Raw genomic sequence first — 66,562 nt, 5'->3', positions numbered from 1 at the left:
TCCTCTTCTTCTTCCTCTTCTTCTTCTTCTTCTTCTTCTTCTTCTTCCTCTTCCTCTTCTTCTTCCTCTTCTTCTTCTCTTCTTCTTCTTCTTCTTCCTCTTCTTCTTCCTCTTCGTCTTCTTCTTCCTCTTCTTCTTCTTCTTCTTCCTCTTCTGCTTCCTCTTCTTCTTCCTCTTCTTCTTCTTCTTCCTCTTCTTCTTCCTCTTCTTCTTCCTCTTCTTCTTCTTCCTCTTCTTCTTCCTCTTCTTCTTCTTCTTCTTCCTCTTCTTCTTCCTCTTCCTTCTTCTTCCTCTTCTTCTTCCTCTTCTTCTTCTTCTTCCTCTTCTTGTTCCTCTTCTTCTTCCTCTTCTTCTTCTTCCTCTTCTTCTTCCTCTTCTTCTTCTTCTTCCTCTTCTTCTTCTCTCTTCTTCCTCTTCTTCTTCTTCTTCTTCCTCTTCTTCTTCCTCTTCTTCTTCTTCTCTTCTTCTTCTTCTTCTTCTTCTTCTTCCCTCTTCTTCTTCCTCTTCTGCTTCCTATTCTTCTTCCTCTTCTTCTCCTTCTTCTTCCTCTTCTTCTTCCTCTTCTTCTTCTTCTTCCTCTTCTTCTTCCTCTTCTTCGTCTTCTTCTTCCTCTTCGTCTTCTTCTTCTTCCTCTTCTTCTTCTTCTTCCTCTTCTGCTTCCTCTTCTTCTTCCTCTTCTTCTTCTTCCTCTTCTTCTTCCTCTTCTTCTTCCTCTTCTTCTTGTCCTCTTCCTCTTCTTCTTCCTCTTCTTCTTCCTCTTCTTCTTCTTCTTCCTCTTCTTGTTCCTCTTCTTCTTCCTCTTCTTCTTCTTCTTCCTCTTCTTCTTCCTCTTCTTCTTCTTCTTCCTCTTCTGCTTCCTCTTCTTCTTCCTCTTCTTCTTCTTCTTCTTTCTTCTTCTTCTTCTTCTTCTTCTTCTTCTTCTTCTTCTCTTCTTCTTCTTCTTTCTTCTTCCTCTTCTTCTTCTTCTTCTTCTTCTTTTCTTCTTCTTCTTCTCTTCTTCTTCTTCTTCTTCCTCTTCTTCTTCTTCTTCTTCTTCCTCCTTCTTCTTCTTCTTCTTCTTCTTCTTCTTCCTCTTCTTCTTCTTCTTCTCCTCTTCTTCTTCCTCTTCTTCTTCTTCTTCTTCCTCTTCTTCTTCTTCTTCCTCTTCTTGTTCCTCTTCTTCTCCTCTTCTTTTCTTCTTCTCCTCTCTTCTTCCTCTTGCTTCTTCTCTTCTTCCTCTTCTTCTTCCTCTCTTCTTCTTCTTCTTCTTCTTCTTCTTCTTCTTCTCTTCTCTCTCTTCTCTCTTCTTCTTCTTCTTCTCTCTTTCTTCTCTCCTCTTCTTTCTTCTTCCTCTTCTCTTCTTCTCTTCTTCTTCTTCTTCTTCTTCTTCCTCTTCTTCTTCCTCTTTTTCTTCTTCTTATCTCTTCTCTTCTCTTTCATTCTTCTTCTTCTTCTTCTCTCGATTTTCTTCTTCTTAATTCTTCTTCTTTTCTATTCGTCTTCTTCTTCTTCTTCTCTGTATTCTTCTTCTTCTTCTTCTTCCTTCTTCTTCTTCTTCTTCTTCTCTCTTCGTCTTCTTCTTCCTCTTCTTCCTCTTCTTCTATTCTTCTTCCTCTCTTCTTCTTTCTCTTTGCTTTCTTCTTCTTCTTCTTCTTCTTCTTCTCTTCTTCTTATTCTTCCTCTTCTTCTTCTTCTTCTTTCTTCTTCTTCTTCTTCTTCTTCTTGTCTCTTCTTCTTCTTCTCTTCTTCTTCTTCCTTCTTCTTCTTCTTCTTCTCTTCTCTTCTTCTTCTTCTTCCTTATTCTTCATTCTTCTTCCTCTTCTTCTTCTCTTCTTCTTCTTCTCTTCTTCTTCCTCTTCTTCTTCCTCTCTTCTTCTTCTCTTCTTCTTCTTCCTCTTCTTCTTCTCTCTTCTTCCTCTTCTTCTTCCTCTTCTTCTTCTCGTCTTCTTCCTCTTCTTCTTCCCCCCCCTTCTTCTTCTTTCTCTTCCTCTTCTTCTTCTCTTCTTCTTCTTCCTCTTCTTCTTCTTCTTCTTCTTCTTCTTCTTCCTCTTCTTCCTCTTATTCTTCTTCTTCTTCTCTTTTCTTCTCTCTTCTCTCTTCTTCTTCTTCTTCTTCTTCTCTTCCTCTTCTTCTTCTTCTTCTTCCTTCTTCTTCTTTCTTCTTCTTCTTCTCTCTTCTTCTCTTCTTCTTCTTTCTCTTCTTCTTCTTCTTCTTCTTCTTTTCTCTTCTTCTTCTTCTCCTTCTTCTTCTTCCTCTTCTTCTTCCTCTTCTTCTTCCTTCTTCCTTTCTTTCCTCTTCTTCTTCTCTTCTTCCCTCTTCCTCTTCTTCTTCCTTTCTTCTTCTTCCTCTTCTGCTTTCTTCTTCTTCTTCCTTTTCTTCTTCTCTTCTTCTTCTCTTCTTCTTCTCTTCTTCTCTCTTCTTCTCTTCTCTTCTTCCTCTTCTTCTTCTTTCTCGTCTTCTTTTCCGCTTCTTCTCTTTCCTTCTTCTTCTTCTTCCTCTTCTTTCTTCTTCTTCTCTTCTTCCTTCTCTTTTCTTCTTTTTCTCTGCTCTTCTCTTCATCTTCTTCTTCTCTCTCTTCTTCTTCTTCTTCTTCCTTCCTCTCTTCTTCCTCTTCTTCTTCTTCTTCTTCTTCCTCTCTTCTTCTTCTTCTTCCTCTTCTTCTTCCTCTTCTTCTTCTTCTTCCTCTTCTTCTTCCTCTTCTCGTCTTCTTCTTCCTCTTCGTCTTCTTCTTCTTCTTCCTCTTCTTCTTCTTCCTCTTCTTCTTCCTCTTCTTCTTCTTCCTCTTCTTCTTCCACTTCTTCTTCTTCTTCCTCTTCCTCTTCTTCTTCTTCTTCGCTCTCGACGGAGCACGCGCAGCGTACACGGCAGGAGGGACGAAAGACAACCCCCCAGCAAAAGGAGCAAGCTCCTAAAACACTACCCAAGCACTGCGTACAGGTGGTAAACCAGCGAAGCTGAAACGTGCGGCCCCGGTGTTTAGCGGTGGGTTAACCCCGACGGAGCCAAAGTGCGACTCAAGAAACTCACGCCGAAAGCGGGCGTTGGCCCCGGCGAACGCATTCCCGCCATTTCCTCGATGACGCTGCTCTGCCTGCACCACCGCTTCCTCGGCTCGCCGTTGTCGCTTGCGTTCGATCTCTCGAGTTCGCTCGGCGTCGTGGTTAGCAACATCCGCCCGCCATTGGCTCTTGCGTTCCGCTTCGCATTTTAGAGCGGCTCGGCAGGCTGCCGGATCCTCGGTACGCAGTTGCTGCTTGCGCTTGGCCACCCGGGTCTGTACTTGTGCCCGGACTGCAGCATCGGCCTAGCGAACACGAGTTCTCTCACGGTTCTTCTGTCGGCGATGTTCTTCGAAAGTTGTCTGCTGTTCAGGAGTTCGTACGATCCGTGGCCTGCCCATGTTGAAGTTGTAGGTTGAAACCGCTGCGCGCGAGCTCGGCGGCATGGCTGCGACGGAATGAACGACGTCGCTGACGGCGCAGCCAATGGAAAAGTTTCTAGCAACATGAGGACAGACGGATTTTCATTTCGCCTAGCGATAAAAATTCGGCAGATGCCACGCTTTGTGGGAATCGGTTACATGCGAAGCAATCAGCGAGTCAAAGCTGCAATTTTTTTTTGGTTTTGAGCTAAGCGTTACGAGATGAATCGACGTGCTTTTGTAAATGGAGTATAGCTGTGTACACATAGTGGGCTTACCAGGCACGTCAACTACCCTGGCCTTTTGAGGGTAACTTATTGTCTGACGTAACGTCAGCCCTCATGTTAGAGCAAAGACGTCAGTTTTATCAAAAACGAAGTGCACGCTACGGTGCAATGATGTGAATATCATACGTAACATTCGTTAGCGTATTCCTCCGGGGTCGAGCAACCTCTGAATATAGCTTGCTGAGTCGCAGGAGTGCATATACGGGATGTTCAAAGTTAAGCTTCGTGGTTTTGTTAAAATTCAGCTCTGGGAGCAACGTGAAAATCACCTTTGCAGCCCCCGCCACGGTGGTCTAGTGGTTATGGCGCTCGGCTGCTGACCCGAAAGTCGCGGGATCGAATCCCGGCCGCGGCGGCTGCATTTTCGATGGAGGCGAAAATGTTTGAGGCCCGTGTACTTAGATTTAGGTGCACGTTAAAGAACCCCAGGTGGTCGAAATTTCCGGAGCCCTCCACTACGGCGTCTCTCATAATCATATCGTGGTTTTGGGACGTTAAACCCCAGATATTATTATTATTATATCACCTTTGCAGATAAGTTATGTATCGAGCGGGACATAAAGTGAGACAATAATTATCGCTGTCAGGCGCCGAATTAACCAAGAATGAATAATAAACTTTTTAATGAGTGCAGCAAGCGGGCATGTTCGTATTGAAAAGTTGGAGGCAGCCACGTTTCTAAAACAGTTCCACTTGGAATAATTCTTCTAGCATATCCGTGCCCCGAGATATCTCGCTGCAAAGTTTAACTGCGGCTTGCATGATTACGCATGCAAGACGGTGAGGATCGGCGCAATGTTACTCCCTGATGTGACGAGCAGTCATTGCTTGCTGTTGCCAGCCGGTAGCAAAAGGGTAACTGTTATCATCTTTGCCTATGCCGTCGACCCGTTGTCAGATTAAACGGCGCACGCAAATGCCGCGGCACATCAGGGAGGTACTTTGTGCCAGTGCTCACTGACTTGCATGCGTAATTATGCACAGCGCAATTAAATTTTGCAGCGGGATATCTCGCAGCACAGACATGCTAGAAGAATTTTTCCGCGTGGAACTGTGTAGAAACATGACTGCCTCCAACATTTCAATACAAACATGTCCGCTTGCTGCACTCATTAAAAAGTTTATTATTCAATCTTGGTTAATTCGGCGCCTAACAGCGATAATTATTGTCTCACTTTATGTCCCGCTGGATACATAACTTATCTGCAAGGGTGGTTTTCACGTTCTTCCCAGAGCTGCATTTTAACGAAACCATAAAGATTAACTTTGAACACCCGGTATAATGTTTATTAGGCTGTTATAAAAGCGGGGCCCGCATGGAACCACAGTCTACGCAAACCGGACATGACGTCTGCATCATAGCAGCACATAGGTAATATTTATTACCTTGTGATAAAGTTAGATAACCAGCACTGCAACTACAACTGACGTTGCACCGACGCGAAGCCTGTACAGGACATTTTTCGAAAACAGTTTCGAGAGCTGCCGTGGTAGAATACTTGACTGCCACGAAGAATGTCTGGGTTCGATTTCTTCTGGGGTTCTGGTATTTATTAATTGCATTATTCGAGCCAATGTGGCCAAAGCCGCATTTTCTTAACGCTCTCGCGTTTAAATTACCATTGTCCGTGCTGCCCGCTCCTGGATAAACTTTAAAGGGACTGTCTACCGTCCTTCATCGCTTTTCTGTTTTGTACCGCTATAGAAAGCCTACCGTCTGAAGCGTCCAACCTTGCAGTGTTTTTTTTTTTTTTTTTTGGAAAGTGAGTACAAATTTTTGAAACAGAATCTTTCGCATCTGCGTTCGGTCTTCTTCCATTGGCGTGAAACGTGCCCACAACACTGGTTGGCGAACGCGTTGACGATTGTAGTGCTGGTAAAAATTATAAAACCGAAAGCGCATGTGATTTTAGTAGGATTACTTTATTTTCGCTGAACACTATTGTAATTAATGTAACAGTCGTTTTCAGCGGGCTAGCGGCTAAATGAAGCCTTATTATACGATTACAGAACACTTGTTTTGCTGCAATCGCAGTCTATGCGTTTATTTAAGCACTGTTGCCGCAATCCATGCCAAGTCGATTCATCAAAAAAGAGACAATAAATGCGCGCCTTCACAGCGCAGTACATGTGAGACATCCTAGCAACAATACAGCGGCACAGTACGACCAGCGTGGAGAGCCGCATGGCATAGTGCACGAGTTGACCGTTGACACTCACGAAATCGAAGACGGCGCCGCAAGCAGCGCTACTGGGCGCCTTTTTGGATGCGTGAGAAAAAAAAAAGCAAAAAATTACTCTCTGACGCAACTGAAAGGTGCCTCAGGTGCGTAAAATACAATTTCAAGTTATACATGTTTGTTTTTAAGCAAAATGAGTCTACCTGCGAGGATTTCTTGTCCTACCAGTAGACTGAACCACATCGCCGTTGGGTGACGCTAGCGGTCATTCTTCACAATTTTCAACATCAAATTAAAAATGTAATTCCTTTTTTACGGGGACAAAGCACGCTCGTTGCCGCCGATGTGATGAACAATCTTCTCATTTTCACCATAATCAGAAAAATTTTTCCGAGCGGTAGAGAGTCCTTTTATTGTACGTTGATTGGCTCTTCATTCAGTTTAATGTATGCTGATTCACATTGAATTCACTTGATTCACCCTTGCGTCATCTTAATTAACGCTGATTCACTTTTGATTAACACTTAATGACTCGATTCACTCCGGATTCATTTTAATGTACCTTGATCCGCTCTTCATGTATGTTGATTCACACTGGTGACTAGATTCATCCTTGATTCGCACTTAATTCACTTACTTCATTTTTAATGCGTGTCGATTGCCTTTGAATTCACTTTCAATTCACTTTTAGTTCACTTGCTAAAGTCCGCTAGTCGGAGGCTGGTAGTGCTCTTGATATAAATTATAAATACATAAATAAATTCGCTTTAATTTGTTCTCCGAATCATTCGGCATCGCTACACAACGTGTTTTGTCTTACAGATTTGGTATGAAAATGCTACGGCATCCAGGCACCTGTCGTCTTCAGACACAATATCTACGTCGAGGCGGAAATACAGTGCCGCACCTAATGTTACATTGAAACGATTAATTAACAAATGTTCGTTAATTATCTTTTTATTATTAACCTCCAGGAATTTGTTTCTATAAAAACGTTTTAGGACGTTACAGCTTATGGCATATTCAGTTTTAAAAATTGTAAGAAACCCACGTAATTTGCTATATTAATAATCGAAATAGAAAGTCTTGATCCGGGCGATACCGGAAATGTGCGTACCAGGCACGGTGTTACGTCAGACCGGAACTTCACGTGACGAACTTCGAAAAAAAAAGGTGCGTCGCAGCAGAATATGGTCAGTAAAAATGGTAACTAGTCTGAAACAGACAAGTGGGCCAATTATTCTTTGCACGTGACTTTTCGTGTAGTGTACACGCTATCTTGAGGATCATAAAGGGTTCAGGTGGTCTCGCCATACTGCGCGTCAGGTATACATTGCGCTCGTTTTACTGCTCGGCGTTCGTGTGCGCAGCAATATTGCAGGCAAACGGCAACGTCAAATGCAAGTACCCGCTGATAACCGGCATTAAGAACTTGCCGCGCTTCAACGTCAACTAGGTTGCTGTTCGCAAGCAAAGTCCAAATACAGGGTTGGGGTGCCGCTATCATTCTCCTCTCCTGGCTGTCTCGTAACACGTGAATTGCCCGAAAAGGTTATAGCGGTTCGAGCGTTTGTACAGAGTAAGTGTTTTATGCCGGGGTCCACCAAGTGCATCCGTTACGAATATGACGTTGATAAAATGGACGCCTACGGGTGAGAAAGAAAAAGCCAAGAAAAAGATCCGCCGCTGGGAATCGAACCTACGACCTTTCGGCCACAATGGCAAGCGCCGGGCGCTCAACCGACTAAGCTACCTTGGCAGTGCAGGACATTTCACGAACGCGCCTTATATCTTTCACACATTCTCTCTCGCACAGTGCTATCTGTTGGCGGTGTAGGTAGGCGGAGCGGGGCGGGGCGGGGCGGGGCGGTGTTGCCGTCTGTCAGAGGTGAAAAGAAGTAATGCGTCACGATCGTCACTTACTAGCGCTTACTCCTAGATTGCGCGCGATATCGGAGGTCATGGTTAAAGCATCTCGTTACCAGCGAGGGACACTGGCCGCGCTGGCATCGCCGAGGCCCCCTAGACGACGCAGTTATGGTCTTCGCCTTTCGCTTCGTGTTAGCGTGCGCCGGCTCATTGGAGTAGTACAGCTTCCACATGCACCAACATGATTTCTCCACCGCCGTCTAGTTCGATTGCGAGAGCACCGACTAACAAAACTGCTACAATACGCGTTGCAGAAAAGACACGGTTCCGACGGCCGAATGTCATGCCTTGGTGCAGCGAGACAGAGCCCAGTGGGACGCATGCGTTTGTGGCTCAAGCTACGAACCTCCGCCTCCCGTGTTGCTGAAGCGCAGTGTGGTAGTGTGTGCATGAGCAAAGGCGTCTGTTACCCATTAGTAGAAAGCGCACGCCATGTCGTTTCTCTCCTTAATTGACGACGCTTTGAAGAAATGCATATCGGGTACCAGTGTTGATTATGAGTTTGTTAATGCTATCTTTACGCGAGATTGACGATTCGCTGTGTGCAAATATATGTTCACAACTTCAGCTACCACAACGGTTTAATCATGGTCATGAGCGTTAGTCGTCGCGATGGAGACATGCCACTAGGCGTCAACATTGGTGCAACCACGTCGAACGGTGCTATAGCTGCCAAACACGAATAGACATTCTACAAGCTCTCTATATCACTACACAATAAGCACTACTTCTGTGAAGACACGTTTCACTTTCGTGCTATACCGATTCCTATGACGGAGGGATCAGCCTTGTTTCTTTTCTTTTAAGCGAAACATATTTGAAAAAATATTAAGGCGAAAGCCCTGGATGCCTCATGAAAGCGCAAAAATTGACCGGCGGCGTCAGCGTCCTGTGTAGGCGACGTCAACGCGAGTGATGCAAAAGAACATCATCACGTGATGACGTCATCATACGATGTCATCAGGACGTTTCGGCGATCTGTGACGTCATTATTTCGTCACCACATGACGTAACAATGACGCCACAGATTGATTAAACTGGTGGTTTAATCATGTCGTCACATGACGGGACGTCAGACTGTGACGTCATCACATGACATCGTCACTTGGTCAAAAGTGGGCCGATCACGGAGCTTGCAATGCCTCCGATCCTGGAGGCAGTGCAAAACCACGTTAGGTGCAGAAAGCTTTTGGAGGGCGGGGGAGGATCAATACATCGACTGAAGAGAAAAAGAATAAGATGGCTTGCACCCTCGAGTCGTCATGGGCGAATGCACAACAGACCTTGCGGGGTTTTCTCTTCTTCTTTTTTTGTATGTATACCTATGTGAATTGCAGGTAAACTTGAATTGGCAGAATGTAATGAAAATCGCAGTGACGTGGCCAACTTTCGTTGACGTGGCCACAGTTTCATTTTCTTGTAACGGAACACTTTCTGAAGGAAAGTGCACGCACACTGTCGAGTGCATAGCATCGCCACGTTGACACCAGCGATCTCGCTAGTCACGCATGTACGACACCTTATCTCTGGAAAGAAAAGTTGCTGGAGTGAAGGGCGGAAAACTTCATGCCGCAGCTACAACGACAGTTCATTGTATAGGATGCTCTTCAAGTACCGGCGTTATCTTAGCTGTCGCATTCGAAACAAGTGGTGAAACAGTGAGTAACGGCATATTCGTCACAGTCGTGGCAGGCAGAGAGAGATAGAGATGAAACTTTATTAGAATATCAGTCAATGGACGTCAGGAGAAAGTCCGCCTCCCCTGTCGCCCCTAGCAGTCGGTCGGAACGGTAGAGGCTGAGGAAGTGGCCATAGCCTTGGCCATCAGCCAAAAGAGGGTCAGGGTGACAGGCAAAGAATGAGTTTTTTTTTATTATCATGACCACTCGGTGTTGAGAACGAAACTATATGCAATTACAAGTAGGTTTTTTCTTTGTGTTATGAAGCGTACTACGTCGCCACACAGTATACACTTTCCTCGAATGTTTATGTGCATCTGTATTCGTTTCCACCTCCAACCTTGCGAGAAGTGGAACATCGACTAGAAGAGCAGTAAGGGGAAATACTGTTGCGCTGATTGGTAAACCTATTTTATGAATGGCAAAATCAATTAGGAGAATAGAACCAGTAAAGAAGAACGTGTTCCACTTTGTAACAATGAGCTCACATATCTATTTGAGGAGTTCGTAAGAAGGTCCGCGGAAATTCTTCTTCCCAGGAGACACATTGCTTGTAGAACATGCGTAGAAAACCTCAATCATTTTCCACTCAGCGTGTTGTACGCATTGACCACAGCTTCAAACGCTGAAGTGAGCAGATCACACCACTTCGTCACGCGAGCAGAAGCAACTGCCTTTCGTAGAAGCCACCTCATATTCTGAACAAGGTAGGATAGAACTGCAACTGCATTTCATGCATATCTTCGCTACTAACGGTTTCGGTAATTCCTCATAAATTTTTGCAATGGCGTGACCATGTCATTTTTTAGTCAAAAAGAAAGACGTGGAATCACTGTGTATGTGCGTTGTAATCCAACCGTGTACTTACACAAATGAAAACCAAGGTGAGAAGTTTCGAAGTGTCGGTCTACGCTTTACAATTTCTTGTTTTCCTATATATTGAATTTATACAGCTGCTCTCTGGTGGGGTTCAGCTTATTGCCTAAAAGGCTATCATATTGGAAAGGCCCACTGTTGCCTTTAGCGGCGAGATGTGGCTTTGCTTTTCTTCCTTGTGTTTGTTTCACTTATCAAGGCGATGGACTGGGCTAGTTGGTACATGTCGAATTGGATAAAAACCAGCGGGAAACACGAACCACAGAGAAGTAATACGACGGGACAGGCTGGCACTTACACCTGATCACAGAATGCTTGAAACGTAAACTTATACCCACCGGCAACCACCTTTGCGCGTGCGTGAAGCAGCCATGCGTCATACGAAACAAAACAAAATCTTAACTAGCTATCACGGCGTCTAGAAAGGCCACGTCCTTAGCAGACAGGTGTGCTGACATGTCACTGACGTAATTCGTTCCGCCTTTCTTAATGTAGAAGGCTTCCAAAATTGCGCTTTTGTCTTTCCCCGACCTAAGATTCTAGTGTTGTCAAGAACGGGATTGCACCCGCACTGCCTGCAGTGACTTGATAGATGAGCAGCGTCTTTCGTAGGAAGAGAGGTCCTGTGTGCTCCCTGAGGCGATCGTTAATACAGCGGCCAGTTTGGCCGATGTATGCTTTGCCACACGATAAGGGTATATGATAGACAACATGCATTCCCGCTGGTTTTTATCCAATTCGATTTGTTTCACTTCCTTTGTGCTTATAACAAAGTTAGCAGTGAAACCCGAAATTGTGCTGCGTTCTTATTCTTTTGTTGATTTTCTCTGAATGTAGTTCAGAAATAATTTAGCTTGACACATGATGACAGAAGCATAGACTGGAATTTCTTAAACTTCTTTACGCTAACAATTTATCCCTACACTCATCTCTGTATTTATCGCAGCTTTAACACGAACCACACGCTACCGTAGACAAGGTGCACTAACACCTTACTACCCGACAACGAACATATTTAAGTATTATTTTTGCCCTCGTACTATAACCGAATGGAATTATATAATCGAATCGACATTGTCATCGTCATTATTATTGCTTCGTTTTGCAGTGTTTTGCGAAATATACTCACCCTATTTCCGTAATAATACCACTTTTTAATCTTTTTTCCGAACATGTTCGCTGTATGTACCATTTCTTGCCCTCCCTGCTTAGAATACGTGTCCGCAGTATTCTGTAAATAAATAAATAATAAATTAAATACCGACTACACTAGATCTGTTAAATTAAGCGAATGAGAAATCGAAGAAATCAGAGTACGTCTGACATTTCAAATCTTCTGCCAGCAGCCTGTCGCACGTGAAAGTGATTTTTTTTTTTCACATCTTTTTGCAGAGGAAGAAAGCTCCTGCTTCGTCATGAACCTCTCAAATGCACTGTGGCAGCTAGTCGCTGCGTCCATCCTGATTCTTCTGGTTCACTGGTACTTGTGAGTAACATGCAGTCTTACTAACAATAGCTCGTCGGCCGACAAGAAGTTTTTTTAAAAAATGAACTGGAGTGTGTGTTGCAGAATCGTTTATGTAATTAGCATTAAGTCTTTATTCTCAAGAAGAAAGGAACCGAGAAGTTCTTGTTACCAGCGCTAACCTACAGAGCAACCATTTGGCAGCTAGCCAGGACGCTTTAACAGTAAAAGGGGCAGCATTAGCAGTATAAATAATCATGTAAAGCGACGTAATAAGGTCTAAGGATAAATTGGCATTAAATTCACGAACGCAGCATGTTGTCATATCAAGCGATGCAGAGAAAATCGCTCTAAAGAAGGCTCTTTATCTTGTGTCACGTGGTCGTGACGTCGACGAAGACAACAGTCAGCACGTCCGTGATGAAACTGTTTATTTGGCCGAACTTGTGGCCGAGAAACTGAAAGTCAAACTACAGCAATTCACTGATAGCGGCGAAAAGAGCGTCGACCGTCGATCAACTGACAAGCGGTCAAGCGTGTCGGCTTTTATACAGGCGCTATCGAACTTTCCAGCAATATCGCTGTGGGCGGCGTTTATCTCTAGACAAAGCTGGAATATTCGTGTGCGGGGCGCTATCTTAACAAAACGATCTACTACAGTCGCGAAGCTTCTCGAACGCTGCTTCGCGGACAGCGTCGAGCGTTGATAACCGTCCCTGCCGGTCAAACCCGAATACACCAAACAAGACAAGTGGGCGTGGCACTTGTAATGATGGGAACCATGGCAACCGTCATCATTATGACAATCGTGAAGTACAGTTTGCCGCATGGCACTGCACGGTGCAGCATTACAACCGATTCGCTTGAAACGTGTCATCTCTGCTTGTAAAACAGGAAGAGAAAGCAGCTGTTCAACTACTTCAAGGACCTGGGAATTCCGGGACCAGAGCCGAGCATCATCACGGGCAACATGAACGAACTGCGTAAGAAGGTGCGTATATGCGTCTCATGTATATGTGGGTTTGATCTAGTTGAGTATTAGAATGAATTTTATGACAATGAGTAGCGAAGACGCCGAATTTGTGTCGGTGAAGTGGAGATTACCATGAAATCACCCGTAGTGTTAATTAGCAATGTGCTAGCAAGGCAGGCGTCACGCTGGAACCGACGCTTCGCCGAGTGCCCTCGTTGCTAGCGAGGTGATAACAATTTTCGCTTAACAGCTTTAACACATGCAGCTTTTATTCCCCAGGGGCGCGAGGAGCACAAGCAGACACAGCAGAGTAAGAGGGCGAGAGAGTTGCAAAAGTGTTGAACAAGCAGAACAGCAACTTTATTGAATGGTACGGCGAGTCATTCGGGCATTTGGACGAATATTCCCTCCTAGGGGTCGGCCACAAACCCCTGAGCTCTTCATGTTAAAAAACGGCAGGTGTGAAAACATGAACACAAGTCACACGCGAGCACCTCAACTGGTGCTCGCACGTGACAAATATCATTTCTTCTGCTGACAAAACCTCGGTATTTCTGAAACGCAACCTCCGCAACGCTCCCCAACATGTAAACTTGCTAGGATATAAGTAGAGCTCCGTGTTTCCGGTTTTATCCGAAAAAAATCCGATAAACCTTTCCGATAAACAATTCGGATTTATCCGATAAACTCCGATTTCAATGGCCAATATGACCTGGACCAGCACCAACTCGCCCAACTTTTTATTATACCGGTTCCGTTTTACAGCGAAAGCTGTTATGAGATCATTTCACCGGCCGTTTTTGGCGCCGTAGTTGTCCGCCGCCGCCGCCGCCGCCGCCGGTGTCCGTAACCAGTATCGCTCGAAATAAGAAAAAAAACGAAATAAGAAAAAATTACAGGATGGAACGAGGTTCGAACCTGGGCCCTCTGCGTGGGAGCCCAGTATTCAACCTCTGAGCCATGCCGGTGCTTGAAACTGCTTTGCAAAAAGGTCCTATACAGGCTTCATGTCGAGAAAGAACCACATTAGCATATGCAATACAGCGTGGTAGAAGAGTAAAATAAGCACCAAGCGTCACACAACGCGAATTCTGTAACCAGGCGTCACACAATGCGAATTGCACAACGAGTAGGCTGTTGAATACTTCCAACCCATTACAAAGGGCTCTGCCATAATTCTTCATCGTCATCAGGCACAGCATCAACAAAGTGCGCATAATGCCTTACATGCGTTTAGCAGGTACCAACGCTCTCCATAGAATGACGAAAAATGGCACAGTGCCTGCTGCCCTACTTCTCAAAAATTACAACGATTTATAGCGTAGTGGGTTCCTCGCAAGTGCACTTGTATTGGTTGCCAAGGAAGCCCATAAGCACATGATTCATTTCCTCGGGGTCTCAATAAAATTACAATGATTTATAGCGTAGTGGGTTCCTCGCAAATGCACTTGTATTGGTGGCCAAGGAAGCCCATAAGGGCATGATCCATTTCCTCGGGGTCTCAGTAAAGTTCTTCACCCTCCTCCCCCCCCCCCCGTCTCTCTCCCACGTCAACGTATGTTATACAGCATGACGGGAGAGGGAAATAGCGACTGGGCGTCACCCAATGCAAATTACATAATTGGTGGGCCGTTTAAAGCTTCCAACCCATTACAAAGAGCTGAGCCATAATTCTTCATCGTCATTAGTCGTCGCGTCAACAAAGTGCACATAATGCCTACAGACGTGTAGCTGGTGCCTCGCTTCTCCGCAGAATGACAAATAATGGCTTAGAAGGTGCTTCCCAACTTCAAAAAAATTGTGATTTATGGCGTAGTGGGTACCTTTCTAGTGTACTTGTAATGTAGCCCCAAGAGAGCCTACAACGGGCTCTAGAAACGCCACTCTTCCAGCTTTCGCTGTGACTGTGCTGCGGTTTCAGCGCAGGCCTGGCGTTTTTTTTTATCGAAAGGGCAATTGTTCCAAGTGCTCATTGATACATCTTATGGTTTGACCGATTTAAAGTTTACCGCACGTAGCTGTGTCAGGTGACGTAGCTGTATTGTGCTCGGACTCAGCTTCCTACATGCAGAAACTTCAGAAGGACTTGCAACTCTCCAACCCCGAATTCAAGGCGCTTCACTTCGAAGATCCATGCCACCTACTCAACAACGCTCTGGAGGATGGAATCAAGACAAGCTCGTTTAACGTTGTTCAAGGTTTTGTTGTGCACTTTGCTGCCCTGTTGATGTGGTCGCGGGAGCTGCGCCGTAAGTCTGGTCTTGTGTGCTTGGCCAATGGCATGTCCTTAAAGTCGCTGAAAACCTTATGTCCGTCGAGGTGGTTCTCTTTTTATGAAGCTCTAAAAGATATTTTGGACTACTGGCGCGTCATTTTGTCTTTCTTTGGAAGAGACAAAGACAAGGGAACGAAGTGTGAGAAGCTCAAGTCTTATTTCATCGCCTGAAGCTGTACACGACTGACTCGTTATGATCAGGTTTCTGAAGACCACTTCGAGTGCCGTGCTCTCAATCATTAAGGAACTTGAGGCAGAGAGTACCTTGGCACACCAAGTTTATCCCATACTGGGGTTCGTTTGCTCGCACTCATCAGTCAGTGGCGTGATCCAACGGAGGTCTTCGCATCAGATGTCACAAGTCTGTTCGACCTCCTTGAAGAGAATGACCGCCTAACGACTGTCGCAGACATTCACAATACTACGCTGCTGCCTCCGAAAAGTGGAGACTGACATCTGAGAGGAACCTGTGCGATCAACTCCAGTACAGCAAAGAGTCGTTTTGGTACTGTGTTCAAATTGTGAATCCAAATGTGAAGCATGAGCTGCCCTGCGCGTTCCAAACCTATGCGCCTATTTTTCAATTCGTGCTTCTTGAAACTGACGACATGAGCCAGCTCCTGAGTGTCTTTGCGAACTATCAGTGCTATGAAATATGTAACATTGTTGAACCCCTGTTGTTTTGGAGGCTTTACAATGTCCAGTGGCCAGTGCTTTCTCGCTGCGCGCTGCGTCTTCTGGCGCTTCCTTTTTCTAGCGCTAACGTTGAAAAGGCATTTTCAAAGCTGAGAGTTGTCAATCGAAAGGAGCGCGCTTCGATCATTGACAGCAACCTCGCAAAGTATGCTTGCGTGTTTTAAAAGCACAAATACAGTTGTTTCGTGTTCAAGTATTTCGCTTGTGCATATAAGTTTTTCTGCATTCAAACCTTCTAGAAAAAATAAAACGTGATTCGCGCGTCTTAATGTTTTAGTATTCAGACATAAATTGATCTAAAATTTCGTGGTTTTAAAAATAATGCAAAACTCCGAATTTCGGAGAATTGGGGATTTACGAGAAATAAAATCCGATAAACGCCGAATTTCGCCAGAAATATAAGCTCCGATAAACACCCGCCGAGTTTCAAGAAATATAAACACCGAAAACACAAAGCCCTACATATAAGACATCGTTTAGGCCGTAACTCTGATACTCGTCACCCATATGGAATACTCACCGGATTTACCTCATCAGAACATTGGAATCCGTGCAGAACCGCGCCGTAAGATACATTCATTCGTCATACTCATACGATATGAGCGTTCCATCACTAAATGTAGATTCTGGTTTGGCCACGCTAGCGCATCGTCGTCACACCGCGAGCTTATCATTATTCCACCAGGTCTACGCCGGTTCGCTTCGTCACGAACCTTACACTCCGCGACCTTTACGCATGTTGCTGAGCACACGTCATCGCCCCATTGCACGTGCTGTCGCTTTCTCGTCATCGCGCAGCTAAAGACTGGAAAGGACATACATACATACATACATACATACATACATACATACATACATACATACATACATACATACATACATACATACATACATACATACATACATACATACATACAGACAGACAGACAGACAGACAGACAGACAGACAGACAGACAGACAGACAGACAGATAGATAGATAGATAGATAGATAGATAGATAGATAGATAGATAGATAGATAGATAGATAGATAGATAGATAGATAGATAGATAGATGGATGGATGGATGGATGGATGGATGGATGGATGGATGGATGGATGGATGGATGGATGGATGGATGGATGGATAGATAGATAGATAGATAGATAGATAGATAGATAGATAGATAGATAGATAGATAGATAGATAGATAGATAGATAGATAGATAGATAGATAGATAGATAGATAGATAGATAGATAGATAGATAGATAGATAGATAGATAGATAGATAGATTCGCCATTTTTCTTGACTTGCAACAAATTTTTCTTGCCGCTTTCGCAGACGCCTATCGTGGCTTACAGGGAGTGGATAGACAAGTACGGAAAGGTAGTCGGGTGAGTACGCGCTTACTTAACCATTTGATACATTTGATTGCATCTGTTAAGTCTCTTTGCTTTTATTTATGAGCAGACAAAAATCGCTCCGTCTATGCCTAACTACACACTTCTCGCTTCAGCTACGACGTCATATTCGATAACACATTGTTTCTTTGGGCAGGTACTTCAACGGCTCCCGTCCTGTTCTGCTTGTCGCTGACCTCGATTTGCTCAAGATGATTCAGGTCAAGGACTTTCAAGACTTCATTGACCGAAGTGTACGTATCAGGCTTTTCTCTCTTTCTTTCGTTTTCTTTTTTGGACATTTCTTGAAGCTTTCTACTCACTTCTATCCTTCGAAAAATTTACATTAACATAATTATGTTATTATCCTAACAATCAATGCGAAACGGCCTGCAAAAGCATACACACGCCTCGTTCAATGTACCTGTATTGATATATACATGATGCAACGTAGAAGATACTAGCATTTCCGGTAATCATTTTGTAAATCGAGTGTAACTGACGCACACCTGGTGATCTAGCACAGTACACAACCCTCTAGCGTTTCGCCTCCATCGAAATGCGACCGCCGCGGCCGCGATCGGACCCGGGACTTTCGGGTCAGCAGCCGAGCGACATAACCACTGCACTACCGAAGCGGACGTGTCACAGAAAAGCGAGTCCCTCATGTGCCCGACATTGTATTCGAGCTGAACACGCTGCGCAAGAGCTTCTGAGTTAACATTGAAAACGATTTGTAGCGAAGCGTTTATTTTACGCAGTCTGGGAGAGGCCTCAAGAAGTTACCAGGAAGCATGTTTCCTCCATATCCCGTAATTTATTCTCGTTCATTTTTCTCTCTTTTTCTTTTCATACCCGGTTACAGCTACTTTTCCAGTGCAAGCGTCCTCCAAGTCCTCACAACAAGTCCCTGATCCAACTAACGGGCAAGCGCTGGAAGGAAGTCCGCAGTGTGCTCACGCCCTCATTCACCACCAACAAGCTCAAGATGGTGAGTAAATGGCGTAAACCCGCCGTTAGTTCTTCGCTAGTGTACATAATTTGTCGATACCTTGTACAGATCAGCATGGTTGCTTATCAAATAACACTGGCGCAACATTAAAGGATGAAGACAGAAGACATGATGGGCCCTTGCTGGCAACTACATGTTACGGCGTAAGCTGTTATGAGCTCACAGCAAAAGTCAGTTTTGGCGGCGTAGTTGTCCGCCGCCGCCGCCGGTGTCCGTCGCGGTTATCGCGCACGATGACACACAGAAAAAGCAGACCTAATAACGGATACGCTAATCATGTTGTCAGAACAGGTTGTCAGAGGTCTGATGAGAAGTTTTACGGGCAGGATAGCTCTCGCGTACTTCTTTCTTTATTTATTTTTTTTACTGGAATCACCCTGCTTTGACATCTCCTGCGCATTGCATCGCGAGGCGAGTATAAACGACGCTAAGGGACGGTTATCAGATAGAACACGTCACTCGGCTACGTCTCAATAAATTGTACACGTGTTTGAAACTGAGGTGGTCAACGCGAAATAACTGAATGTAAATTTCTAGCCAAATTTGCGTAATGGACTTATTGCCGGGAAAAATACCAATGTTTAATTCGTATTCCATGAGGACAGCTTAGCAAAAACTGCTTTCTTCATAAGAAAAGGCCTCGAAGTGCACTCCTCTTTCTTATTCTTGGTTGTAACATTACAAGAATTGGATTGGCATTTTCTCATTAGTATTTCTTTTCTTTTCGCCGGTGAAATTACTTAACGTGAAACTGCGAATTTCCTTGTCGCTGTTGCGTGGAAAAAAATTTTATTGACCTTGTATCAGTCTTCAACGTACAATCCACCATTCCACAGTCTATCGTTCCTGAGCTTGTTATGCGACGTATAACATTTGGACACGACGAAGTGGTCACGGGAAGACGGAGTTCTTAATCGATCGAGATTGCACGAGCAACATAAGCGTACTTTACAACATGGGGATCTGTTTTCGCCGTGATGAAGTCACTGCGGCTTTACGAGCGACAAAAAAAATTGCGGCTTTCGAAACGTAGATAAGAATTCTGACATGGTCGGGAACCGTAACTTTTCATTCCTTGCAAAACATAGCACTCGAGCGAGCGAAGTTTTGCCAAAATTTTCACTATGTTACTACACAGGGACGCACTCTATGTCGACGCGACCAAATGTGTGTGACTGACTACTGCATGGGGAAAGGTGCACTATTATTTATTGTGTTCGGCTTATTTACTTAATCAGCAAAGATTGATTAACCAACTTCTAAAGTAACGAAGTTGGGCCAAAAAATTCCTATCCGAATCCGCGCTAGCGGGCTCGTCACGTGGTCTTTTTTTTTACTAATCTTATTTCGCGGGCATCTGCACTAAGCGGGAAAACACTAATACATAGATAGAAACCTATAAACTGTCTAATCGGCCATTTTACTAGCCTATCTACAATTTTCTAATGGGAACTATTTGCCCGGCTTCGTTATTTCGTAGTTGGTTAACTAATCTTCCCTAATTAAGCAATCAGGCAGAACACAAAAAGTTGTGTGATTTACTCTATTCAATAGCCGGCAACATGCATTTGGTCGCGCTATCGTAGAGTGCGTCGCCATATTTTTTAAACTCTGGCTAAAACTATCGGGGGCATCTTGTATACGTTTGAGCGTTCATAGTAGTAGCGCAGGGGCTGGGTTTCTATGCGCCCTAAAATCTTTCAACAAGATTAGGACGTACTGAACCTTCTACAATAATCATCCTCTATCTTGCGGGCATTCTCTCTCCTTTCACTAACGGGTACAAGAGGCATCCCACAATGTCCTAAGATGACGCTCTCACAATGTCCTGACTACAATGCGGTGGTGTTTGCGCAAGTGACTAACTGGCTTCCAACATTCGGCACCAGCTGCCAAGAGCCCGTAAAACTTACCCTTGTAAACTTCGTGGTTCGGCTTTCTTTGCGACTCGCAGATGGCTCCTGGCATGTTATGCACCGTACGGGAGCTTGTGGACAAGATCGCGGAGTACGCGCACTCCGGCGAGGAGTTCGAGATCGGCGACCTGTACCAGGCGATGACGTTGGACGTGATCTGCCGCAGCGCCATGGGCATCGAGTACAACATCCAGAAGAATCCTAACCACAGCCTGCTGGCCAGCTGCCGCGTGCTCTGGAACAGCACCTTCTCGTGGGTGGCCGTGCTGCTTGGTGAGCACGATGTGGCGGGTAGACGGTTTACAAATCCGCCATAAAATTGACTAAGTGTGCTTTCTACGCTCGCTACTTGCGAAAGATTCCTAAGTGAGGCAACTGGTTGTTTGAAGGGGAAGTGAAAACGGGTTCAAGTAGGCAGGAACTTACGGATCATATGACAGCGCATACAAAAGAAGAGTGGATGCGTCGGGTTTCCACAAAAGAAAGAGCGAGAAAGAATAGAGATAGAAAAAAAGGAGAGATAAAGAAGCAAGGAAAGGGAAGGAGGTTAACCAGACGCACGTCCGATTTACTACCCTGCACTGGGGGAAGGGATTAAAGGGCGACAAAAGAAAGAATAAAAGAGAGAGGGACATAATCACGTGCACACTTGGGGAGCACATCAATTCTAAAGGCGGTCCCACAGAGGTGTTGGCTTCACGGATTCCAGCGGCATTTTCATTGCCTTCTGCGCCTTCTGTACATTCAATTCTAGGACCATGTCCATTGTCCTAGAATGTCGCTTGCAGAAAATGTTCTCGAGCCCAGTTGATTCAGAAGCATCCGGAGCGGGTATCTCGGAGTGTCATAGCGAACGCAGTTGCACAGGACGTGTTCACTAGTCTCTTCTGTTCCGCAGGAGTCACATGCAGAGGTCGCAAAGTGAAAGGAAGGTTAGGCTAATCAGATCGCGATATGTAATTGTTTTTTGAAAAAAACCCCTTTGGGGGCCCCTTATCGACTGCTAAGACGACTTTGTCGGCCAAAGCGTTTACTTGTTTACTTCATTTCGTTTGCGATCGTTCCCTCCCTTTCACGTGCGTTACACCGTCATTCATCAAGGCCGCAAATGCTGAAAGCAGTTACAGCCTTGAAAAAAGACAGGTCAGCTTGTCGAAACGTTCGCGCCATTGACACTCCCTGTTGAAGGATTTTTCATAACCGCATAATCGTGCGACTTAACGTGGAGGTGAACTAATGGCTCCTGCTTCCCTTTCGGCCACCATCTAGCCTCTTTTCCCGAGCTGGAGTTCGTCCTGAAGTACCTCTTCGACTGGAAGCTCACCAGCACCAACAATGGCGTGCACCCTTTCCTGGAAGTGCAGGAGAAGTGCGGAAACATCGTCAGGCAGAGACAGCTGGAAAACTCGGTAAACGACTTCCCATTATTTCTGCCACCACTGGGAACATTTTCGTGCACTACTTGTTGGGTGGGTTTTAAGTTATTCTTAACTGCCAATGTAGCCGCTTGCTTACTGACAGGTGCGACAAAGTGAGCAGACTGGTAAGCGAACGTAAAATAAAACAGCGTGTGAAAGACGGACAGAAGGGAAGATTTACACGAGACAAGCGCTATTCGTCTGCAAGCGCTCGTACCAGGGGCGTAGCCAGGGGGGGGGCTTATGGGGCTTCAGCCCCCCCCGAAATTTTTCGTGCTCTCATACACCACTAACCAGCGGCGTCACCCGGGTGGTGGGATTTATTGGGCTTCAGCCTGATTATCATTTATTTAATTATTTATCCTTTTCTGACCCTCAAAATGTTAGCAGAAGCAAGTTTGATATCGGGCTCTACACAGATGGCTCAAAAGTGGATGATGACACTAAACATCAACTGCTAGCTTCTCCCTGAAATCCTCCGCCATGCTATATCTTGAAGTCTATGAACGATTTTAAGCAGAAACGAAGTTTACGTGGCTTGGCTGAACAGGTACCGATGGCTTAGCTACTCAGCGCTTCAAGAGGGTGCGTTTTGCCGAGTGCGTGTCCTTTTTAGCAGAAGTGAGATTGGCAAGGGCCAACATGCGCGCACTAAGGCCCTCGTATCAAAGCCATTTCAAAAGTGGAAGCACGCCCTCGAAGTCTTCGGTGCACATGAAATCACTAAATATCACACTGACGCTCATCTGGTAGCCGATAGTTTTCTTCAAACCTTCTCAGGATGTGTGCCCAGTGTTCTTGATCAACTGGACCATGGCACGCAAATTCAAATAAGAGAGATCCGAAGGAAGTTACAGCCTATTGTTGAGACAGTTCTCTTTTGCGGGCGGCAAGGTGTGGCTCTCCGTGGACATAGAGGCAGTGGTCCCATGGATTTAAGCACAGCCTCCTCTACAAATACAGGCAACTTCAGAGCGCTGCTTCGCATGCGCGCGGATTGTGGCGACACAGATCTAAAAAAGCATTTGGAAAGTTGCCCAAATAAGGCCTCATATTTTAGTCCAGATGTACAAAACCACATTATAGAAATCTCTGCTGCAATCATCAAGGCAAGCCTAGTCGCAAAAGTAAACGCTGCAGGCTGCTTCTCCGTACATGCTGATGAAACGACGGATGTTGCTGGTATCGAGCAGCTTACTGTTTGTGCAGGGTACCTTAATAAGGATGCGAACGGAATCAAAGAAGTGTTCTTAGGCTTTGTGCCAATTCACGACCAAATGGCCGGGCCCTCGCCGACAGCATCATAAGGCTCCTTACAGAAATGGGAATTAACATGTAGCTTCTCCGTGGTCAAGGCTACGATGGTGCAAGTTCGATGGCCGGCAAAACGAATGGTGTTCAAGCTGCTGTTCGTGAGAAATATCCAGCCGCACTCTATGTACTCAATCTAGTTGTGTGTGCGGCATGCTCCATCACAGACATTCGAAACTGTTTTGGGACTCTGAAGGCGACGTCAGTCTTTTTCCGTAAATCTTCTAGCCGCTCACATGTTTTGCGAAAAATGATAAGTTTGAGCTGTCCTGAGTCTACAAGGCAGCGTCTTTTGGGACTATGCGAAACGCGCTTAGCCGAGAAGCACGATGCAGTGCTTTCATTTGTGAGCCTCTTTGAGCCGTTGATCGCAGCAAGGAGAATAAGTTTAACGGAAATGGCGAAAGTCCAGTGCAGGCAAACAGTCTAATGTTGGCACTCTTTTCACCAGCGTTCCTTGTAAGCCTGCATGTGACGGATCACGTGTTAGCACTGACTTTGCCACTGACAAAGAAGCTGCAGACGAGGAGTATCGACATGAGCGCTGCCATTGACGACATAGAAGTGGTACAGCAGACAATTGAAAGTGACCGCAAGAACACGAATGCTTCTTTCTCAAAAATATTTGCACAAGTGCAGGCATTGGCAGAAAAACTGAATGTGGAGATCACCAGCCGTCGAGCCGGTGTCCGGAAGCAAAACCTTGGGAGCAATGCATTCGAAAGCGCGGAAGAATATTTTCGCAGAACCGTGTTCATTCCGTTCATGGACCACGTACTAGCCCAGTTAAACCAACGGTTCGAGAAGCACAGGGCCCTTCTAAAGGACTTTTCATTAATTGTACCATCCGCAATACCATCAATGCAAGATGATCGGGAGAAAGGCAGCAGAAAATCTCCTGACCGTTTTTGCGCATGACGTCGAAACGAGGGCTTGTTTTGGAGAACTGCGACTATGGTGGACAAAGTGGGCGAACAAAGCAGCAAACCAGCGCCCCGGTACTAGAACCGATGCCCTCTCTCGTTGCGACAGCAGGTTCTATGCGAATGTGTACAAGCTGCTGCGGATTCTAGTCGCCCTTCCAGTGACCACTGCCAGCGCAGAGAGAACGTTTTCAAGCATGAGGTTACTTAAGAACTACTTACGCTCCACGATGTCTGAGAAACGCATGGTTGGCCAGGCACTTCTATACGCCCACAGAAATGTCGATATCAGCATGTCGGAGTCATTCACCACTTCGCTAAGCTTCCTCGCCGTGTCAACTTTGTCCTTTGATACCGAGCAGGACAAAAATCAGCGCAAACGAAAGGAAAAGACACTGCTGTTCCAGAGTTCAGGTCAATGAGCCCGTAATTCTGACGCAATATTATTGTTCACCACCTTTTAAAGCCGTGAGGATTTTGTACCTTTTAGCAGTTAACCCTGTGACCTAATATAAACGTAAGAATACGGGCATCAGGTGGACATTACCAGCCAATCGACAGCTTCACCTTGTTCACTGAGAGGCCGGCATACGCGGCGTTACCAAACAAATTCAACTATTGGGAAGCCGTACTAGCAGCATTGTTTGTTACTTTCATTTGTCGTTTTTGTTCTTCATTGCTTTTTGAACTAGAAGCGGCAACCTTCCTTTTATATTGAGTGCAAAATAGTGGTTCGCACTTTTAAAACAGTTTTGAAATAGTTTCTTTTGTTATTTCTGCGCTCTTCCTTTAAAGTTCTGTCCACATGGTGCGTCCGAGACAGCAGCTTGGCCCAAGGAGATATCAGTTGGGCATTATGTATAGTGATCATTGCTTAGTTCCGTTTATTGATTGCATATTTAAATGTACATTTGTGAAGTTTTGCGTAAGCATACTGCGCACTGTTTCCGGTGACTTATGTTTTGCCCGTATTGGAGGTGTACTTTCCCATTCTTGCTTTTCCCTGGCCGCATCATTTGTTGAAAAAGATGAACATTTTGCGTAAATAATCTACAATAAAATATTTGATCTCGTCCTGGTTATTTTGTGTACTTCAATTTTTTGTTATCAGGCGCTTCTTCAGTTCAAAACTGATGCAGTTCCGAAATTTACGTGATATTTGCCGTACCTGGTACACACACACACACAAAAAATATTGAAAAGATTGAAGACAGTTATTCCAGGAAAGATTCTGCGGGCATGCCAACATAATATTTTTACGAAAAAAACACATTTCTTACTCGTTCTTAACAGAGGGCAGCATTCAAGAAGTGATTTGCAGCATCTAATACAAATTGTCACTGGTAATACATGTTAATGGTAATACCAGTGACAATGTATGTACATGGTAATACATGTACATACCCACGCCTTTTTTTGGAAAATTATGAAACCGGACGACAAAACCACAGTCTCTCTTTGTGACACTTCTGGATCCCCCGTTGCCGATTGCGACGTTCCATCCGTCAACTCTGCATTTTGTTCCGTCTTTACTAACGAACCTAACAACGAACTTCCTGATTTTCCGCATTTTGCTTTTCCGCCAATGCCAAAGATTGAATTCAATTCAGAGGGAATTGTAAAAGTTATTAACCAATTAAAGAACTCTTCGTCATGCGGTATAGATGGCATAAACGCCAAAATTCTCAAAATACTAAACATGTATGCAGTTCCATATTGTCAATCATTTTTCAGCAGTCACTCGACACAGGTGAAGTCCCATTAGACTGGAGAGTTGGGAAGGTCAATCCGGTCTTCAAGAAAGGTGACCGCTCATTGGCAGGTTACTACCGACCAATCTCGCTCACTAGTGTTTGTTCAAAGATCATGGAACACGTCATCTTTTCTCATGTTGCTACATTTTTATCATCCGTAAAGTTCTTTCACCCAAACCAACATGGCTTTCGTAAAGATCACTCATGCCAGACCCAACTAACATTATTCCCGCACGACATTCACCTTCATATGGACCGTAACATCCCAATTGACACACTGTTCTTAGATTTTGAAAAAGCCTTCGATAAGGTACCCCACTCCCGCCTCCTTCTAAAAACCTCGCGTCTAAACATTCATCGGCATGTTTTTAACTGGATTAAAGCATTCCTAACAAACCGTAAACAATTCGTGCATGTTAATGATCACTCCTCCGACCTCTCCAATGTCTTGTCCGGCGTGCCCCAGGGTACCATCCTAGGGCCTCTTTTATTCCTAATATACATTAACGATATTGGCCGCTTTCCGTTGAATCTAACATCCGTCTTTTTGCTGATGATTGTGTCCTCTACCGCTCTATGAATAACCCCACCGATGTCTCCCCTCTACAACATGACCTCTCACGCATTCAGCAGTGGTGTACCACCTGGTTGATGTCCCTTAATGCGAAAAAAACATTACTAATTTCTCTCCATCGTCGCCGAAACCACACGCCGGCTACTTACACAAACAACAACTGTCATATAGCTGCTACTGACTCGATTAAATACTTGGGTGTCCATCTTTCGAGTGACCTATCTTGGGGCGACCATATAAATCACATAATTCACTCCGCAAACCGCGCTCTCGGGTACATACGCCGTAACATTTCCATGGCACCACCTTCCGTTAAACTACTTGCTTATAAAACCATTGTCAGACCAAAACTTGAGTATGAATCTGCTGTCTTTGGCCCCCACCAAACTAATCATATCGAAATACTTGAGTCAGTACAGAACCGAGCAACCAGATTCATTGTTTCAGATTATTCCCGCTACTCGAGCATCTCCGCCCTCAAATCCCAGTTAAATCTTTCTGCCCTCGCTCTTCGTCGTCGTATTGCACGTCTCTGCCTTTTTGACAGATTCTTTTATTCAACCCCGCGTGACAACCACCTCATCCAGCCGGTCCATCGAGGTCATTGCACAAGTCATCAAAATGCTGTGATTCCGCCACGTGCCCACACCACCTCATTTCAGCAGTCCTTCTTTTTGCGCACCGCCCGAGACTGGAATGACCTTCCGAACGAAGCAGCAGTCATCCGCGATTTTGCGCGCTTCAAAAATGCCATCCAGGAAGCCGACTCAACCACATCCTAATATACACCTTCATCGATACCGCCATTTTATGACGCTCACCCCTCATGTAAAGTCCCATACGGGACCTTTGAGGATATAATAAATAACTAAATAAATAACTAACTAACTAAATAAATAAATAAATAAATAAATAAATAAATAAATAAATAAATAAATAAATAAATAAATAAATAAATGTTATTTATATACTTAGTCATTCTAAAAATTCAATGAGGAGGTCGCGCTGCAACGCGAGCCCCCCCCGAACTAAATTCCTGGCTACGCCACTGGCTCGTACCTCTTACATCGCCCTTTTGTCCCCGTCTATCACTCGCTACTTATATTGCACCAACACAATATAGCTTCAGAATGAACCTAAACAAGTTACCCAATTTATACGCGAAAAAAAAAATGGGCGAATCCCGCGCATAGGCGGGAATTGACGTGAAGCGAAGCTTTTAGAAGTGTTTGCGCAAAGAGTAACGGAAACATGCAAACTGAACAATAACTACAAGTATATTTATGCAAGTGTATCGCAATGATGGAAATTTAACACAAGGACGCGTACATTTCGATGCATTATGGCGTTCGCGTCACATTAAACGGACATCCATGTACTAGAAAAAACAGCGCACGTTTCTGTTTGTCCTTTGTGCTGCATACCAGTCCCCCCACTCACAAGAGAGTTCTTTCATGTTACACATCGCCATTAGCGTCAGCGTTCTTTACCTGCAGAATCGAGTTCAACTCTACAAGAGGGCTCCACCCGGGATTAGCCACGTACTCTAATTGTGCAATAAAGTTTATCTTGTCTTGTCTTCACGCGCACGACACGCTCGCCAGCTTCCAGGTACGTTAATCGGCCCGCCGTTTTTCTACCAGTGGCCTCGTGTCGCGGCCCATCGGCATGATCATCGCGCAGGTCCTGCCACTGCGCTTTTGCGTGACCACACCGTCCGCTCTGCCCATGTCGGCTTTTGTCACGGCTCTGCACATGGCATTCGCGTAGTTCTCCAATCACAGTCCTTTCATACACAGCGAAAGCTGTTAGGAGATCACAGTAAGCGCCGTTTTCGGCGTCGTAGTTGTCCGCCGCCGGTGTCCGTAACCACTATCGCGCGAAATAAGAAAAAAGACGAAATGAGAAAAAAATTTCCAGGGTGGAACGAGGTTCGAACCAGGGCCCTCTGCGTGGAAGCCCAGTATTCTACCTCAGAGCCATGCCGGTTTTATTTTCTTTTTATTCCCGACTTTCACACTTGAAGTCACAGGTTACATACATAAAACACGTCGGCCACGCTTTGGCCAACACGAGATTAATTTTTTTTCATGCAGAATAACTCCCCATCCAGCACAGAAATCCACACTGGTGTGTCAGGCAGTGTGCGAAGCATACGCTTCTTGCCGGCAGACAAATCAAAGGGCATTCCTTACCATTTATTTATGCTCCTGGGACTCCGCGCCTTGTGGAGAACGAAAATGGAATTTGAACATGTTCACCAGGTTGTTCGTCCTGTTCGTGATCACTTTATTGAAAGTGTGGTGCGTTTCAGAGACATGCCGGTGCTTGAAACTGCTTTGCAAAAAGACCCTATACGGGCTTCATGCCGGGAAGGAACGAAATTAAAATATGTAATATAGCGTGGTACAAGAGTAAAATAACAACCAGGCGTCACACAATGCGAATTGCGCAATGAGTGGGTTGTTGAATGCTTCCAACTCATTGCAAAGGGCTCCGCCATAATTCTTCATCGTCATCAGCCACAGCATCAATAAAGTGCACACAATGACTTACAGGTTTTTAGCAGGTACCACGGTTCTCCGCAGAATGACAAAAAATTGAATAGTGACTGTTTCCCTACTCCACCAAAATTATGATGATTTATAGCGTAGTGGGTTCCTCGCAAATGCACTTCTATTGGTTACCAAGGAAGCCCATAACGATCCCACGATTCATTTCCTCAGGGTCTCAATAAAATTATTTCTCTCTCTCTCTCTCTCTCTCTTTCCGACGTTAACGTATGTTATAAAGCATGGTGAGAGAGTTAAATAACGACCGGGCGTCACACAATGCGAATTACGTAACTACTGGGTCGTTTAAAGATTCCAACCTATTACAAAGGGCTCAGCCATAATTCTTCATCATCATCAGCCGTCGCATCAAGAAACTGCGCATAATATGCCTCACAGATGGCACCTCGCTTCTCCGCAGAATGAGGAATCATGTCGGGGTGGGTGCTTCCCAACTTCCCAAAAATTATGATTTGTGCCGGAGTGGGTAGGTTGCTAGTGTACTTTTATTAGTAGCCACAAGAGAGTTTACAATGGGCTCTAGAAATACCGCTCTTCCAGCTTTCGCTGTGACTGTGCTGCGCTTTCCGCGCAGGCCTGGCGTTTTTCATTTTCGTTCATTTCAAGATCAGCGCATGGAACTGTGATTGTAAACTAACTGAAGCGTTTTGTCGCGTTACTGTACCTTGATGATGATGATGATGCAAACTTTATTGGGGTCCAGAGAAGACGCAGGGGAGACCCACCCGGATAGTCCCACGTAGGGACCGCCAAGCCGAGCTTGGCGGCCCGTTCGCGGGCACTCTAGACGGCCAGGGTTTGGTCATGGAGTTCTGGGCTGCGCAAGAGCGCTGCCCACCTGTCCTCGCTGAAGGCGGAGCCGATGGCTTCACATTCCCATAACACATGGTTCAATGTTGCTAATTACCCACAGGCAGGGCAGTCCGCACTGGCATACCGTTCAGGGTATATTGCATGAAGAACCGCAGGGTTTGGATACGCACGGGCTTGTAATAGTCTAAGGGTAACTTCATCCATGGTGTCATGCTGCTCCGCCGACGCACTGGGGAAATTGCCTTTTGACAAAGCCTAGCCTTCCCAGTTTATAGCATCCTGGACCCAGAAACAGTGTCGGGAACCGCAGATATATTTAGCAGGAAGCATTGGTTCTAGCCCTGCCTCACTGTTCCGGCTGTTGACCCGATTCATTTATTCTCGCACTTGTATTCTTATCAAGCACATATAATCATGGCCCCATTTATCACCTGTCGACGCATTTAGTGCAGAAACTGCAGGTTAGATAACGTCAAGCATGCAATAAGAACCGGTCAGACGCTATTGTTGTTGCTCGTTCCACCGTATTGTAGCCCCCGGCCAAAGATGGCTGTGCCCTGAAAGCGTTGGAAGTTCCGGTCCATACAAAGAGGATTCATTAACATGTTTGATTTATAGATATACTGATCTTCCTCTCTCCGTCGCTCCTTCGATCTATGGTCAAACGCCTGTCCATCTGACGCAGGTCCCGCAAAAGGACCTTCTGCAGCTGATGATTGAGGCCAAGTCTTCGAAGGTGGACGTTGCAAGCGTCACTTCGGACCAACTCACGGCCGCCGACGACAACGAACACGAACTCAAACAGAGCGCACGTAAGTCGCTCACCAAGTGCACGTTCCAAATGACGGGGCTTACCAGAACCGCAGTCGCTTAGCAAAATTGTCAAGGGCAAGCTATCCTATTTTGAGGCTTTCGTAAGAAATTAACGGGGCATATGAACAGTCGACTCCGTTAGAGTCTGATGCCCGCCACATCCCGCGCCACTTCGTTGTTTTAAGTACGCACCTTAGCGTTTCCTTATAAAATTACGGGAGGGGCACATGGCACAGCAATCGCCTAGCTAACAATTACGGTTACTAACTGAATTCGCTTGTGTATTCTTGCTTGTGTAGCTCCACATTACTTCGTGATTGTAATCTGCCCCTATATTTCTTAGTTTCCGAACAATGGTATTTTTTCTTAACGCGCGCTCATTTTTGTTGCCCTTTGTTGTCATTTTTTGTATTAATTTGCGCATCACCGTTAGTGATAAATGTCTTGTTTTGTTTCGTTTTCCTTAACCATTTTTTTTTTCACTGTGTCCACTTGAGTCGGAACGGCCAACCGGCTTGACAAACCCTGTCGACGACCTAGCGTCGATGCCGTACGGGTGACCGAACGTGCGGCAAGCATCCACAAACATACAAACATAGATACAAGGCCAAACATACAGTAAATATACAAAGACGTCAAGCACTTGAAGGCAGCGTCTAAATAAACATACATGATTATCGCGAATAATTTCCACATTTATAACGCGATTTCATTCTCTTAAGTCACACTGTCGTCTTTAGTCAGAACGATGACGTTTAGGCAAATGCGCGTACTGGCCATCGTTTTCGTGCTGGCTGAGCCGTCACATCTGAAGCTTTTATGTACACTAGTTACGCACTTCTCTCCAGCAGCTTTAGTGCGGTACTGCGCGGTGAAATATGTGAGGTGGACTCCCGCGTTAACACCATTTTACGACGCACACTTAGTGGACTAGTGACATCACAGGTTCACAGTCAGGCCCGGTCGTTCTCTTCTTCGCATACAGCGGCCTCGCCAACCGCCCTCGCGTACTCCAACAAGACTGTCCTGGACGATGACGACATCACGCAGAACGCCTTCCTCGTCCTCGTCGCTGGGTGAGTGTCGCAGGCATCGCATATCATAGCAGGTACATACTTTAGGTCAACTTTATCGCGCATTTCACGAGTTAATATTCCAGTTAATGAAGATTACGATTCATCTGCCCAAGTTGAATGTATACGTAAAGCCGCGTATGCGAGAGTGAACCAGTTAACCTTCCTTATCACTTCTCCGGCTTCGCCTCTCTTTTTGCTCCTTATCAGGTACGAGACAACCAGTAACACGCTCACGCTCGTCTCTCACATGCTGATCAACCACCCCGACGTGCAAGAGAAGGTGCGACAGGAACTGCTCGCCGCGCTGGGAACGGACGTGAGTCATAGGCGTATAATCGCTGTTGTACAGTCGAGCGCGATATGTAGGTGATCGCACGAGCGTCGACCGACCTAGCGTCCCAGGGGCTTAGTGGCACGTTTCGGAACTGTGAAAATCAAGATTACGCATTCTTCTCTCCATCGTTGGCTGTTCCATGCTACGCCAGTCGCCCCTACGACGAACTCTACACCATTTATCTCTATTTTAAGCGTTCCATTCGTTGCGATCAAGTGTCTTTTTCGTTGGTTCTTATCTCCGCGGACGATAACAAAATTTCTGGGAATGATTCGGTAACGCTTGTGCTTGGCACTGCTTCGTTTGAGCGGCTTGCTAAGTTGAACGAAATATATCGCGTTGTCATACAAAAAAAAATGAAATGAAAATGTGCCTTCCTCAGGCGGTAGTGATCGCACCTTAAGAAACAGTAAAAAGAGTGAGTGAAGCATGCCTGATACCTCCCTCTCCTCGAAAGAGGATTCTGGGCCATGGCGCTGTTGTAGTTCTTGGTCGACGCTCGCGCGATAACCTTCATATTGCGCTTGACTGTACTGTTTCTCGCGGCATGTGTTGACAACTGTGAAGGCTTCAGCATGCAACACTGTGATTCCCCGCCCCTTTCCTGTCTCTCGGATAGCTTTCGTCCATACTGCTGATCTTGCTTCGTAGATAAGGTATGCAGCAACCGCAATATAATATATTACATTTGAGCTAGCGATAAGACAGCCACCCATTCTTGTTTTCTGTGAGTACGAGGGCGTGTGAATTGTCGAAGCTCTTTACGAGTTCAGCCTCCCCCCCCCCCCCCCCCCAAATCCTCTTCATTTGAAGGATCTAACAATCCGGCGTGCAATACCACATACGTGATAAACGAGCACAGTCACGTCGAAGGCTCGAAGAAGTACATTTTTTCCCAATGCCCGGCCTCGCGATCGGTCATCGCGTGACCGCTGTGTTGATCCATCTGCTGCCGCTTATTATCGGGACCGTACATCAAGTGTCTCCTTCCGTCGCATGGGCCCGCACTTAGAGGGACACTAGAGGCAAACAACAATTTGTTCTGGGGGGAAAGGTCAGTGCTTAAGAATGACTAAAGCGTCAGCGTTAGGCACAGGAGCGGTTTAGTAATCGAGAAATTGAGGCAAATGTAGGACACGATTTGCGCCACCAGCGGGACATCCTGGAGCCCGATGACGAACGTTCCCAGTACAGTTATTCATTAGTACTCAAGCTAATCATGATCAAATGTACATTGCACTGCATTACAAACGGAATAAAATGCAGCTTGTGAATTGGTTTGATTCACGGGGAAAAAAATTAATTCCTGCCGTTTCCGCGGAGAACAACACGCGTAGTCCGAAGATTCCGTTTTCACAAGGCTGTGCTGCGCTGCCGCGGTCGTGTCTCAGCGGTAGTTTCATTATAGCGCAATAAATCGCGGCGCCGGTTGTCGGGAAGTAACGGGCGGGCAAGGCAAATGCTACGTCACAAGGCCTTCCGAGGTGGGCGGTTTGAATTGCGCTAATGGTGCCTGGACCACTAAAACGTTATTGTTTTTCAAACTAAGCATTTCCTTCGCACGAAACAAGCACAACTAGGTTTCTGGAACGCTGTTTCAACAATGCACGTCGACTTAATATTTGTCTTTAGTGTCCTTTTAATGTTGTAGTACACACTCGATGGACTTTGGTGGTAAAGTTGGAAAGAAACGGAGTAGCTGGGAGGTTAAAGAGAATAGGTGCTGAACAAACATATAACGCGCTCGCAACCTACTAGGATAGCAGACATGCAGCGCTGTCAAAGTATGTCGAGCAGCTTTTTATAGCACTCACGAAGGACAAGAATGTCTTAAGGGTAGATAACCCTAGGTGGTTAATTTAATGTAGAGCCCTTAACTACACATGTGCACCCCGTAACTAAGAACACTGAAGCGTGCTACTGACTGGGGGCGCAGCCATCGTTGTATAGTCGTCGTCGGGGTATCGTATAGGTGTCGCCTTGCCGTTATCGTCACACACAATTGGTCGCTTTACGCTAGAGTTACTGTATATGCTACCTTTAGGTAGCAGAGTTGCGCATAGGTCCGGCTAGCAACCACAGCTATGCGGTGAAGTCGCACTCCGTTTTTGCAGGTGACATGCCTACATGCCTACCGTGCCGCTCATTAACCTGCCTGGCGTGTCGAAGACCGGCGATAAACAGTGGATGTCGATGACTAGTGCTAATTCAGTTCGCTGCAGCAGCAGCGTCGAGAAATTCAAAAATTGGTCCGAGCGTCAGCTTCTCCGCAATGCATGGTTGCGAGCGGCGTTTGGACGGGAGATGCGCAACTCTGCTACATAAAGGTTGCACATACACTAACTCTGCTTTACGCTAGAGTTACTTTATATGCTACTTTTAGGTAGCAGAGTTGCGCATCTGTCTTCCAACGCCGCTAGCAACCATGAATTGCGGAGAAGCTGCCGCTTGGGCCAATTTTTTTTATTTCTCGACGCCGCCGCTGCAGCGAACTGAATTAACACTAGCCATCGACAGCCAATGTTTATCGCCGGTCGTCGACACGCCAGACAGGTTAATCGGCGACACGGTAGGCATGTCGCCTGCAAAAACGAAGTGCAACTTCACCGCATAGCTGTGGTTGCTAGCCGGACCTATGCGCTACTCTGCTACCTAAAGGTAGCATATACAGTGACTCTACTTTACGCCAGAGCCATATATACCCTTCGGGAGAGTTTGGCGATTGTTTCATCTCGCCGCTCTCCGAGCTCCGCCCCAGCACCGCCCTCTTCTCGTGACGTAAACACTCTCTCCACTCTCTCCTCGCCGGCGGCGGCGGGCGGCAGTGGCGACAGCGCGGCGCGGAGTCCGGCGCTGCCGCGACGGAGAGACGCCGGCCCATGTGCGCCGGCCCGCCGCACTTGCACGATCCCTGAGGAGCGCGCGTAGGTTACGAAGCTCTTGTGCGAAGCCGCGCGTATTCATGGCGACTGCTCCTCACATTCAAGCGTGAATTCATTGCGTGCGACTGGCTGCTGTTGCGCGGTTGGCTGTTCAAACAGCAGAGCGCAGGGTTTCCGCCTTTTTAGGCTTCCGAAGGAAAATAAGCGACGACGCCTTTGGATCAGAAACATCAGACGCAGCAAATGGACCCCGACCGACTGCTCCGTGCTATGCGAGATACGTACTTGAGTACTTAGCTTGAATATTGCTTGTATTATAAACAGTGTACCATTAACACAAACTTATTATTTGTTGTGCAATGGGGCCGTTTCAGGCGCACAAACTTTAAAAATAGTCTTGTCACGCTGAAAAAAAAGGAGTTTTATGGTTCGCGTTTCGATCGCTTGGGCAGATAGAAATTTTGCAGCGATCACGCTATAAGTCTTCAAAATTGGCTAGCGCGAAAAAGGACAAGGACTGAGAAGGAACACTGATGTACAGGACAGGCGCTACTCGCAACTAAACTTTATTCAGAAACGTCTTCCTACATATATACACAGTAGAGCACTGCACGGGCCGTAATTCTCGGCCCGGGCCCGGCCCGGGCCCGGAACTCGTTCAAATTTACCCGCCCGAACCCGGCCCGGTGACTCAAAATGATACCCGTGCCCGGCCCGAACCCGAGAAAAAATTTCGCCTACCCGGCCCGGCCCGGCCCGACCACAGATCAGGCCCGACTGAGGCCCGACCGAGTAATCTAGGTGGTGTTGCCCGAACATGGAATCGACAGCAAGGTTTTTGAAGTGGCAAATATCTACGCCTTGTTGGCGCATGTTTCGCTAACAATTATACTTTACCATACGGTAATTTCTGGTAAAAAGGGGCTCACGGTGCAAACAGTTGAGGGGACATATTGGATAGAATGATTGTTTGTTCGGCAGTTGTATACCGTACCCATTTTTTCTGCAAATACACTGGGGATCATGAAGGGCGTTTTGTAGCAGACATTGTAGCAACGAAAGTGATTTGCAGCACGAGTTCACTTTCGATAGGGAGCGCAATAACAACAAAGGATGGATTGATGGATGGATAAACTTTATTATGTTCCATCGGAACGCGCTCTAGCACGTTGCGGGCCGCTCCGACATCGGAACAGAAAGACCAAGCCTCTCTGCTGCGTCGCAGGCCCGTTGGACTGCCCATATAGCTGTTCTAGCGCGGAGCTGGTAATAGAAGCCTCCCATTTGGACCGCGTGATGACTTCGCCGCCACGTAACACGGAGCACCGCGAGAGCATGTGTTCTAGATTAGCTTGGCAGAGAACAAAACGCTCACTTCACTTTGTTTTTATTGCACTCTATAGACTATTGAAATTTATAGCACACTCTAACCACAAAGCCAATCGTGCACCCTTCTCGATATGTACCACCTGTTTTCACCATTGTAGCGCCTTGCCACAGCAAGAGAAACAGAAGGAAAAAAAACCAAATTTGGGACCGTTGTTGCAAATACACTAATCTAGGTAAAGGTATGGAACCGCGTGCACCACGTGTATGCGTATAAGCAGCCGAATGGAAGAAAAAAACTATTTATCATCTATAAACCTCCTCTTTGAGGGCTTCTTCTTGCAATTTTCAGCAGTGTATGTTATGCACGGTTTGCACCGTGCTCGTTTTTTTTTCATATTATAATGGCTTATGCCTTCCCAGTGATGTTGTACCGGTAGAAGGTGGCCATTGGACTACGCGGTTAGGACTGGCAGGAAGTGGACGAAGCGATTTCGATATATTTTCGGGGTTCGTTCGAGTTTGGTAATAAAGGCGCGACTAAGCTTCTCGAAGCTAACTCATTAGATGCATATGGTTCGAGGTAAACGGACATCACCCAGCACGAAATCTGTCATTGTCCTTTTTCAAGCCAGATATTCTGTCAAGCGAATATACTTCACCCCACGCCTTGTTTATTGGATCTATTCTGTTCCTGCTGTTACGAGATGCACCAGGGTCTCGTCGGTAGCATGACACGAGGGCCAAAGGACTGGGCTGGGAAGATCCAGGCAGTGGCAAGGCAAAAGGTAGCCAACGAAAAAAGACGTTTAATACATGACGAGGACAAAACACACACAACGCTTGTGGAAGAAGCAGCTCACGATGCTCGATGCGCCGGCCTTTTATAAGCCCTCAGACGCTAAGAGGAGGAGGGCGCAGCTCTGCTGTTCGGACGCGTCCGGCGTCTCCGAGGAATGCGTCCAGTGTCTCTGAGAGGGACGCCAGCAAGGAAGAGCGCACTGCACAGGGGTCGCGCGTTCTGCACCTTAATGCAGCTCGGTTCTTAGGCACTTGCCCAGGTAGTCGTGCTCGGGGTCCAGCCTGCGGGAGCCTTTACGGTGGTGGGTCGTAGCGCGATCGTAACAGCTTCTCCGCCGGGGTATCGTTGTCCCGATGGACAAGGGTCAGCAACCACTGTCCAGAGGGATACTTTGCGGAAATCTGAAGTGCGCGTTGCTGGCGACGCTTGGACTCGCTGTCGTTCGCGGCACAATTGTCGTCCTGGAAAGTGCACCGCGATAAGGACACACAGCAACACCCATTACACACACCGCTGTATGGATGGCTTCCTTTTGGTGCGTCGGTTGTGAAAACTCAAAACAGTTCTGGCCTTGTTGTACGTATTCAGAAGTGCGATCTTGATGGTGGCTTCACTAGAAGTACCTCGGTGAAAGCAACCCGCAAGCGCCAGACAATTCACCCAAAGACCTACCAGGCTCAGTTTAAAACAATCAATAATGTTGGCAGGCGACAGGAACAAAAATCCAATGCCCAACGCATTAGCCAGTACCTCAATTCTCAAAGTGAAAGGAATACATTTTTTAAACAAATAATTACATTTTGCAAAACACTGCAGACGCGAGCTTGCAATACATTCAGGCACACTTGTTGTTATTCGAAGCAGGCACTTAAGCCCTCTGCATTACCGCTCATTTTTCTTTTTTTTTTTTTCGCCGTAGACGACGTCTCGCCTTTCTCGATATTGCCGGAACAAAATGCCATTGCTCTTTGGGACAGCCACATTTTTCCATGGTAGCTTGCCCTTGCGCCTCCGGAAACGCGGCATCTGTTCTAGCAACGGTTCTAGCGTCTAGATCGGCAACGCTTTCTGGAGTTGGGCCATCCGCGTTCGGCTGTGGCGCCTCGCATGCGTCTATCAAGGCAGGCGGATCATAGTCCGGCTGCCTAGAAAGATTTCGTGCTTTTGAGCGGGTAAGCGGGCAAACCTCCCCCTGTTCAAAACAAGTTCCCATTTTCCTCAGAAACATTTCTGATTTATTCGAAAATAAGTAGGAATACTGTGGCGGGAGTCTGGCCGAAACCGCAGCTTCAGTAGTAAACGTTCCAAAGAGCCCCTCGATACGGACGCGCGCCAGTGGAAGACAAACGCTGTGCTCCTGCACCACCTGTCGTATCCATGCACACTCGCCAGTGAAGTCCTTGGCGCTGACATAAGATGGATGAACGACATCCATGGTGGCTGCGGAATCTCTAAGTACCCTGCAGCGCTTTCCGTTCACCGTGCACTCTTTCATGAACGGCTTAAGTAGCTCTAAGTTCTCATCGTCGGCACTGACATACGAGAATACAAGACTCTGATTTCGGCAACCTGAGGCAAGGTGCCCCGGTTGAAGGCACTTATAGCATGTTATCGGCTTCTGCGCTTCAAACGGCTTGTTCTTCTTGTCTTTAAATGTAGCTTCAGGCAACGTCTGCTCAATTTCCTTCTCTGGATCTGGGCCTTTCGCGTTACCGTTGCGTCTGAAAAGCTTTGGGGATCCATTCTCCGCACCTTGCTTCGGAAACGCGTCGAGCGTCCGCCCTTCACTTTGCTGCGATGCATGACGCGACGCGTATTCCTCCGCGAGCTCGGCCGCTTTTTCAACTGTGGTCACGTCGGGCCTGTCGAGGATCCATAAACGCATTCGGTCAGGAATTGTGTTGTAAAACTGCTCTAGGCACAGGCACTCGACAACCTTCGCCATGTCTCCGTAAACTTCCGCGCTTCTTAGCCATTCAACGAAGTTGAGCTTTAAGTTGTATCCGAACTCAACGTACGACTCGTTTTTCAACTTGGTGGCTTTTCGAAAGCGCTGCCGAAACGCTTCTGGAGACAGGCGGTATTTCTTAAGAAGGCTGGATTTTACAGTATCGTAGTCCTCATACTGCTCTGCGCTAAGTCTCCCCATAGCGTCCGCTACCTGGCACGGCAAAACGGTTAACAGGCGCTGTGGCCATGACCCCTTAGAGAACTTCATTCTTTGGCAAGTCCGTTCAAAGTTCACGAGAAACATTCCGATGTCCTCTCCTACTTGGAAAGGCTGCAGTAAATCCTTCATACTAAAATTTTCTCGCGCTTCTGCGACTGGCAGGTGCGCTTCGACGCTAGCCGCCTTCGCGTTCTGCAGTTCCAGCTCTAAACGCTTTAATTCGAGCTCAAGCAATAGTCTCTCTTTCTCATCAGCACGCCTCTTTTCATCGTTTGCCTGACGCTCTTTCTCATCAGCCCGGCTCTTCTCTTCGTTTGCCTGGCGCTCTTTGACAATTTCCCAACATTCTAGAAGCTCGCTGTCGTCTGCTTCCAAGGCAAGCAAAGCCTGAATGATTTGCGGCTTCCGCATGGCGTTTCCCGCTTCCACTCCCAATTCTGCGCATAGCAACAACAATTCAGGCTTGCGTAGAGAATTGAGATCCATGACCAGCTCAGACACTGAACCTTTCTCCCTATCTTTTCTTTATCAGCTACCGCCAAGTGCGATAACGCAAAGGGACTCAGTACTGATAAAGACAGCCTGCCAGCTTCAACCTTCAAAGCTATTCTTAAAAGCCTGGCACATCTTCAAGAGGGAAAAGTCCGACACTCACTTGACTGCAGTCACGGGCTTCGGTGCGATGTCCACGGTTCAGTTGGCACAAGTTGCAAGGTCCACTGCAATCCCACCTCTGCCATCCAGTTGTTACGAGATGCACCAGGGTCTCGTCGGTAGCATGACACGAGGGCCAAAGGACTGGGCTGGGAAGATCCAGGCAGTGGCAAGGCAAAAGGTAGCCAACGAAAAAAGACGTTTAATACATGACGAGGACAAAACACACACAACGCTTGTGGAAGAAGCAGCTCACGATGCTCGATGCGCCGGCCTTTTATAAGCCCTCAGACGCTAAGAGGAGGAGGGCGCAGCTCTGCTGTTCGGACGCGTCCGGCGTCTCCGAGGAATGCGTCCAGTGTCTCTGAGAGGGACGCCAGCAAGGAAGAGCGCACTGCACAGGGGTCGCGCGTTCTGCCCCTTAATGCAGCTCGGTTCTTAGGCACTTGCCCAGGTAGTCGTGCTCGGGGTCCAGCCTGCGGGAGCCTTTACGGTGGTGGGTCGTAGCGCGATCGTAACACTGCACATTCCAACGCTGTTGCGGCAGTATCATGTAGCTCTCGCACTATCATAGCGCACTATACAGGGCCTCAAACACGCGGCTCGCGGACCTCTCGCTAGCGGCCCGCCGCCCGCACATGACTGCCTTGATCCCATTTTTTTTCTTCATAACTATGTTCTTGAGATACACAGGCATCACAGATCGAAACGATATTTTTCGTGAGGCGCCCCCTACGGTCACAGTGTGTTGATACATAACCGTGAAACAAGACCTATATTTCAGAATCGGCGTCCAGATTTTAGTCATTATGGGTGATACGAAATTACTGGTTCCCCAGACGTGAAAGAGAGAAGTCCGTCAATACTAAAGGCGAACTGCTGCGCCGGCCACGTGCACGTGCCCTCGATGTCCCTCGGTTTCCTCTTCTTCGATAGAGCCTGGCACGCTCCAAGCTGCTCCGTTCCGCACTATTTTGCAACAATTGGCATCGATATGTTGTGGGACTCCTGCCGTCAAATCCCCGTCAGAAATGATCCCGTATATGAGATATGCGAAAGGTCTGCTGTGAAATGACGGTAGCTTTAAAACCTGTTCCCCGTCCCACGCTCCTACCTTCGTCATTGCCCTAGCCCTTGCGGGAGTAAATTTTCGTGAATGCGGCCCGTTAGCTGAGGTGAGTTTGAGACCCCTGATATGGCGGAACAAGACGAAAGCTCAGACATTAACAATGTGGCCACAAAAAGCAGGTTGTGCATGTCCATCTCGCGCCACATGACCACTGGGAGCCGTCACAGAGTGACAGAAAAAGAATGTGTCTTTAGAGGGATTCTATGTGCAGAGGGATTCTATGTGCACGGAGAGAGACTCCGTGCAGTCCTTTCGTTTTAGAGGGGGGCTCTAACTTTCAAGAACGTTTCCCCGCTTTGTAGCTCTGTGATCGCTCTTGCGATGACATCTCATAAGTATAATTTTATTATATTACATTTATTACTGCGATTACAGAGTAACATTTGGGAAATAAAATAATAACGAAAGCAAATAAAGCACGGAATAGCGAGACGTTACATATAAGCGACTGGTCTATTTACCTTTAGCTCGCCCGTTTCAGATAAATCAAGTAGCTGATATGGAAGAAGAAAAACCAGTTCAGTACTTATCCCTCATAAAACTTCTCCAAAGAGCTTACCCCACATAGAAAAAGCATTTTTTCGAGATAAAATGTGGGGCTTATATGTATGCACAAAACAATTTTTCTATTGTCAGTAAATTACTCTTTTACCAATCCAAAAGCACCACGCTCGCCGCGACAAGACTCTTGGTAAGAGAGAAAACTCGCAGGAAAATGCAAGTAACGACGCCAACTTGAAATTCACGCACCAAACGCCGCGACGTCATAGATTCTGACGGCATCTACTGGGCCCTACGTAGCTTATAGTGGGTAAAAATGAAGTACATTGACCTCTGAGGGGCCTTAACAGAATTGATATACCAAGTTTCTGGAAATTTCGTTGAGCCAAGGTCCCCAAAATACGACGAATACACTTTAAAATCCATGACATCACGTGCGGAGATTTCAGCGTGAAATTTCAAAGTGGAACTTTGACCTTGATTTTCTCCTTTATTAATAAAGGCATTAACGGTGAAATTAATGACGTTCGGGTTCTCAGAGTACACTTTATCGGTCTAAACCGATTCAGTGCTTCACTTTAGTGACCCTTTAAGAACGGAGCAAAGTCCAAGCCCGGCCCGACCCGAGCCCGCCACCTCAAACCCGGGCCCGGCCCTAAGCCCGGAGCTTCAGGCCCGAGCCCGGCCCGGGCCCGCCGTGAAAGCTACTTTACCCGGCCCGGCCCGGCCCACGGGCCGGGCCGGGCCCGGGTTTTCGGGTAGGCCCGAGCCCGTGCAGTGCTCTAATACACAGCCGAGTGGCGCGCGCAGGCGCAATGCACATGACAGTCGACATGCTAATCAGGACCGGGATACCAAAACATATTCGCATTACAACCAAGTGTCTAAGAACAGTCTTTCCTTACTGCGCAGAACAACAGAAGTGTCACTGATACATTCACGGTCTTTCTTTTTAATATGATAAGCCTCCATTAGTTCTCTGGCCAGCGCATTCCCACTTCTGCCCAGAATTCGAATGCTAGACAGCACTGGCTCACAGGCACAGGTCCTACAATGCGTAGGCAGATGAAAAGTCAAATTATTCTTAACAGAGCGCTCGTGTTCCCGTGCTCGATCGTTGACGCAACGACCAGTTTGTCCGATATAAACCTTGCCACAAGTGAGTGGGATTTCGTACACGACGCCTACGGCGCATGTGACGTAGGGCCGGACGTGCTTTTTTCCGCACGTCGGTTTTTTAAGTGGTCCCGAAATGCGAGGGCATAGCCCAGCCAGTTTATGCGGCGCTGAAAAAACTATAGGTACATTGTACCTATTTGCCACATTTTTTAAATTGTGTGCCACTTTGTGCACATACGGCACCACTTCCGGCCTTTTTTCTGCACGAGCAGAGCCAGGCCTCTTCTTCCCCTTCAGTTTCTGAAGGAGGGTTTCGGACACAGCAGTCAAGTTCGAGCAGGGGAACCCAGCCGCCTGTAGGCGCTCAATCTGGCTATTAAAACTATCCTGAGCCAAGTGAACGCAGGACTTTGCCAGCACCGATTCAAGGCATTGTGAGGCAATAGCTCGTTTTACAACCTTACTATGAGCAGAATCAAAGGGTAAAAGCTCTTTTTGGGCTCGCGGAGAGTACTTCCAGCAAATATGCTGCCCCCTTAAAAGCATATTAAGATCTAAAAATTGCAAGGTGTCATTGTTAGGAAGTTCATGGGTGAAGGTTAAGCCCTTCCCATGTCGTCTAAACAGGTTTAAAATATCATCAACAGCACTAGTATTCGTCTGGAAGGGATTAGTGCTTAAAATCACGAGAAAGTCGTCTACATATCTAAATATTCGTAGAACTTTCTCGCTGTCCAATAGGTTATTCAAGACGCGGTCAATAGCAGCTAAAAAAATATTGCAGAGCACTGGGGCAACACATGAACCAATACAAATTCCCTTTCGCTGGATGAACGTCTCGCTGTCAGAAGCAACATAAGTTGAGGATAGATAGTACTCTAGTAAGTTCATAAAATTATCGACCGAGATACCGGTAGAATTTTGAAGATTATGAACCAACTAGCCCAACAACGTATACTCTTACGCTATAAGTGTCAAGCGTAATGTTTCGCGTTTACATAATATATCGCGCGTTCTGAGCACGAGCTTGGGATGTTACCGTGACGTTGTGAGGGGAAGATTCATTTCGATATCGCAGGTTAGTGCCGCCGCGCGTTAGCTGCGGCGGTTACCTGGCATGTGTTGTACGTTATGTGGTCTGCGTTTCTGTGGCTGTCAGCCTATGGTGTCATTTACCGCTGTGTTGCCGCTTGTGTACTTGCTACCACTTTCACGTTTAATTCGCGCATGTAAATTAATCTGCGCCTCTCTGCTAAGCGAATGCGCCTTGCGCTTTTTAGTCATGCACGTATAGTGCACGATGTTTGTGCTCGTGCAGGAAGCTCTTCCACTATAGCAAGGGGCCCTTATGTGCTCGATGAAATTTCGTGATTAGGGAGTATAAAGCGCAAAGAAGTTGAGCAGAAAAATGATTTTGTAAAGTAAACCAACAGGACTGAGATAACTGATATTTATTCTCCAACCAAAGTTACGAAGACACGTAAAAACCCGACGTTTCGGAACCAGCTCGGTTCCTTCCTCAGGGGGGACTGCGGCGGCTTGGCAGCGGCCTCTTTAAGGCACTCTCGCGGCGGTTAACGACCCCACGCATTACCGAGGAGCGTAGCCCATGCGCATACACCGGGGGGAGAGTTCCGAGTGAACGGTTGATATTTTGAGTGGTCCTCTGTATATGCCACGACTCCAGTAGTAACCTCCTCCTCCACTTGGTTTCACTTTCGAGGATGGCGGTTCCGTTGAAGTCTATTCTGTGGTCAAATGTCTCTGCGTGCTCGGCGACGGCGCTGCGTTCTTTGTTGAGTTTACGGACGTCGTTGACGTGTTGCCTAATCCGTTCGGGGAAGTTTTTGGTCTCGCCGATGTATGACGAGGGGCAGTCGGCACACGGTATTTTGTAAACGACGCCGGGCGCCCTGTCTTTTGTTGGTCGGTCTTTCGGGCGGGGAAGGAAGCGGCCCAGCGTGCATGAAGGCACGTGCGCGATGTGCACGCCTTCTTTCCTAAAAATCCGAGCCAACGCCTCGCTGGCTCCCTGGACGTATGGGACCGACACGCGTTTTGGAGAGCTGTTCGTCAATGCTGGCTGGGAGTCGCGTAACCTCTTTTTCTCTGCGCGGCGGGCGACGGATCGAATGAAATTTCTGGGATAACCGTTTTTTCTGAGGTCCGCAATTACGCGGGCCTCTTCTTTCCGGCGTTCCGTGTCAGTGGAACATATCTTTTTGGCTCTCTGAAGTAATGTGGACACAACGGAGGCCTTGTGGGTGGAGGGATGGGACGAATCGTATTGAAGGTACCGGCCGGTGTGCGTCGGCTTCCTGTAAACGGAGAACTCCAAGTCACTGCCCCTTCTTGCCACCTGGACGTCGAGAAAGGGGAGGGTGCGGTCGCGTTCACACTCGACCGTGAACTGTATGGCTGGGTGAACGGAATTTAGGTGCAGTCTGAAGTTTTCAATTTCAGATGTCTTCACGACACAAAAGCAATCGTCCACGTAGCGAAGAAAGAGCTTGGGTCGCGGCGAGAAGGAGCCAAGTGCTTCCCTTTCTATATGTTCCATGGTCAGGTTTGCCATTGTGACGGAGATGGAGGCTCCCATTGCGGTTCCACTGTTTTGCCTGAAGATTGTTCCTTTGTAGGAAAAATTCACAAGCCTGGCGCTCCCCTCCGACCGATCGTCGACTTCACTTCCTCTCCATGCCGAGCCCTTTCAAGCTTCCTGCACCGAATCATCGCCCCTCTCACCCGGAATACCCCAACTCATGTCCGCGACTCCAGCCATTTCGTGCAGCTAGCATCAGAGGTGAGCATCGACGAAGACGAGAGCCTGGTCTCGTTCGACGTCGTATCTTTGTTCACCAATGTGCCGGTACCCTTATCTGTATCCTGTGCCCGTGCTGCTCTTGAGGGTGACGATGGCTTGAGTCAAAGGACCCCACTCACTGTTGACGAACTCTGCCGCCTACTGGAATTCTGCCTGTCCAGCACGTATTTTTCCTACAAAGGAACAATCTTCAGGCAAAACAGTGGAACCGCAATGGGAGCCTCCATCTCCGTCACAATGGCAAACCTGACCATGGAACATATAGAAAGGGAAGCACTTGGCTCCTTCTCGCCGCGACCCAAGCTCTTTCTTCGCTACGTGGACGATTGCTTTTGTGTCGTGAAGACATCTGAAATTGAAAACTTCAGACTGCACCTAAATTCCGTTCACCCAGCCATACAGTTCACGGTCGAGTGTGAACGCGACCGCACCCTCCCCTTTCTCGACGTCCAGGTGGCAAGAAGGGGCAGTGACTTGGAGTTCTCCGTTTACAGGAAGCCGACGCACACCGGCCGGTACCTTCAATACGATTCGTCCCATCCCTCCACCCACAAGGCCTCCGTTGTGTCCACATTACTTCAGAGAGCCAAAAAGATATGTTCCACTGACACGGAACGCCGGAAAGAAGAGGCCCGCGTAATTGCGGACCTCAGAAAAAACGGTTATCCCAGAAATTTCATTCGATCCGTCGCCCGCCGCGCAGAGAAAAAGAGGTTACGCGACTCCCAGCCAGCATTGACGAACAGCTCTCCAAAACGCGTGTCGGTCCCATACGTCCAGGGAGCCAGCGAGGCGTTGGCTCGGATTTTTAGGAAAGAAGGCGTGCACATCGCGCACGTGCCTTCATGCACGCTGGGCCGCTTCCTTCCCCGCCCGAAAGACCGACCAACAAAAGACAGGGCGCCCGGCGTCGTTTACAAAATACCGTGTGCCGACTGCCCCTCGTCATACATCGGCGAGACCAAAAACTTCCCCGAACGGATTAGGCAACACGTCAACGACGTCCGTAAACTCAACAAAGAACGCAGCGCCGTCGCCGAGCACGCAGAGACGTTTGACCACAGAATAGACTTCAACGGAACCGCCATCCTCGAAAGTGAAACCAAGTGGAGGAGGAGGTTACTACTGGAGTCGTGGCATATACAGAGGACCACTCAAAATATCAACCGTTCACTCGGAACTCTCCCCCCGGTGTATGCGCATGGGCTACGCTCCTCGGTAATGCGTGGGGTCGTTAACCGCCGCGAGAGTGCCTTAAAGAGGCCGCTGCCAAGCCGCCGCAGTCCCCCCTGAGGAAGGAACCGAGCTGGTTCCGAAACGTCGGGTTTTTACGTGTCTTCGTAACTTTGGTTGGAGAATAAATATCAGTTATCTCAGTTTACTTACCCAACCAGACAGACTTCTGTCTAATGTTTACCTTCAATTCAATCAGCCAGGACTTCGGCCGCGATACCATGCAGCTAGTCAAGCGCTACATACGCATCAAGGAGGGAATATCAGTCTTCAAAACTCATCTGGACTTCAATCGCACCTGCAAAGATAGGAAAGTCGTCCCTCAAAGCCTACGCCTGAAACGCCCTGTCTCGACCCCCGAAGGTATGGAAATCGTCATGAGAGCAGAACAACGGCTGGTCAACGCCCGCCTGCACGAAATCAACGCCTCTCTACGGAAAAAGGAATTAGACCTGTTCTTCGCCAAGCGTAAACTTCAGCACCGCATCCCTGGATTGATGCCTCCGATCGACGCATTCGCGGACTCCGTGGCAGGCGTCGTCTGCAGACAGGCATCGGACCGCGCAGGATAGGAAACTTTCTCACCTGTTGGACCGGGGTTCGCCCCAAGGCAACCCAAATCCCAGGTTTGTCACCAATTTGTCATCCCGCCCACTCACTAATCGGGAAACTTCTGTTCTGGCAAAGGGACACGGGTATAACGTGTCAACGACGCCCCGTTTATCGAAAGTCGTCGCGGCTGTAGAGGAAGCCGTCCAGAGTGTGAGGCCAAGCGCCAGAGAAGAAATTAGACTAAAATCAATTGGAATCCTTTCGAAATTGCCGTCACAAGGGAAAAAGAACTTGACCGCAGAAGAGAGCAAAGCCCTTCGGGAACTCCGACAAGATCAGAGCATTGTCATCCTCCCCGCTGACAAGGGCAACTCAACGGTGGTGTTGGACAGCCGGGACTATGACCGGAAGATTTCGGCCCTTTTAGAGGGTGACGCATATACGCAGCTAAAAAAGGATCCGACGAAGCAAACTCAGACTCAGCTAAACAAGCTACTCTCCGAAATTTTCAAGCACCACCCACAATTAAAAGCACTCTACCTAAGTCTAATCTGCCGCAACGGCTCCGCACCGGGTTTCTACGGACTACCCAAAATTCACAAGCCTGGCGCCCCCCTCCGACCGATCGTCGACTTCACTTCCTCTCCATGCCGAGCCCTTTCAAGCTTCCTGCACCGAATCATCGCCCCTCTCACCCGGAATACCCCAACTCATGTCCGCGACTCCAGCCATTTCGTGCAGCTAGCATCAGAGGTGAGCATCGACGAAGACGAGAGCCTGGTCTCGTTCGACGTCGTATCTTTGTTCACCAATGTGCCGGTACCCTTATCTGTATCCTGTGCCCGTGCTGCTCTTGAGGGTGACGATGGCTTGAGTCAAAGGACCCCACTCACTGTTGACGAACTCTGCCGCCTACTGGAATTCTGCCTGTCCAGCACGTATTTTTCCTACAAAGGAACAATCTTCAGGCAAAACAGTGGAACCGCAATGGGAGCCTCCATCTCCGTCACAATGGCAAACCTGACCATGGAACATATAGAAAGGGAAGCACTTGGCTCCTTCTCGCCGCGACCCAAGCTCTTTCTTCGCTACGTGGACGATTGCTTTTGTGTCGTGAAGACATCTGAAATTGAAAACTTCAGACTGCACCTAAATTCCGTTCACCCAGCCATACAGTTCACGGTCGAGTGTGAACGCGACCGCACCCTCCCCTTTCTCGACGTCCAGGTGGCAAGAAGGGGCAGTGACTTGGAGTTCTCCGTTTACAGGAAGCCGACGCACACCGGCCGGTACCTTCAATACGATTCGTCCCATCCCTCCACCCACAAGGCCTCCGTTGTGTCCACATTACTTCAGAGAGCCAAAAAGATATGTTCCACTGACACGGAACGCCGGAAAGAAGAGGCCCGCGTAATTGCGGACCTCAGAAAAAACGGTTATCCCAGAAATTTCATTCGATCCGTCGCCCGCCGCGCAGAGAAAAAGAGGTTACGCGACTCCCAGCCAGCATTGACGAACAGCTCTCCAAAACGCGTGTCGGTCCCATACGTCCAGGGAGCCAGCGAGGCGTTGGCTCGGATTTTTAGGAAAGAAGGCGTGCACATCGCGCACGTGCCTTCATGCACGCTGGGCCGCTTCCTTCCCCGCCCGAAAGACCGACCAACAAAAGACAGGGCGCCCGGCGTCGTTTACAAAATACCGTGTGCCGACTGCCCCTCGTCATACATCGGCGAGACCAAAAACTTCCCCGAACGGATTAGGCAACACGTCAACGACGTCCGTAAACTCAACAAAGAACGCAGCGCCGTCGCCGAGCACGCAGAGACGATTTGACCACAGAATAGACTTCAACGGAACCGCCATCCTCGAAAGTGAAACCAAGTGGAGGAGGAGGTTACTACTGGAGTCGTGGCATATACAGAGGACCACTCAAAATATCAACCGTTCACTCGGAACTCTCCCCCCGGTGTATGCGCATGGGCTACGCTCCTCGGTAATGCGTGGGGTCGTTAACCGCCGCGAGAGTGCCTTAAAGAGGCCGCTGCCAAGCCGCCGCAGTCCCCCCTGAGGAAGGAACCGAGCTGGTTCCGAAACGTCGGGTTTTTACGTGTCTTCGTAACTTTGGTTGGAGAATAAATATCAGTTATCTCAGTTTACTTACCCAACCAGACAGACTTCTGTCTAATGTTTACCTTCAAACCAACAGGACGTCCGCTATCAAACTAGCCGAACGAGGTATTGTTTTCATTTAACACGCGCCTACTAGGGGCCCTGCACCTGCTCTGACGAAAACCTTAGATGCCTCAGCAAACGCGAAAATTGACCGCCGGCGTCCCGCGTCGGCGTCCCGCGTCGGCGGCGTCAACACGAGGGATGTCAAAAATCATCACGTAATGACGTGACCATACGACCAAAGATTGTGACGTCATCATGACGTCGAATAACGTGACTTCACGCGATGACGTCAGCACATGACCAGATGTGGTGTAGAAAGATTGCAGTGCCTCTGATCTTGGAGGCAGTGCAAAACAATGTTAGGTCACAAAGCTTTCGAGGGGGGGGGGGGGGGCGTGAGGAACAATACATACTGAAGAAAAGGAAGACGGCTTTCGCCTTCGTGTGGTCTTGTTTTGGGACGTTAAACCCCAGATAATAAAATTCGTGTGGTCTTAGGCGAATTCATAAGGCACCCTGTGAGTTTTTTTTCCCTCTCTTATTAGAGAGTTTTAGTGCCGAGGACTCCAAGTTGCTTCCTTATTCACCCTCTTACGTTCCCTTGTACTCTAAGCCGCACCCATGGACTATACAAAGGAACGTAAGGGGCTTACGTACGCAAGACACTTTGGGGTCCTGGCACTAAAATTCTCTAAGAGGGAATTTTAGGGCTCGCGATCCCCAAGCCGCTTGTGTACGCCCGCTTTTGCGCTTTTGTGGCCTTAATACAATTACGTGCGCTGGTATCTCTGTTTCTTTTAAAAGCAGAGCTGTTTAAGCTTGGAGAATCCCCGTTAGTGGCGAATAAAAATTGTCATCATCATGAACCGGCACGCAATTCGTCCTCTTTTTTATCTTCTGCTTTGTTGCCAGAACACGTGCACAGACTTTTCCGGCGTGGTATCCAATGATTCTCACGTAACACTTGTCACGTGACATTTTCCAAAAATCACACCTGTTATATATTCTCGTCACAGAGTCACATCACGCAATACCAATTTTGGTGTATATCAATCTGGCGGAACGGCCGCCATCGCACCATGAGCGTGGCACGTAAGTCATGCTGTACATGATACGCGTGTCATGATATTCACATTAACTCCCGTTATTTATGTTCGTCACACAGTCATGTCGCGCACTGCCAATTTTGGAGTATATCAAGCAAGCGAAACGGCCGCCAGCGCTCCATGAGCGGGGCACGTAAGTCATGCTGTACGTGACACGCGCGTCATGAATTTCGCATTAACTCCCGTTATTTATGTTCGTCACACAGTCATGTCGCGCAATACCAATTTTGGTGTATATCAAGCTAGCGAAACGTCCGCCAGCGCACCATCAGCGTGGCACGTAAGTCATGCTGTACATGACACGCGTGTCATGATTCTCATAATAACTCTTGTTATTTATGTTCGCCCTATACTCTTGTCAAGCCATACCAATTTTGGTATATATCAAATTAACGAAACGGCCACAAGAGCACCAAGACTATGGCATGTAAATCATGCTGCACATGACATGCGTGTCATGATTTTCATGTTATGACCAGTCATATCTATTTGCCATACAGTCACACTATGCCATACCAATTTTGGTATACACCCCATGAACGAAACGGCCAGGAGAGCACAAATTCGTAGGCGGCTAGATAGGTAGATAGACAGATAGATACGCTCAAAGTCGCAGAAGTTCGCTAAGAAAAGCTTCGCATTAAAAAAAAAAACAAGATAGACGCAAACCCACAGGTCTTCATAGCTCGAAAAGTCACCGATGATCACGATACTCCCTCATGCGAAGTCTGAACGCAGCTTTGTGTTGAGGCAACGCGAACTGTGTTTGAATTTCTGGCTACCCGCATTGGAACATTCGTTGCATATTGCCACAGAAACTGCCAGTGCTCGAGCGCTACGCACGCCACTCTGTGCATGCAGGCGTCATCGACATCCCCGTCACGAAAAGCGAGAATGTAGCAGCGCACCCACCAGCCCTGCATGCGCACGAGCTCCGACCGAAGGGCGAGCACGCATGAAGGAGGAAGAAAGCGATGTTAGAGGCCAGTGGCTCGCGATATCGACAGAATCCACGTTCGCTGTCTTTCGTCCTCGTTCGCTCTATCGGCTACGCCGACTACGCCAACGGCGATGCCGAACAACGCAGAAACAGACGCCTAAGAGCTGCGCTCTAAAAGCGCAGCGCGTATCGTAGAACGTCGTGGACTCGAGTCGGCGTGCACAACTCAGTTTCACGATAACTTGGACACGTCTAATCCACTCCATATTCTTCATTAAATTTGTATAACAATGTTCTTGAACAATTTCGCTTTCGCAATTTGTTTAGGAGCGCTAGATTTCACGAATGAACAGCGCGTACATAGCCTCAGCCGTGCGCCCGTCGCGCGGAAAGACTATATATGGCGGACGCCGCCGGAGCGGAGGCGTGGCGGTGACGTGAACAGCGTCATCGCCGCGCAGCGACGTCACTGCCCCGCCCATTCGCCAGACTCTCCCCATCGACGGCTCTGCTTTACGCAGACGTGTAGCGCCACCTTGTGAGAGACTGCAGAACCTTCAATAATATTCTCATAGTGCGTAGGATCTGTGTGACCTACTCATATAGTTAGTTAGTTAGTTAGTTAGTTAGTTAGTTAGTTAGTTAGTTAGTTAGTTAGTTAGTTAGTTAGTTAGTTAGTTAGTTAGTTAGTTAGCTAGTTAGTTAGTTAGTTAGTTAGTTAGTTAGTTAGTTAGTTAGTTAGTTAGTTAGTTAGTTAGTTAGTTAGTTAGTTAGTTAGTTAGTTAGTTAGTTAGTTAGTTAGTTAGTTAGTTAGTTAGTTAGTTAGTTAGTGTTGTAGAATGTACCCACATGCTGTCCTCACATTGTTGCTTCCTCAATCTCTTCTTATTTGCCATGAACAGGAGGAGATCAGCTACAACACGATCCAGAAGCTGACCTACCTCAACTGCGTCATCCAGGAGACTATGCGCCTCTACCCGCCCGTATTCGCGTGAGTTCTCGATGGTCTTTGCGCGTCGAATACGTAAGGCGCGCGTCGTGACTATCCAGGAGGCCTCCATCCCCTTGGGCTTGGTGAATAATCTAGTATTCTGACTCCGCGGATAAATCAGACTGCAGAGCTGTGCACAGCACAGCCAAATTTTGTATTCGTGCACGGCGCGTAGATATTTAGCCTAGGAATACCGCATTCAAAAAAAATTACACCATCTACCGCCAAAGGGGACCATGACGCAATGCGAAGCCGGAGCACTTGCACGATCGCGTTCCGTTGGCGTCCGCTGGGCATGCTACCGACCTCGCGTCGTGGAACGCGAAGAGGAACACTACGCGCGTCGTGTCTTCCCTCTAGCCTGGCCGTTAATTCTCGCAGGGCGTGCGGGGAACGTCGACAGGTGCGCGAGAGAGGCAGCGTAGGAGAGGAGAGAGAGGAGGAGGGGACGCGCATGCGCTGGCCCTCATCGCGGCGCTGCGCAGGAGAGAATTTCGGCATGTCGAGCCCGCATTTCAGAGGAGCCAACCGAGGCAAGCGCTGGACTGAACGCGCACAGCGCTTTGCCACTTGAAGGAGAAGAGACTAGAGGAGGAGAGTAGCGTATGGGCCGTGAGAGCAGAAGCGAGAACGCAGGAGAAGCGCGAGCAGGTGCTGGTAGAGAAGTGGAGAGAGTAACGCGCAGCTGTTGGAGAGAGGGAAGGAGGAGAGTCGCGAATGCGTAGTGTGAGTGCGGACTACCACGCCGCGTTACATACTCCCGAGCAAGAGATACTTTGCATCTAAAATAGGTTCTTTACAGGGAATCGTGTTTCCAAATTTCATAGGGAAGCGAAACCTACGTATAAAATTCCGTTCTGGTTGAACGCGTCCAGAAGGTACTTTTTCCCCAAATAGCGTTTTTGCCGTAGCACGGCGCTAGCTGAGACCTTTCAAGCGTACGCCAACTTGCACATCTTAAGTCAAAGACGCATCAAGCCAGAAATTTTGTTCCCTCTTTAGGGTAATTCGTGGCACTATACTTTGTCCAAAACGTTTTAGAAATTATACAATATCGAGTGCCGCAAGCTCTACTAGGCAGCATTCCGCCTTTGCTGTGAGGGCATGTCGCCGCAGTAGTTGGTGCATTAAATGTCGTTAGATACCAAAAATCGAGAAATAAATCCTCCGTCTTTAATACTATACTCAATTGCTCAGTTTCTCTCCCCCGAAAATTCTATAGGTAATCACATTGTATGGTTACCTTGCTCTCACGTCTCATAGTGTCCCTTTCTTTCAACTCTTTTATACATTAGTCGTTTTGTGTTTCAGTTTTTGATAACAATAATTGCTGGAGGCTCTACGTCCCAGAATTACGATATGATTATGATGGACGCCCTATGTAGGGGAGAGCTCCGGATATTTCGACCACCTGGGGTTCTTTCGATCACGTGGGCTTCTGAATCAGAACACATGGGCTTCCAGCATTTTGCCTGCATCGAAATGCCATATTCCGTCCCTCGACCTTCGGTTCACTCCGGTTACGTAGTCAAGCTCCATAACCTGTGTTAGTTTTCAGATTTACGTCAGTATAGAAAAGCTTCTCAGCTGTTCCTTGACAGTGTAGTAAAAGTTTTGCTGCTTTTTTTTTCGTGCGATATTTTGCCTTATTGCGTGTTCTTTAAAGTGCGCTTGAATGGTGTAATAATACATGGGCGCGTAGTAACCTACCTCCTACGCGCATGCAGTTTTGTGACGAGGGAGGCCGTGGTGGACAAGCAGTACGGCAAGCTGAAGATTCCAGCCGGCACGGCAGTGATGGCCGCCACCGAGTACATCCACCGTGACCCCAGCAGCTGGGAGAAACCAAACACGTTCGACCCGGACAGGTGACGTCACCTCACTCCCATTGGTAGTCAGCTTAACACGTGACACGCATACGTCGTGGAAGCTAGCTAGCCAGGCCACAAAGCGCGTGACGCATCCTGATGTAAGACTGCTCGCTTGGAAAATAAAGCAGGAAGAGTGTTGCTGAAACTGATGCTGTATTTCCACTAAATGGGTGCGAGGGGCATTTTGTAGAAAAATGTCACGCTTTCAGTATACCAGCCAACTTCAACTGCCCGATTAAAACGTACCATCGGTACAGAATTCACGTATTAAAGCGTTAATTGGCGGAACTGTGTTATAATTAACGTTCATGTTTCTTAGCATTGCGAAAATTGTGTTATCTGGGAAAGAAATAATATTTTACCCCTAATCATTTATACTATTAGCAATCAGTGTCGTCGCAAAAGTGTTTACCTAAAACCTACAGCTGTACGCGTGTACAGACGATTTATTTCGACACAAGGGCGCCGCCATCTTGGGTTGTTAAACGTACGTTTTCTTATTTTTGTATGTCATGACGTGAAATTATGAAGGCCTTGAAACGTCGAATGCACCAAACCAACCGTTTCCATGCGCCTATGTCTACCGTAGCGCTGTTCGTTCAGTTATTAACGATACAAAATGGCAAAGTTAACAGCCCAATATGGCGGCACCGAAACCCACCCGTAAAATAGTTCGCCAATGTCGGACACAATCTAGCCCTCTCTGTTCCCTTCGTCGTAAACAATAATAACAATAACATTAATTGTATGGGTTTTACGCCCCAAAGCCACGATATGACTGTGACAGACGCCGCAGTGAAGGGCTCTTCGTGACGAGTAGGCAGGCGTTACGACTCCCTCAGTAGCTCGACTTATCCCACCCTATTTTCCTCCTTGTCCCTCGTTCGTGTTTGTTTTCATATCAGTTAGTGACGTAAACCTTAATACAAACTGCGAAGTGCGGGCATCAGCTAAAATATCAGACTGACGCCATTCTTCTTCACCGCGCAGGTTCCTTCCCGAGCGTCGCAAGGGCCAGAACCCGCTCGCCTTCCAGCCGTTCGGCGCTGGGCCCCGCAACTGCATCGGCATGCGGTTCGCGCAGATGGAGCTGCGCTTCACGCTCGCCCACATCCTGCGCAAGTACCGACTCGTGGCCACGCCCAACAGCGATAAGGTAAGTCAGACATCTCGCACTAAGAACGTGTGGCAAACTTAAACTCACGAGTGTGCCTTTATTCGGTTATAGGCGGAATTACATGACAAGAAAAAAAACGAATACGTGTCATTAGCACTTGGCAAATCAGAGGGGACGTTACTCAATTAAACGAACCCTCGACTTTTATCGTGCAAGAGTGTAGCAGACTTTCGTGTTCAGCTAAAACATTCTGGTTAAACCACCGGGGCGGATTTCGATACTTCTTAGACGTGCAATTAAAGCAATGTGCAGGGTCGCCCACTTTTAAGGGAAGCACGCCTCAGTAGCATTTAATAATAATATCTGGGGTTTAACGTCCCAAAACCACCATATGATTATGAGAGACGCCGTAGTGGAGGGCTCTGGAAATTTCGACCACCTGGGGTTCTTTAACGTGCTCCTAAGTCTAAGTACGCGGGCCTCAAACATTTTCGCCTCCATCGAAAGTGCAGCCGCCGCGGCCGGGATTCGATCCCGCGACCTTCGGGTCAGCAGTCGAGCGCCCTAACCACTAGACCACCGTGGCGGGGCATCCTCAGTAGCATTTAAGAGCTATTTAAAAGCAGCTGATCTTTAATATGGCTTTCAGAAAACGGCTTCTTCATTGACGACACGTCATCATCATGTGTCATATATAAGACCAATTTCTCCCGTAATTAGACGAAATGTCTAAATTACATCTGCTTGAATACTAATGCAACGGGCTTCTCTAAATATTTAGTATACGCTGCTGAGCATCGAAGGGCTTAGAAGCTTTGTGAAAGCTCAGTAAAGCTCTTTCTTCTGATGCCGACTGCTTCGTCTTCTTGAAGTGTTGATTGATTGATTGATTCATTCATTCATTCATCCATTGATTGATTGATTGATTGATTGATTGATTGATTGATTGATTGATTGATTGATTGATTGATTGATTGATTGATTGATTGATTGATTGATTGATTGATTGATTGATTCCTCTCGCAGGACCCTGCGGAGATAGACATGAACCCCCTGGTGCTGCGGATCAAGAGAGGAGTGAACGTCAAGGCGGTGCCTCTCTAGGAACCTGCAGAACGTGCGCAGCAGCCCACGTCCCATCGTGTAAATAAGTTTTGAGTCGGAGCTCATTTTGTTCGTGTGTGTTCCCACCTAAACTCATCTGTAATATACATGTCACATCTATACACGAGAGTTTTGCTATCTTTCATTACACTGTTATCGTGTGCCAATAAATTGTCTTTCGTCCTCAGAGTCCTGCTTCTTACTCCGCTGCGACTGCAGTTGCCCGTTCATAATTTACTGCAAATTATACTACTCTGAGCTTGTTCTCCGACGCGATTTATGCTTCTACGTGGACAAGGACAGATTTCGTTCGAAAAGGAAATTTGACCTAACTGGAAACCTAACATCGGGGCAACGTGTGCACGCAGTTTGTGCAAACTGCACCCTTTTCTACCGGAAAGCGTGTAATCATAGCCGCAATAGTTATTGTTCTAGCTATTTGTAGTTCTGAGTGTAAAGCATGAAGCTCAGCACGGTAATAGCTACGAAGCGCAGACTGGGCGCTGCACGAGTACAGGCGCGCGTGTACGCATACAAACAAGTAGGCCATTATTACTAAAGACAAAGACGTTAGCCTCAGGACTAAACTTCGCCCGGTTAACGCTCTGGCTTTTGCCGTGGTATTGTATGGGTGCGTGTCACGGACCTTGAGGAAATATGAAAGGAAAAAAAAAACTAGATTGATTCGAGGTATGGTGCTGGCGAAGAGTTTTGAGAATCTCATGTACTGCCAAACAAACAAATATTTTGGTCATAAAAGAGGTAAATTCTGGATGTTCTTTCGTAGCACAGGTGAGGAAACAAACTTTTTGGTCATTTCCTGCGAGCTGTCAATTAAATGAAACGAAAATAATGCTAGCTAAAGTGTAAGATTAGAAGAAAAGAAGGCCTCCCATGTACAAGATGCTTAGATAGTGCACCGGAGGCACACTAGGACATCCTTAATTATCCTGGCCCCATTGTAATGCACAAATGGTACAGGTGCCTTCTTTACTGCTACAAGCGCCGCATGTTTAGATAACTGAGTCAGCGCTTACCTGATGAAGGTTGCTGAGAAAGTAGTTGCAAGTCAAATGGCTTAGAATAAGTGCACGCGATAAGGCAGACCATGTTAGACATCCAGATAAATGTGATCAACAACAAATACGAGTAATGTATAAGGGTAGCCAACTTTGCCGGCCAACAAAACAAATTATGGCACGTTTAATTGCCTCGACGTGGGAGCCGCCTGCGTCAACTTAAGGTTTAACTTCAGGACCCGAATAAAGTTCATCATGCCATACCACCCGTTTAGTTGTGAGCCAACCATCATGGCCCGCTAGTGTCACTAAATTAAAAGCTGAACCGTGCAAACTTTGGAACATCGCAAGTATATAAAATACAGCAGCTCATTGCCTCGTGGCTAAAATGTATTTGTATTAGAAAATTATCATCATCATGAAACGCCACGCGCTCTCTTCCTCCTCTTCTGCTTCGCTCCCAGAAAACGTGCGCCAGTTTGTCCGGCGTGGGATGCAATAACTGTGACGGGCAAGAGAGCGAGTACAGAGAGAGAGAGAGAGAGAAAGGTACAGAAAGAGAGAAATCCTTGGCGAAAGACACTTCTTGCAGAGGCGAGATTCGAACACGCGTACCCACGACCCAAAGGCGAGCGCCGTAACCACTCGGCTATCCAGGTACGCTAGCAGAGTATGGCATAGCCTTGTATAGTATAGTATAGCATGTGGGTGGGAGAAGAAAGCTGGGGTGAAGAGGAAAAGAAAAGGAAGCGCTGTCTTGTGCGACAGCGCTTCTTTCACCATCGCGCTGTCTTATGCGAATGCATAAAGGATCACGTGACTTATCACACCATCATGCTTCAAAAGGTACAATACACAGCTTCCCCTACTTTACTTCAACTCCGCTCGCTCCTGCTTAATAAATATCAGCTGTTGAAAGCCTGCAAGCTCGAGTTTGAATCCTTCGTGCACAAAATTTTGTCCTTCATGCATTTTGATAAATCATCGTGGATATCTGTAAATCGACACCGGCTCTCCTTCAGGCTGTTGCTTGGTTTCATCTGGGCCTCCTCTCTGACAATGTCTGCGAATAAAGAAATATAACTACTTCTTGCATCCCTTGCTGCCGCAGTACGTTTTTTCGCCTTAGAAGCATAATCGGCGCCTACGTGATTTCCCTCCTTCTAATCAGTGCATCACTGCTGCATTGTGTTGTGACAGAACCCTTTCCGAAGGAAAGTGCACTCGCACTATCGAGTGAAAAACATCGCCATGTTGACATCAGCGGTCGTGCTAGCCGTGCTCGTCCGACTCTCTCTCTCTCTCTCTCTTTCTCTCTCTCTCTTTGGAAGGAAAAGTTGGCGGCTTGAAGAGTGGAAAAGTTCCGTGGGTTCAGCTAGCTATAACGAGAGTTCATTGTATAACGTGCGTCTCAAGTATCGGCGCTATCTGAGTTGTCGCATTCGAAACAAATGATGAAACAATGCGTAACGGCAGGACCGTCGCAACAGTCGCTGGCAGGAAATGCTGTTTTCATTAGCATGGCCCGAATATGTAGAGAATGTATACACGCGCAATTAGAAGCAACGATTAGTTTTGTGGACTGAAACGTAAAACACCTCCGCACGGTATATAAATTCCTTGACTATTAATGTACTACGTCTATATACGTTTATACTTTCAGCCTTGAGGTTGGTCAACACTAATAATAATAATAATAATAATAATAATAATAATAATAATAATAATAATAATAATAATAATAATAATAATAATATGTGGGGTTTAACGTCCCAAAACTACGATATGATTACGAGCGACGCCGTAGTGGAGGGCTCCGGAAATTTCGACCACCTGGGGTTCTTTAACGTGCACCTCATGTAAGTACACGGGCCTCAAACATTTTCGCCTCCATCGAAAATGCAGCGGCCGCGGCCGGGATTCGATCCCGCAACCTTCGGTCGGTTGGGCAACACTTCTCGTAGATATGGCGGAGAAGTGAAACATCCACTAAAAGAGCAATAAATACTGTTGTATGTATTGGCCAAATCATTCTTATAGCATTTCAGAAGAGTCGCTTCAGCGTTAGATTACATGCCTCGTGGGTAGCAAAAGACATAAATATACGAAAGATATGTGATGACACCACACCGAAGTTCCCGAACGAGCTCGCTATGACTTTGCCAATTATGACAGCGTCTGTGCTGACCTACGTAATGACGTATCGGTTTGTATATACTGTTTTGCATGCCAAAGGAACATGAGGCTCGCACTCACAAGTGTCCCTGACATTTGCGGCGCGAGATGACTGGAACGCACGGGAAAACACATAAATAATACGACGCTACATGCGTTCTGGTGTTTACGCTTACGAACATAAGAGCTTTCATCGTAAGTTTAACGCTCATATATAATAATTTTCGGCGATTCATATTTAAGCCACTTCACTTGTCATCGTTAGCCATTTCACGTACTGAGGTTGCGCACAGCGGTGTGCTCGAACGTATCTACTATTATCAATTTAAGTCCCCATGCCTGCCAACAACGCGACAATGTAAACATTAGGCACGCGCCCTGGTGCAGTTGTCACCGTTCCGTTTGTCAAGTGATAAGCGGGGAAAAAAACAGCGCGAGTTCATATAGCTGACGATGCCACCAACTTTGGAAAAGTACTGACCGGTTGGCTCGTCTGCCTGAGTACACGTTCAAGTTTGTCGCCTGTCAAATCTTGGTGCCCCCCACCCCCCCTCTTGACGCGACACGTGCGGGTTCCGAGATAGATACCGTCTTCGAAAGGGACAGGGTTGCTTGTGCAAAGCACACTGGCTCCGGAATATCGCAACTCATCATCGAGCAAGCAGGAAATTTGAAGTGTTGTCCGTTGATTAGAGTCAATGCTGCGTCGTTGCTTCGAGACAGCGTCAGCGCAAGCGTCGCAGTTAATTATGGCACATGCGACGATGACAACGTTGAGAAACCAGCAAGAGTCACGTCACTCAGTCCGCAATAACGACTTGCGGAAGTCGAAAGCCGAGCGATTCGCTTCTCGTCAAATTCTCAGGACCGTTATCGATTGTAGCATATGTTTGCACTGTCCGTGGTCCGCGCGCTAATGTTTGCTCTCTTCAATAAGTGGATTATGCCATCACGAATAACAATCTATGAAATTCAATCTTTTCACGTAAAAAAAAAAGGTTTTTGTATATCCTCTGGCTGTGTCGTACAATTGCATATATATTCATTTCACGGGAAATTGTAAGGTTACCTTTATATTCATGCTGCCTGAGATATGTTTTTTTTTTCTGTGGTTTTGAGTTCTTAAAGGAAGATATAATAGAAGCTGATTAGTCTGACCATCTGGCGTCCTTTACGTGCCCCCTATGTACGGTACACGGGTATGCATCTTGCGGTATGAACACTAGAGTGACGTGCACTTTGTTCTGATGACTTCAATAAGAAACTAACGCTTAGAGCAACGTTGTTCTTTTATAAAGCTGCGCAATAGTGTTTCATGTTATCGACTCACATTGCTCAACAAAGCACTTGCCTCAACTGCCTCGTCAGTTCGGACTTCTTTAGTTGCAGACAAGCATCAAAATCAGTGCGCGTCAGCAGCTCGCTTTTCCTTTGACAGAGTTCACTCAGGGCTGTCGACTGACGCGATGTATTTACATGAGTCAACGATGACCAAAGTTGGACGCCGCTCTAGCCCTGCTGCGGTGTGTTCCGTCTTCTTCGATAAGATGGATCGTTCTTATCATACTTCTTTTCTCTAACAATGCGCTGATATAATGCTGTTGGGAATGCTTATTACCATCCGCTCGAAAACTCCCCGACCTTGGTAATTTTCACGCCTACTGAATGTAATAAGGAGTGTGCAAAATTTTTCAAGTGCGCTTTCCTCCGTATACTGCCTACCCCAGACAGTACGGCAGGCCTTGGGCCAGCATTGTAAATCAAGCGTCAGTGCGCAGACTGGTCCCACCATCCCTACCATCTTCTATTGATCTAAAGCTTCTCTGTAAGGATATTTAGTCGATTCCGAAAATATAGCCGCAAGTGCGAGCAGAGTGAACATAACACGGGCAGGTAAGAATTATGCTCGCTGTATGACCGCTCTTTAAGTAAAACGCGATTCTGGTGTCTGTTCAGGCGACCTATATTTCTGCCACCGCTACTATCACTGTCACGGGTGAGCGTTCACCGAAAAGGCAGCACAGTTCCACGGAGCTACCACCCTGCTGTTTCATCTGTCAAGCGGAACGGCGGTCATCTTGGCTACGGCGGCTTATATTTGTGGGAAAACCTGCCAACGGAATTTCGAATATCATCTACCCTTCTGCCCGGTAAGGTCCGCATGCATACTTGCGACGGTAATGTCACTCCTTCGACGCTCTGTCAATTGCCAGTCCGGTATGAATTTTTCATTACAGTCGTCAGCGCGTCTGTGTATTCCCGGGTCGAACAGTGCGGATCACTGCGTAATATTGCGGAACAAATAACCGAACACAAAGCCACGCGTAGCGCTTAATTGTCCAAACACCCAAAGCAGTTTATTATTTTGCATTATTCCACGCAATAGCACAGAAGCAGGAAGGGAGATTAGAACGGAGATAAGAGGGTGAAAATCCACGTTGGGGCAAGCGCGAGTGTAAACGTCGAGTGGCGACGTTGAAAGTTATCGGAAAAGGCGAGCGGCACGCGCCACGGCAAGAGCCCGTAATCGCGTAGCGAGTACAAGGGGAGAGGAGGACGCCGCATGGTGAGAGAAAAGCGGCGCGAAAAGCAGCAACGACGGCGCGCGACTGCCCGCGGCCGATAGCATTGTTTTCTTATCGAAGCAGGCGTCATTACCAGCAGAAATATTGCAAAAATACAACCGCCCGCGCAGGCACACACTGATTGACGGACACACACACACACACGTACGCGCACAGACGCACGCGAAAGCGAGCGCACACACATGTGGACCAAAGAGACGTGAGACGAAGTTTCACAGACAAGAAGGCTTGAGACGCAATAACGTGTCAACAATGAAAGGGAAGCAATCCGTCTCCGTAGTTGGGCGCAGCGCGACAGAATGTATTTTATTGATCGATATGAGCTAGAACAGATAAATATTGCTTATTCAGCAACACTTGTAATGTACTGATATGAATGTGACGTATTGCATTACCAGAGATGTCTTTCCGCTTGTGCATTTAGTGTCGAATATTTTTGCGCTTTCCAAGGGCGCTTAGCCGCTACGGTTTTTAAAAGGTAATTTCAATGTTCCATCTGATATTGCTCGCGACCATAAATACGGTCGAAACCAATCATAGATTCGCAAGCGTTACACCGGGAAGAATGCATCTTCCATCTCCTAACGCATTCTTCCTTAGAACCAGGAGCTGAATTCTCGAAACATCGCTCGCTATGTTGTCGGTCCGCCACCTTCGATAAGAATACGTCCGACATCGCAGCTGAAGGGCGGAAATATTCTCTTAAGGAACGTTCTTGCGTAAGAGAGCTTCGTGAACACGGAAGAGCACAGTGTCGGTGTTGTTCATGCATTTTAATCGCACCTTTAGTACATCGAGCATTACCGCTAAACTTCTCGCAAACCTCAACTTGCGAAACAGCAGAGGAGTATAACGTCGTCGTAACAACCCTTTTTATTAATATAATTAATATTATTTCGACATTATTCGCAGAAACGTCAAGGAAGTCACTCCCTAGAGAGAGAGAAAGGTTAAGTGAATGGCAGGGAGGTTAACCAGAAGTTTTTTTTTTTTTTTTTTGGTACCCTGCACTGGGAAAGGGGTAAGGGGGGATAGAAAGGTCACTCCCTAACTGCTAAAAGTATATAGAGGGATGGCACTTGTTCAGCCCCATGAACGTTGGCATTGTATAACCTAAACCCGGTGTAGTGTAGGTATTTGTATGAAATGTTATGGAGCAGAAATAATCTTCCGCGCATGTTCGTATTCCATTTCAGCGTCTGGCAGACGACACACTCTGTGCTCTGTCGTGCGCTAGATGCTGACATGCAATCGGCACATATTTGAAAAGGCTCGTTGCAAATGGAGTAGCAGTGAAAGAAGAAGAAGAAGGAAGGAAAACGGGAGAGAGGAAAGACAGGGATGTTAACCAGTTTGGCATAACCGGTACGCTACCCTGTACAGGGGGAAGGGATGGGGGAGATCGAAAGAAGAGTAAAGAAAGAGAGAAAGAGAGGGGAACACACACGCACACACATAACTTCACAGCGCAGAGCGGCAGTCTTGTGCGGTATGCGGCATCATTAAAAAAAATCACAGCATATCCACGGAGTGAATGATGATGAGTGGGCGAAGCTGCGGAGGTTCATCGGTAAACCGTGAATCTTCCGTGAATTCTGCCCAGTACATCATCACCGACGTGAGATCGGGCGCGTTTATACTAAAGGTTCGATGAGTTATGACGACTTGCAGCTCACTTTAATTTTACATGTACGCTGTGAATTTTCATTGTTTAGAAAACCATTGCTTTAGAAAACATCTGGCGTCTTTCGTTAAGCAGCTGGCGTCTTTTCATTTTGCTTTAGAAACATCTGGCGTTCTTTCGTTTTGCTTTTACAAAACATCTGGCGTCTTTCGTTGGTTTATTTCATCAATCAACGGCGTTTTGAACAAAATTTTTATTGTTTAATGACGCACAGGAGAAATCTCACCAGGCACTACCTTGGAGGTAAACAATGGCTGCTAATGGGAATGAGAGACAGAAGAAGTCGGCTTTTAGCTAACACTTACACTTCTACTTCTACTAACGTTTCCTACTGGAACATGCCAATGGCTGCTAATGGGGAATGAGAGACAGAAGTATTCGGCTTTTAGTTAACGCGCACGCTGCGAATTTTTTATTGTTCAACAATGCACAGGAAAAATCTCCCACCGGCACCACCTTGGAGGTCAAAGCGTAAGAATGGTTACGCACTACGACTACTACTACGACTACGAGGGACGAACGGGTGCCGCCTTAAGGAGCTTCGCCCCTAAAAGTCTACAGCCGCTCGTGTAAGCCTGTTGTCCTTAGGAACTTGAGCAATGCCTTGGTTGCTTGAATTCTCGATGACTTATCAGGATGACATTGTAGAATTGTTTCTAGTGTCAACGGTCTGTTGTGAAGACGAGCGAGAGCGAATATGAGGGATCGTCTCTGCGCATCGTAGCGAGGACAGTCGCAGAAGATATGCTGCAAGGTCTCCTCGTTGCCGCAGGCGTCGCAAAGAGCGTTGTCGGCCATCCCTATTCGGAACGAATATGACTTCGTGAAAGCCACTCTTAGCCACAAGCGGCATAGCAGAGTGGCCTCTCTTCGGCGGAGTCCAGATGGTAGTTGAAGTCGCCACAACTCGTTGAGGTGGTGTTGCCGATAGTTTTGGCTTCTTGAGGCATTCAGTGTTGAGTGCGAAATATTCTTTGCGATCCTTTGAAGCATGGCAGCAGCATCAGACCTTGAAAGGGGTATAGCCTCTTCCTTGTCGCCTTGCAAAGCTTATCGAGCAGCATTATCGGCATGTTCGTTGCCAAGCACGCCGCAGTGACTTGGCAACCATTGAAATGTCACTTGGTGTCCCTTCTCGAATGACGTATGAATGAGGTGTTTTATCTCGAATACCAGTTGTTCATATGGTCCACGCCGCAGGGCTGACAAGAGAGATTGTAGGGCTACTTTGGAGTCACTAAAAATTGACCATCGCTGCGGTTGTTCGCGACTGATAACACAAAGTGCAGCGCGAAGAGCTGTCAGCTCAGCAGCCGTTGATGTTGTTGGGTGGTCGGTCTTAAAGCTAACTGCTACACCTTTCGCTGGGGCAACTACTGCTCCGGACGAATCACGGATGGTCGTTGAGCCGTCGGTGTGCTGCAAAGGAAACTGAGGGTACAAACTGATGGCAAAATATGACAAAGATTCGGGCTTCCTAAGTACAGCCTGCTAAGAAATGAACGTTTCGAAAGGTACCGTACAAAGGAGGACCCGTTGTAACTTTCGGTCGTCGAGGCCTTTTAGCGCACAAAAGGGGTTCTTACGCTAAAATTGCTCATAAGAGCAAATTCCAGTCAGGCCTGAGACTGGGTATATTACTAACGAACGCTGTGGAACAGACCAACGGAAAAGAGCACTTACTAAATAAAAATCAAGGCAGCTTCGCCCTAGTCGTGCCAAGCCTGAACGAAGTGCCGAGCTTGGCGGCCTGCCTTGTTTCTCTTTTCTTTACTCTTTCTTTATTCCTCTCTTTCTTTCTGTCTTGCTCTCGGTTTTTTTCTATATACATCATTTTTGTGTATGTTTCTTTCTATATCTATCTCTGTCTATTTCTTTCTGTGTCTTTCTATCTTTTTCTGGCGCTCTTTGGCCACCAATGGCCCTTGCGCCACAAAACCCCAATAACCACTATCTTTTTCTGTCTTTCTACGCTTTCTTTTGCTCTATCTTTCTTTCTCTCTTTCTTTCTCTGTGTGCACTCGTTCTCTCGCCTATCAAAGTTATTCCAACTCACGCCGGCCAAATCGGCGCACATGCAGAAGACGAAAAAGAGTCAAAATGGCTGATTGGACGAGTTGGTGATGCAGGGTACTGGAAGTGCGAGCGCGTAATTTAAACAGGGACTCGGGAAGACAAGAACAAGAGCATAGCTCTGTCTGAAAGTTCATTTGGAAAGCCTTGATATATATATATATATATATATATATATATATATATATATATATATATATATATATATATATAAAGTTAACCCCTGCGGCATGTGCCACTTTCCAAGAGCACGAGCTCCTTATCTGACAGGCATATTGAGGGTTTACTCACACAGGACAGCGGATCACGCGCTATGCTTGCAGCTTCAATAATTATTCTTGTGCGCTCATCTCTATGTTTATCAATCACCGTTGTGCTGCCAAACTGTACCTTGCATCCACACCTGCTGACGTGTTGCGCCAAAAAAACCATCTTTCCCGTTAGGCACATTGCACGCATGCTCACGCAATCTGCCATTTAGACATCTCCCTGTATGACCGATATAACAAGCGCCGCATGAAAGTGGGATCTCGTGGACAACGCTCCTGACACAATTAACAAACTGAGTTCTGTGCTTTGTTTTGCGCAGTCGTTTCGTGTGTCTTACAGCACACTCCAACTTTACCAGCTGAGAAAGCTTATGTGGTGCCGAAAAAACTACACGCACCCCCATGCGCTACCCAACCCTTTTTTAAGCGGTGGGTGACCTGACGCATGAATGAAACAACAGTGATTTTCTTCACGAATGCTGTTTTCCCTCCTTTCCGCACCACTGCTTACACGGTCTCTGGCCTTCCGTTTACTACGGATGCCTTCAGCCACGGAGACCAAGACTGGCTCCGGATACTCAGCTGACTTAAGCCTAGCGAC

General features: G+C 47.1%; 1 protein-coding gene across 1 annotated transcript; it reads left to right on the top strand.

Moving 5' to 3' along the window:
- Positions 1-11,766: 11,766 nt before the first annotated feature.
- Positions 11,767-56,275, top strand: LOC119383538 (thromboxane-A synthase). Its single transcript, XM_037651748.2, has 14 exons — positions 11,767-11,837; positions 12,711-12,807; positions 17,085-17,137; positions 17,301-17,397; positions 18,009-18,134; positions 20,110-20,344; positions 21,341-21,480; positions 30,123-30,249; positions 31,236-31,326; positions 31,534-31,642; positions 51,976-52,064; positions 53,792-53,932; positions 54,926-55,091; positions 56,079-56,275. The coding sequence occupies exons 1-14, from the start codon at positions 11,767-11,769 to the stop codon at positions 56,154-56,156; spliced, it is 1,620 nt and encodes a 539-aa protein (XP_037507676.1). The 3' UTR covers positions 56,157-56,275.
- Positions 56,276-66,562: the final 10,287 nt, after the last annotated feature.

Source organism: Rhipicephalus sanguineus, chromosome 2 (assembly GCF_013339695.2).
Source record: "Rhipicephalus sanguineus isolate Rsan-2018 chromosome 2, BIME_Rsan_1.4, whole genome shotgun sequence".
Taxonomy (NCBI): domain Eukaryota; kingdom Metazoa; phylum Arthropoda; class Arachnida; order Ixodida; family Ixodidae; genus Rhipicephalus; species Rhipicephalus sanguineus.
The sequence above is the reverse complement of the archived record's forward strand: the minus strand, read 5'-3'. Positions and strand labels throughout refer to the sequence as shown.

Excerpts from the sequence above, each read along its gene's own strand:
- LOC119383538 (XM_037651748.2), top strand. The coding sequence starts at position 11,767 with ATGAACCTCTCAAATGCACTGTGGCAGCTAGTCGCTGCGTCCATCCTG. Across the intron at positions 20,345-21,340 it reads GTGGGTGGCCGTGCTGCTTG|CCTCTTTTCCCGAGCTGGAG; the intron begins GTGAGCACGATG and ends GCCACCATCTAG. Across the intron at positions 31,327-31,533 it reads TTCCTCGTCCTCGTCGCTGG|GTACGAGACAACCAGTAACA; the intron begins GTGAGTGTCGCA and ends GCTCCTTATCAG.